This window comes from Olea europaea, chromosome 20 (assembly GCF_002742605.1).
Source record: "Olea europaea var. sylvestris chromosome 20, O_europaea_v1, whole genome shotgun sequence".
NCBI lineage: Eukaryota > Viridiplantae > Streptophyta > Magnoliopsida > Lamiales > Oleaceae > Olea > Olea europaea.
Genome location: NC_036256.1, coordinates 5,827,644 through 5,899,732, shown reverse-complemented (window position 1 = coordinate 5,899,732; position 72,089 = coordinate 5,827,644). Strand labels below are relative to the sequence as shown.

General features: G+C 35.8%; 2 protein-coding genes, 1 long non-coding RNA gene and 1 pseudogene across 9 annotated transcripts; 1 reads left to right on the top strand and 3 right to left on the bottom strand.

Annotated features, from left to right (window-relative positions):
• Positions 1 to 12,163: 12,163 nt before the first annotated feature.
• Positions 12,164 to 23,206, bottom strand: LOC111368994 (annotated as a pseudogene).
• A 9,806-nt stretch (positions 23,207 to 33,012) lies between these two features.
• On the bottom strand, positions 33,013 to 48,626 carry LOC111369216 (protein HIGH ARSENIC CONTENT 1, mitochondrial). Its single transcript, XM_022990684.1, has 6 exons — positions 48,562 to 48,626; positions 48,385 to 48,462; positions 48,148 to 48,221; positions 47,596 to 47,666; positions 47,422 to 47,475; positions 33,013 to 33,153 (listed from the first exon to the last, which is right to left on the bottom strand). Exons 1-6 carry the CDS (start codon positions 48,576 to 48,578, stop codon positions 33,040 to 33,042), a joined length of 408 nt encoding a protein of 135 aa, XP_022846452.1. The 5' UTR covers positions 48,579 to 48,626; the 3' UTR covers positions 33,013 to 33,039.
• Positions 48,627 to 54,366: 5,740 nt separating this feature from the next.
• LOC111369491 (mitogen-activated protein kinase 16-like) lies at positions 54,367 to 60,485 on the bottom strand. Of its 7 annotated transcripts, none has more exons than XM_022991019.1 (11): positions 60,115 to 60,485; positions 58,529 to 58,937; positions 58,238 to 58,365; positions 58,050 to 58,109; positions 57,793 to 57,942; positions 57,545 to 57,700; positions 57,254 to 57,465; positions 56,101 to 56,202; positions 55,818 to 55,978; positions 55,094 to 55,165; positions 54,367 to 55,013 (listed from the first exon to the last, which is right to left on the bottom strand). In XM_022991019.1, the coding sequence occupies exons 1-10, from the start codon at positions 60,136 to 60,138 to the stop codon at positions 55,113 to 55,115; spliced, it is 1,455 nt and encodes a 484-aa protein (XP_022846787.1). In that variant the 5' UTR covers positions 60,139 to 60,485; the 3' UTR covers positions 54,367 to 55,013; positions 55,094 to 55,112. The 7 variants fall into 7 exon arrangements, 6 of the variants coding, with proteins under 6 accessions (XP_022846787.1, XP_022846783.1, XP_022846784.1 ...); XM_022991015.1 differs by lacking the exon at positions 55,094 to 55,165 and having other exon boundaries at positions 60,115 to 60,156; positions 60,240 to 60,483; XM_022991020.1 differs by having other exon boundaries at positions 54,892 to 55,010.
• Positions 60,486 to 65,042: 4,557 nt separating this feature from the next.
• LOC111369490 lies at positions 65,043 to 67,213 on the top strand. The gene is made up of 2 exons (XR_002698144.1): positions 65,043 to 65,396; positions 66,663 to 67,213. It is a non-coding gene; the product is annotated as an uncharacterized LOC111369490 (long non-coding RNA).
• The last annotated feature ends 4,876 nt before the right edge of the window (positions 67,214 to 72,089 follow it).

Sequence of the window (72,089 nt, the reverse complement as noted above, 5' to 3'; positions counted from 1 at the left end):
ATTCTGTAGACTTAATGTATTTTATTTATGAGATGAAAAAAAAATGAAACTTTTAAGGCACTCTATGGCATCTTGCGTCTATTAGTTGACCTCATCCGACGAGCCCAAGGTATGGAATAAAATATTATGTTCCACATTATTTTTTCGAGCATGATTTTGATTTTTTTTAATCATTTAAGCTTGAATCTATGAAAAATGCTTATAATGTTTTGAATGAAATATACTATGTACATTATATTTTGTTTAAATATACGTGAAGAAATGATGATTGGCCATCATATTAGAACCTCAAGAGCATAATGTATAAGTTGATATCACTAATGAAGATAACACATAATTGGACACTTATGTGACAGACATGGCTAGAACTTATCAGACCGCTAGAAAGGCCACAGTTTGTATAGAAGTGTTGAACCATAGGGCCATCATCCAGTCCTATGAGAACTATGTGATTGACCCGTTTCGTCCACTTGTTGAACACGTACATGACATCTACGAGAGATGTATGACTGCTGTAAATGCGGGACTGGAGATCACGCATATCGAGGTTGTGAATAACCTTATACATTCACTTTCACCTCAGTGGGGAAACATGGGAGTCATTGTTAGGAATGAGATGCTAGAGGGTAACCATCCAGAGCACCCAGATACGATTAAATTTGGTATATATTGTCAGACCTTTCTAGACAGATGGATTGATAGTTTAGAACGCCAACCGGAGATAGTAATTGAGCCCAATAATGAGGTTGAGCTCGAGCCCGAACCTCAGTTTGAATCAGACCTTGAAGAAGATCCCAAATGGGAGCATGAGGATGACTCTGGGTTGGACTTAGAGAATGATCATGAGCATGAACCTGAGCCACTGGTTGAAATGAACCAAAAGTCAGGGCCTGAGATAGAAGACTCCTCCGAAGATGAGGCTCCACCGAAGAAGATTCGCAAGATTCATAGGGATTAGAAATTTAGATTTCCATTTCCTTGTGATATCTTTTTCTTTATGTTTTTTTGAAAAAAAAAATTGTCGACCTACTGTATGTCCTGATTGCAATGAGTACTATTAATAAAGGAAAATTATGATCAATTTGAGGACTACCTTATTTTTTTTAAGTATTCTGGTATTGGCAAACGAAGTTAATGTGAGATATTATGTCTTATCTCTAGGAAAATGTCTCGAGCAAACCAGAACAACTTGATAAGGGATCTCCTGCAAGCGGTTCAAGATCTTGGCAGGCTGAATCAAAATCCCGCTCCACCTACACCACCAGCTCCTATTACTCTTCCGACTCACGCCTCGGTAGTTGAGTTATTTTGAAGGCGTAAGCCCCCTACCTTCGATGGAGCATCTGGTCCACTAGTAGTTGAGGAATGGCTTCGTAAGCTAGAACGAAATTTTCGGCTCATAGACTGCACTGATGCCCAAAGGGTTCAATGTGCGAAGTTTATGTTTACGGTAACGCAAGTCACTGGTGGGATTCGATGTCCCGAACTAGGATTCCGGAGCAGTAATTGGCAATAACTTGGGAACAATTCAAGGAGGAAGTGATGGACAAATATTTTCCTCAATCTCTAAGGGATTTCAAAGAGAACGAATTCCTTCAACTCAAGCAGGGTAATATGTCCCTAACGGATTACGAGCGAAAGTTCGATCAACTCTCAAGGTATGCTCCACATCTGGTTGGCACAAAAATTAAGAAAACTCGAAGGTTCGGGCAAGGGTTAAACCCAGACCTAAGTATGATCCTTATGTCACATCGCTTCACGTCGTACCGTGAGATGCTGGAACGAGCTCACGCTATCTGGTATCAAAAGGCTAATGCAGAGCAACTTCGTGAATTGTACAACCAACAGGATAAAGGGCAAATTGGAAAGAGAAAGTAGAATGGTCAAGACAAAGGAAAGGGCAAATGACAAAATAAGAAAGTTAATATCGGATCTAGCGCTAGTAAGGCCATGGTAGCTGCAGTAGAGCCATGCCCTAAGTGTGGTAAGCCTCATCGTGGTGAATGCTTATATAGGAGAATGCCTATTTTCGGTGTGGCAAATCAGGACATATTGCTAGGGATTGTCCCACATTTGCTCAGAGGAAGGATGATAACAATGATCAGAACAAGAAGGGGAAAGTACGAGTTTTTACATTGACTCAAAAAGATGCAGAGGAGAACTCAAACGTAATAACAAGTATTGTACTGGTAGCCAATATACCTGCTTATATACTGTTTGATTCAGGAGCTACTCACTCTTTTGTATCAACATCTTTAATTGCTAAATCTAGTATTACTTGTAATAAGTCAAAGAGTACACTAGAAGTTAGCCTCCCCTCAAGCAGGACATTGAACACAGACAAGTTAGCTAAGTCAGTGAAATTCGATATTGAGGCAAAAACCTTAGAAGCTAATTTGTATATGATAGATATGAAGGACTTTGATGTGATTTTGGGCATGGATTGGTTAGGATGTAATTGTGCGACCATTCGTTGTAGAGAAATGGAAGTGTCTTTTCAAAAACAGGAGAAGAACAATTTTCTTTCCTCGGAATAAAGACCAAACCCCATCTCCAACTGGTTTCGACCTTACAAGCCGAGGAAATGTAGAGAAAAGAAACATCTCAATGGTTTCTAGTTAATATCTTTAGAGAAAACTAGCAACGACAAAGATTGAGGATGTACCGATGGTACAAGAATTTATAGATGTGTTTCCAGAAGATTTACCTGGTATTCCACCAGATAGATCAGCGAAATTCACAATAGATCTGGTTCCCGAAGCGGCGCCAGTATCTAAAGCCCCACACAGAATGGCCCCAAAGGAATTTCAAGAGTTGAAAATCCAGTTACAAGAATTGTTAGACCTTAGTTTTATTCGACCAAGTGTATCACCATGGGGTGCACCAGTATTGTTTGTAAAGAAGAAAGATGGAAGTATGAGAATGTGTATCGACTATCGGGAGTTGAACTGTTTGACCATCAAGAATAGGTATCCTCTCCCTAGAATTGAGGATTTCTTTGATCAATTGAAAGGGGCTAAGGCATTTTCTAAAATCGATTTACGATCTAGATATTATCAATTGAAGGTTAAGGCAGATGATATACATAAGACAGTTTTTAGAACTCGTTATGGACATTACGAGTTCACAGTTATGCCATTCGGATAGACAAATGCTCCGATAGTGTTCATAGATCTGATGAATCGAGTCTTTCATCAGTATCTGGATCAATTTGTTATAGTTTTCATTGATGACATTTTGATATACTCCAAGAGTAAAGATCAACATGAGAAACATTTTAGAATAGCGTTAGAGATAATATGCAAGGAAAAGTTATACGCCAAATTTAAAAAGTGCGAATTTTGGCTTGAACGAGTTGGATTTCTCGGTCATGTAGTTACTGTCCAAGGAATTGAAGTGGACCCAATAAAGGTGGAAGCAGTAACTAATTGAAAGATACTGACTGATGCTGGTAAAGTTCGAAATTTTCTAGGATTGGCTGGGTACTATCGAAGATTTATAGAGAGATTCTCCAAAATAGCTGGACCAATGATACAATTGACAAGAAAATGAGTAAAGTTTCAACGGACAGATAAGTGTGAGCAAAGCTTTCAGGAGCTAAAATAACGACTGATTACATCACCTATATTAACCATACTTGAAGGTTCAGAATTGTTTGTTATATATAGTGATGCATCCAAGCAAGGTTTGGGATGTGTATTGATGCAGTATGGAAAAGTAATTGCCTATACTTCAAGGCAATTGAAGCAATATGAGCAAAACTACCCGACGCATGATCTAGAACTTGCGACAGTGGTTCATGCATTAAAGATATGGCGTCATTACTTATATGGAGGGAAGTACGATATTTATACGGATCATAAGATTCTCAAATATTTCTTCACACAGAAAGAAGTGAATATGAGACAGAGACGATGGTTGGAGCTAGTGAAATATTATGATTGCACTATTCATTATCATCCGGGTAAGGCTAATGTTGTTGCTGATGCTCTAAGCAGAAAGTCGATGGGACAGTTGGCATCATTGCCTACTATTTCGATGGAGTTGATCAAAGACTTGGAAAAGTTGCAAATTGAAGTGATTACCACACTAGAACAAGTCACTGCTCATTTAGCAACTTTGATGGTTCGACCTACTCTTAGAGATCGGATCATAGAAGCACAGGATAAAGACCCATTCTTACAGAAGATCAAGAACGAGATTGGTACTGATAAGAGAAATGATTTTGGAATAGTTTCGGATCAGGCACTAATGTTTAAAAGAAGAATTTGTGTACCAAATGATGAAGTTTTGAGGAAGGAGATATTGGTGGAGGCTCATTCCACCCTATACGCCACACATCCTGGTGGTACAAAAATGTATCAAGACCTTTGAAATGCATTTTGGTGGAGGAATATGAAAAGAAGTATAGGTTCATTTGTAGCAAAATGCATAGTATGCCAACAAGTTAAAGTGGAACATCAAAGACCGGCAGGGTTATTAAATCCATTAGACATACCTGGATGGAAGTGGGAAAATATCGCAATGGATTTTGTGGTAGGATTTCCAAGGCCAGCAAGAGGACAGAATACTATATGGGTAATAGTGGATCGTCTAACAAAGTCTGCTCATTTTCTTCCAGTAAAATGACATTCAGTCTAGATCAGTTGGCACAGTTGTACATTAGATAGATAGTAAGATTGCATGGCGTCCCCGTGTCCATTGTATCTGATAGAGATCTGAGATTTACTTTAAAGTTTTGGAAGAGCTTACAAGGAGTTATGCGAACGAAATTGAATTTCAGTACAGCATATCACCCTCAATCTGATGGTCAGTCTGAAAGGACCATTCAAACTTTGGAAGATATGCTAAGGGCTTGTGTTCTGGATCTAGGAGGCAGTTGGGAATTGTATATACCTCTGGTAGAATTTGCATATAATAACAGTTTCCAAGCAACTATTGGAATGGTACCGTATGAAGCTCTCTATGGTAGAAAATGCAGATCACATGTTCATTGGGATGAAGTTGGAGAAAAGAGAGTTTTGGGACCAGAGATTATTGAAAGAACAGTTGAAGCCATTGATAAGATCCATACCAGGATAAAGGCCGCGCAAGATAGACAAAAGAGCTATGCAGATACTAAGAGAAAAAACTTGGAATTTGAAGTTGGAGAGAAAGTTTTTGTAAAGGTGGCACCAATAAAGGGTGTACTTAGGTTCGGCAAGAAAGGCAAACTACGACTTCGTTATATCGGACCTTTTGAAATACTTGACAGGGTTGGAAATGTGGCTTATCGATTGACGTTGCCACCTGAACTATCGGCAGTTCACAATGTGTTTCATGTATCGATAATCAGAAAGTATATGCATGATTCTGATCATGTGGTCAACTACTAATCCTTGGAAGTACAAAAAGACTTATCTTATGAGGAATTACCGATCAAGATATTGGATCAAAAGGTACATAAATTACGGAACATGGAGATTCAACTGGTCAAGGTGCAATGGAATAATCATGGAGTAGAAGAAGCTACTTGGAAAAGAGAAGAATAAGTTAAAGACAAATACCCAACACTCTTTGTCCAACCATAAGGTAAATTTCAAGGACGAAATTTTATTTAAAGTGTAAGGGTTGTAGTAGCCGAAAAAAATAAAATAGAATTATGCTAATATTTTATGATGATCTAACACCACGAACCTAACCCATTTTAGAAACGACCTATGGAAGCTCAACTCATGTAAGATTACGAAAGCCCAAGTCATAAGTTAATTAAAAGTCCAGCAATTTAAGAGATTAAATTTAAGTAAAATTGATTACAAAGATTTAAGAAATAACTGGGTTGTCACAATGGTCATCTACATGGTATTTCTTATAGGTAACCTAGGTTCGAATCACCATGTAGATGTTTTTTATAAAATTTTCATATAAATTATTTTTATGGCTTAGAGACTCTTCAAATTCTTAGTTAAAGACTAAATTTAATAAATTTAATGATAATACAACTCCCCCACTTAATTTTTCATTAAAAAGAAAGGTTATAGAAGTGGAAGGTCACTTTTTCATTACACTCCTCTTCAAATTCGAATTTCATCTCATTTTCTCTCAAAAAAATATATTTCATATCAAGTTAAACTTAAGGTATAACAAGGGTGAGAAGAAGGAAGGCTTTCTATACATTTTGTTCTTTTATCCAAGAAAATTCAAGGTAGGTAGAGGTGCAAGTGTTCATTCGTTTTCAAATTTGATTTTTCGATAAATGTTTGAATGAAATGGTACCTTCGGGTACGGTGCTTCGGCACTACAACAGCTTGAATGATCATTCTTTGGCTCTACGAGTTATGATAATGCTATAGTAATTGGGTTTTGCCGGAAATCCATTTATATGCGACGGTATGAATCTATAGTTCGAAATTTCTAATTTGATAACGAGTTGCACCGATGATATCTATTTAGTTTCAAATTTATGGGTTAATTCCCTTCCTAGAGGTTGAATGGATTTTTCTTGCGGCGTAGATGATGGTAAAGGATGATGCAACATGTCATGGAGAAGCCGGTGATGTACATCTTTAGTTGATTTAGAGATGTTTACACTTTCTTTAAATTTGATTCTTATGAATATTGTGCGAATCTATTTTACGAACACTCATTATGAATATACTATGCTTGAAAGTAGATATGCGTCACAGGAATAAATTTACAAATTAACGTATACAAAAAAAAAATTAGCGACTTAAAGTTTGATATCCCTTCAGAAATTTCAGTTTCTGCCTCATCTTTAAAAAAATTATAACTCTTTCGTTACTTGGTATTTTTATACGAAATCAATTGTATTAGATAGCCTAATAAGTTAAATACTGAATAAAATTGGAATCATGTCAATCCAATATCGGTAAAAGGTTATATGTCACATAAAGCAAATTGTACTGGGTGTTGTCTCTGTTTTTCAGTTTCTACCCTTATTTTCAAAAATTCATAACTCACTCGTTACTTCAAATTTTTGGATAAAACCAATTGGATTTAATATTCTCATGGATTAGCCACTGAATAAATTTGAAATCATGTGGTTTTGACGTCGGTGGAATTTTATATGTCATTTTATGTGAACTGCACTGGTTACCTTTCAACCGAGTCGTTGCTGAGTTTTGAAAAATATTTTAATACCCCATATGATGTCGACGAAAGCTAATTTTTGACTATATCATATTATAAGGAGTTTACTACCTTACATTAAAATTTGATGAAATTTCAAGGTCGATAGCTATGAAAACAAATTTATTTTGACAATTACTGTTTGAGACAAAAATTGGAACAGCAACATTACTTTTTAAATTTTGCCAAAATTTCACGTTAATAGTCGTTACAGGCATGGATATTTTTTTGAAATTGTTTTCTTTTAGAATTGAATTATTGTTTAAATAAAAAATAAATAAGATTCTTTAATTAAATTCTAAAATTTAATCTTTATACCTTCTACTAAAAATATATTGAACTAACTTTACGGCTAAGGTACAATGGTTTGAGTGACGTTTTCATCCATGCGGGTCAGGGCGTTACACCACACGCGCGCGCCATCGTCGCCAGTCGACTCGGCACGGCACGAGCACAAGCACGTGTCCGAGTCCGGTTCGGTGTGGGTGCGTCCTTGCACTATATTAATTTTTTGGACAATTTATTTGAATTTTTGGACCAAATTGTATACATTCAAATTCTTGGGTACTTAATAAAATTTATTTTTCATTGGTTTTTTTGGGGTAATTTTTTAGATGGTCTGTTAAACAGACGACTGTTAATTAACTGTTTTCGAAGTAAAAATACTTCGTTGCGCTTGTTGAAACTCCTACAAATTGCTGCGCTGCTTTCGTAGGAGACGAAATTCGTTCTATCCTGTGAAACGATTGCTGGACACCTTTAGCACCGTTGAAGGCAGCAAATTCGTTTTAAGGAAATATCGTGAAATCGGTGGGCTCGAATTTAAATTTCTATAGTACTGTTACATAATTCTTTCGGATTGTTTGAAAGGAAAACTTATACTCTAGGAATAACAAGTTATTGACTCATTAATACACTCATAATTTTTACATGCACACTATAATTTTGAGGCCTAATTTATGAAATTCACTTCGTACCCTGAAAATCGTAGAACTTGCACTGTTTTCAGCACATCACTTTTCTATTTCCCATAAAGAAAGATCTTATCTTGAATAATGAGACATCTTGTCAAAAGTTGTCACGCTTTAAACACAAACGAAGTACAATGTTCACGGGTAAGAATGCTCCAACGCCACAATATTATCGTCGAATAATAATAACAGTGACTGTTGTCATTGAAATTAATTAATAAGCCTATTTGAAAAGAGCGTATAAACGATTTAATTTATAAATAAATAAATATGAGTAATGAATAATTAAATAGTACTTATAGATTTATTAAAATGTACACTTAAAAACAAAGGTTGGCACTTATAGATTATTTATAAATTTTGTCCAACGGTGGCTCAATTATATAGGTAAGGTGAAAATTAATGGGAAAAAAATTAGAGGGTATAACCACATTTTTTATGTACAAACAAAAGTATCAATATAACTTCCATTGGTTGATCGAGCGCTGAATCATGAGTTAGAATTTACCAAAACATTGTTAACTAGAGCAGCACCGTGCACGAGCTTATAAGACATTACGTATGCACCATTTTTTTTCGAAATTTTTTGAAAAATTGAATTTTACTCGAGATAAGTATTCAGTATAAGTTAATTAGAATCTTCGAAATGTCGTGCAAGTTGTACAGTAATCGAAACGCTTTTGAATTCTTGGATTCAAAAAATTGCAATTGATAATCAATATTCACTAAATACTAGTTGTTATCTTTCCTTGCAATAAATAAATAAAATTAACCTAAAATTAGGCTAGTGTTGAAGTGTCATATGTATCTTATCAATAAGTTTATTGTTGTACAAGTCCGGAAAAATAAATAAATAAATAAATAACATTAGGCTTATACTAATCCTCTCTTCTAGAAAGGAAGAGCGTGAAATTCTTTTTCCTTTCCGCAGGGACCTAGAGAATGGATCTAGCCGTAAGAAGAATGCTTGGTATAATTACATATTTTCTCTCATCTTTTTAACAACATAGTCTCTAATAAAATAATACTTCACGTAAATTCAAAATTTGTCCTTCTCTTTTATTCACACATTTTTCAAAAAATTACTATCTAAAATATATTTTTCCCTAAAGTTTGATTTTAATGGAGCCTAAATAAGGGCATAATGTGATGATTTAGCACTATAAACCTAGCTCATAGACGAGTCTTATGCTGGTCTACATAAGAAATGGAAGCCATGTACTAGTCTGATATGTCTTAAATAAATTTAATCTCGCGAAGGTTCAACAAGTAACCATGCATGTTTTCTTAAAAAAAAAAAAAAAATCATTTAAAGGAGGATGAATTAAATATTTTTCAAAGATTAGACCCAACATTGAAAATTTATCTTTGTATGGTAAATATTTTCATGATTTGTGTGCACGTTATTTTTTTCAAAAAGACCATATTATAAGTAAAAGAAGATTTATAAGATTCTATTTGAGGAGTTATGTTGTTATTTCCTTATTTTATTAATTTGATAAAATTTAGGGACATGGGTGAAAATCTAAATTAAAAACCCACTTCATTTCATCCTTTTCAAATTCAAAAATGGATTGCCAACGTTTTGTATTCATCAAGGACCTATTGAATTTAACTTTTCATTTGCCCCAAAGCCTTCATATTCCTTCTACTATTTATGTACCATTTATACACGGATGTACACAATGTGAACAAAAAATGAAAAATAAGAAAAAGAAAAGAGAGGTAGATTTTTCAGGCATTAGGTGTCATCAAGAAACAACATTCACCGTCCAACTTCATCTGTTCAAAAGCTTCAAACTAAGATAGGTAAAGGTGCATGTGATTATTTCGTTTTCAAGTTATGAATTTTTATTAAAGTATGAATGCATTGGTACCTTCAGCACTACTATAATTGGAATGGTCATTTTTTGGCTCTTCGTGTTATAATAGTTCTATAAAACTTGGATTTTATCGAAAATCCATCTAGTGTGAGGTATGAATCTATAATTTGAATTTTCTAATTTGATATGCACAAATTATATCTATTGAGCTTCAACCCATTAGTTGAAGCTCGGATATGGAGGAATTTGATTTTCTATGAACAAAAATTGAAGTTTCGTGAATGTCAAAACTCTCCAAAATCACGAAAAATATATTGTTAATAGTTGATTTCAAGCTACAATCATCCAACGAAGTCACAATTTTGTCGACATAGTTCTGACTTTAGTTTTGGAGAAGTTGAAACTCGGCAAAAGGGGGTATTGACTGGAATTTTAAGGTTTTTTTCTTACACTTAAAATTATCGTTCAATTTACTCTTTTTAGATACATGTTGAAGCTCGACAAAAAAATACGTGGATAACTATTTATACAGTTATAAACATGCTGATCTTTGACTATTTGTAACCGTTTATGTAATTCATTCATATAGATACATGTTTCTGTTGACTGTGACTAGTTGTGGCCTTTATGTCAAATGTCCTGACAGTCCATATGTGGAAATATTTTGATTTACGATCAATGTCATCGCATTAAAAGTTGACTCTCTGTGACCTTATATTTGTTCATTGTATGTGAATATATTGACATTAAATATGGACTTTTATGACCTGTAACTTCTCGATCTGTGATCTATATTGACCAATGTCATTGCATCTAAATGTTTCTTGATTTTGATGAATAAAGTGTGACATGCTTTTATTTGTCTGTGATCAGGGATGTCAATTATTCACGTATTCATGTTATATGGAAGTCACACATCACTTATATAGTATGATGAATTGGTTGACCTTGTTGATTGAAAGCTGGGGCTTAGTTACGCAGAAGTATTTGTGAGATTGACATATTTTTTGAATTCTACTTTACCTCCAGCCTGGATTCTAAGCAACAACAATGTCTTAACATATTTGAGGATAAAATCTTTGGACGGAATTGTATCAAACAATCTTGTTATCGTTGATGTTATCGCTGCAGATTCATGTCAATCAACATGTGCATTGCAATGCCCAGACTCATCAACTACTCCCATTGAGCCATCAGCTAATGTATATTCTTTACAACAAATAGCTCGGGATATTTGTGACTCGGTTATGATGGTTGAGAAAGGAAACATTGAAGAAGATGTGACTCAAGCAGATGCTAAAGAAGTAGTTGAGGGAAAAGTTTTTCTCAACAAGGAAATACTAAAAAAGAACTTAGCCTTCTATGTCATACAAAACAAGTTTGAATATAAGGTATTGAGATCGGACAAGAAGGAATACGTAATAAAGTGTTCGCATAACGATTGCAAGTGGATATTTAAACCGTCACGCTTAGGAGAAATGAAAATGTTTAAAATCAGGGAAATGTGTAATGGTCACACATGCTCTATGAACATTGTCTTATGATCTCATCAACAAGCATCTAGCTCAATTGTATCCAACTGCATCAGGTACAAATACACTTCTTCACATACAATCTACATCCCTAATGACATCTCAAATGACATGTTAAATAAATATGGAGTATCAGTGAACTACATGAAGGCATGGAGGTCAAGTGAAAAGACATTAAAATTGATTAGAGGTGATCCGACGACATCATTTCAATTACTGCCTTCTTATTCCTTTATGCTAGAACAAATGAACATAGGGACAGTCACAAGAGCAAAAACAGATCATTTAAATAGATTTAAATATTTTTTTATGACTTTGGGTGCATCAATCGCCGGTTGAAAATATTGTAGGCCAGTCATTGTAGTTGATGGTACATATTTAAACACTATGGGGGTACACTCTTTACGGCTTGTATACAAGATGCAAACAACAATATCCTCATATTAGCTTTTGAGATTGGGGATAAAGAAAACGATAAGTCATGGAGATGGTTTCTTGAGATGTTGAAGAGGGCATACGGATCTAGAGACAGATTATATATAGTATTCGATAGACACAATAGCATAAGAAATGCCATTGAATTTGTATATCCAGAAGCAATGCATGAGATATGAAAAATGGTTAAGATTGTACATGTCAACCAATAGATACTCTACTATGACATCAAACATAGTAGAATCTGTCAACGCAGTTACGAATGGGTAAAAAATTACCCCATTAGAGCACTTCTAGAGTCATTGAGGCAAACGGTCCAATCTTGATTTTGTAAAAATAGAGATGACGCACATGTCACTTTCACAAAGTTTGCAACAAAACATGAGAAGCTGCTAAGGTAAATGAATAATGATGGGAGAAATCTAAAGATAAAAAAGGAAAACTATATTTATTATGTTGATCACAAGTATAAGTTTAAATAATTTTTATTTTTAAGTTTCACCTGCAAGTCACACTTTGTTTGAAGTGAGGGACAATTCTTCATCTTACATGATTGATATAACTTTACATACATGTAGTTGTAGAATGTTTCAAGTGGATCAACTTCCCTGTCCACATGCACTGGAAGTAATAGCAACATTGAAACTGAATGTGTATGACTTTTACTCGGTGTATTACACAAGAGATGCATATCTGAATACCTACAAAGAGACCGTCTCTCCTGTAGGTAATAAATCAGAATGAAATTTGCCAGAAAATGTGAGTAATAGAGTTGTTTTGGCTCCAGACCAAAAGAAAAGTTCTGGACGGCCTACTGAGAAGAGAAAGAAGTCAGCATATGAGAAATTACAAGTTGTGAAATGTGAAAGATGCGGTGAATCCGATCACACAATCGTCGAACATGCAGGAACATGGTGCCACTTAACTAGAATGACAGAAAATTGAAAATAAAAAACGATCCAAAGAAATTCAAATAGCTTAGCATAATTTTTTTACACAATGATATTCTTTGTAATTGCAAATTGTTTCATTTTATTGTCGAAATATGTATTTTTTTTATTATATGAGTTGACAGATTTATGCATTGAGCTTACATTATCTCATGATGTCACGTATTTTTGGAAAGGGCTATGTAGATAGATATTGATTGTGACTCTATTTGTGATGATTGTGACCATCTGTGACCATTTCAAGCATAAAATAAGCTTTATGTTTTTTGTTTAACTTGTGTGTTCAAACTAACTCTGAATGTCATCTTTCTCTAGATGGGGTGCTTAATTTTTTTGTAAGAGTGTCAATCATAAATATTAAACATTTGTGACCATTTGTGACATGTTCATATGTAACAAATCAACCAATAGTTGCTATTCGTGACCATTTGTGACTTGCAGTTATATAAGAAAGTACACCTATGTGACCACTTGTGACCTATTTAAGTCATGCAAATTGACCAACTATTGTTATTTGCGACGATCTGTGATTTGAAGTTATATAACACGTTAGTCACATGTGACTATTTGTAACATTTTCAGACTGTGCAATATTCTCATGTGACCTGTTCAGACCGTGTAAACTTTTACATTCATAAAAATTTAGAAGATATAAACAAAATTATTCACATAAACAACAGTGCTTTCACCTTGTACCAATTCACAAAAACAAATTCAAATTCAATTCCAAAACATATCACAAAGATAACATCTATCGACTACATTATGAAAACTTCTGTTTATCTAATTTTAAACAGCTATCAATCTAATCCATCATGAAAACAATGCCGTCAATAGTTCATTCAATCATCTGACTTTGAATTTTTCTTTCCAACTGCCTCAGTTGTTTGTTTTTGAACAGCAACGCCGCAATTTCAAGTTTGGCATTCTCAGCATCAAAAGACATTGGCATTTTGCCAAGATCATTGTACAACAAATATTGTTCATACTTTATGACAAAAACTCCATAATCATGCCTGTAATATTTAAAGAAGACAAACCATAAGTAATTACTAAATGTTGATGAAAAATGATAAAACTTGCAATGCCCATAGGGAAGCTTACCCATTTTGTTGCTGAGGCAAACCACTGACAATGTTAACAAGCAAGTCCCCAGATTTGTCACCAATATCATCATTAGTTTCCATCCACAGCCCGACAAAGTGTAAGAGTCTTCACAAGTGGTAAAACCCCTTCACAAACCTCATTGTCCTTATATGATTTGTTGCTTGAATTATATATGTAAAAAACATGATTAATAATATCAAACTGCCCTAACATCCAATGAGCGTGATTTGTGGGCATAATGGGCATCAACACAAATTCAACTTCTTTCCAAGCAGTATTAAATGGTAATTGTTCACCATTGATGGTTTTGATTAGCTCATCATTCTCATTGACAATGCTTGGGTCTTGAATAAATTTGGAGTATAAAGACTTGATTGTCATATCAAATATACAGTTTGGAGTGGTAGCTTTCATCTTTACACCTTCAACGAACTTAGCAAGTTGTCTTCTATAATGAAAGCATGCATCAAAGTGATGTATTAACAAAGAATATACATAAGTAATACTAACTACTATGCATATCTGGAAAATGGTGACAATATTGTACTATGCTATTCAATGATGAATTAGAATCGATCAACGCATGCCACCAAGTTTTATGATGAACAGTGATAGTGCCACACACAAATTGAGGACTTATCACGTTATCTGCATTGTTGAACTTTACCTTGTGCACACACATATGTCATCATCAAACAAATGAATAAGATTGTGACCAATTTATTTCTGTCTGTGACCAGCAATGCTATAGTTACAAAAAGTAATGGAAGGTCACAATTCACTAAAGAACACTTAAAATCTTTGTTTAATTTACTTGTTCTTGCGTTTGTATTATGTGTGAAACCAATTCTGGAATGAACTTAGATCTGTGCTATCAACTCCCTTCGAATAATTTTGGAATACGACATTTACAGAGTTAGATTTTGATCCAATAGTATCAAAACGTGGATCAACTTTAACAAAAGGTGACTGCAGAATTTTCGATGTCTTTTGTGCTCTCTTCACAGGAAATCCAGATGATGGTGGTGCAAGTGTATCGTCCTGAATAAAAAACAAAAAAATAACATTTCTTAAATTAGTGTATGACAGTCGGTCTGAATTAATAATATTAAAACACTAAATGTTCCATTAAAACTGACATCTTTGGATTGAAATTCAGTAGACTCCAACACGCGTGCAATGGCCTCATTAACCTGATCCTACACTTCTTTACCGGCAAAAAATGAATATTCAGAACTTTTAGGTGTCTGTGAGGATCCAACTCCTAGATCAAATAAATGAGATTCAAGAACGTAGTTATCATGAAGAGCATGTGAAACTCAGGTGCCATGTGACCTTTCAACTTGCGACAGTTCTTCGAGGTCAAACCTTCAATCTTAGGGCAATTTTCAATTGAACCCAGACAACTTTGAACCCGGATCTGCAATAATGGCTATGTAGGTAAGGCGTTGGTCTCAGCCGAATGCAAAGAGTGGGCCTCTCGATACATTCTGCCTTTGTTATTTTTATTTTCCCTGTTCAAAGAGCGACAATCAATGGTCTTAAAGGCTGGGGGCTGGGCTTTGACAGATCAAGACTGGGGCTTCGTTTAGCCACCTATGTAGTAGAAAACCTTGCTGCACATCGCCACTATCATTCCCAGCGGCTAGTTGCCTGATTCTTCTCTCTTTCCCGGGGGGTGGTAGGAGCGAGAAAGGGAAAATGATCCAAGAATTGTACAGTACGAAATAACATAAAAATAGATTGATTAAAAAAAAAAAGATTATGGGCCTTTGGGCTGCCATCGTTTGAGAACCAGAGGCCTATTGGCCATATGCCACGGAGCTCTCTCCAAAACTGAATTCCCTTGTCCATTTTTTCAACCACATCATCACCTTCTCGCTCGGGTTCTATATGACCTTGTCCATTTTTTCAGCCACATCATCACCTTTTGGCTCAGGTTCCATGTGACCCTTGCCCTTTTTGTCAACCACATCATCATCTTTCGGCACTTGTTCTGTCAAAATATCTTCACGACTCAACTTCTTATGAAGTTCATCCATCACCGAAGATAAAATGTCAGATATAGATCCAACAAAAGTTTTAAGAGACAACCTGATGTCACTCAAGCCATTTTTCAATATATTGTGACTCTAAATGACCTCATTGAGCTTTAAAGAACTGTTTGATTGACGCATGTTTACATTCATCTCAGATAATTCTGACTTCATCGACATAAGCTACTCTTTCAGCCCTTTGTTCTCCACTTGGAGTTTGGTTATTTCCTTATTAATCAACTGCTTCAATCAACCACGTTCCTGATAAATTTTGCAGTTAGTGGAATTGTATATAAAATATGTTCTTAATTGAATAGAAAATGAAATTACTTACCTCAACACATGAGCAATCTGGATGGTAGGTAGTACTCTGCTGATTGCGAGAGCTAGAGCCAGCAACCCCCATTTGTTTATACAGCGGTGGATCTATAAAATCTGAATCTTCAACGTGTACCTTCGATAGCAAAGGAGTTGCCTCACTTGTGCCCACTTGATTTTTAGATATCCTAACATTCTGAGTTGGTTGTCTAAGCTTTAAGTACTGCACACCTACCGATCGTACACAACATACACAAGAATGAAGAAAGTCACAAGGCACAAGTTTCACGTCACAAGCTTAAGAGATATGTAACTTTACAAACAAGATATTAATACTTCAGGTCACAATAATATGAAGAAAGTCGCAAATAACACGTTTCAGATCACATTCAAAAGTCACAACATACATAAGGACAAAGAGAGTCACAAGCCACAACATACATAATGACAAAGAAAGTCACAAGTCACAAGTTACATGTTTCAGGTCACAGTCATAAAAGATATGTCACTTCACAAATAGGATATTCATAATTCAGGTCACAAATCATATTTCATATCATAATATATATGAAGTTCATATTTAGAACCTGTCATAAATGGCATTGTGAGCTCTACGTCAGATGGATCAATGTCATTTATCACAACCTATTTCACATAAGATGGAAAAATATTGAGAATGTGTCATTTCAAAATTTATACAATTAATCAAATGATTACATAACAATTTAGATATATTTAAGACCTTATATTCGCATTACCAACCACTTTGTCCTCCAACAATGCCGCTGAAGGATGTTTGTGCACAGTCCAATTCATAATGCGTGGATATTTCTTACAAATTTTTGTGGCCACATTCCCCTCAAGTGCAGGTATGCTATCATACAGCCACACCTAGAAAGCCACTAAAAAATCTATCAATCTGTAGTGACTAGTTTGTTTTTATAATCCCTTTCTTAGTGATTATAAGGTGGTCTCAAACAAATATCTACCTCAAGTAAATGTTTCAAGTGTGTCAAAATCGTCTACAAGTGCAAATATATAATGATCCATCACCTTCGAGTAGGATGTAGCAAATAAATATGAGGTGATGAGATAGATAATTTCAATCTTAACAACATCAAGGTCTAATGCATCATTCAGTGAAATAAAAACCCTTTTGACATCTTCACTTGTAACAAATTTTAAGTCTTTAAAATATGTGTCCTTCACTGAAGACGGTTTCTCATTTAATATCAGTCGACCATCAACCCCATCATACCTCAATCCCGTAACCAAACAAAATTCAGCAATTGAAACCACATCTCCTGCTTGTTTGGTTGCTTGACTTTTCGTAGTAAAACTTGGTGAATCAATTGGGGCTGCACAACTATCTCCCTACAATGCATGTAGTAGGAGAAACATGTGTTTTCTAGATTTTTCCTCTAAGCGGCATTAAATTTCATCACAAAGTGCGTAATGATACTCTGTATTGGTGTTGTGGTGATCTTCCCAGAAAACCAATTCCTTGGTTTTATTATATATTTCCAGTCTTGCACAATCATAATGTCAAAAATATTATTGTGACCAACACATACATATTCAGATCATAAATAGTTGGTCACAAAATTTTCAAAATCATAACACAAAAAAGTATAAAGTCATAACACCTATTTTATTCACAAACAATCCAGCACCCTTAGAAAGCAGATTTGATTAAAATAAATAGTAATTGATGACGCAGTACATAAAATAAGTCACAAACCTTCAAATTACAAAATACCTAATACAGGTCACAAAATGATATTTCCTTTGCAGAATACCCAAATCAGGTGATGCGAAACTCGTAGCAGTGGAAACTGCGAAACCCACAACGAGATTGATGCGGAACCCAAGAACGTCAATACTAACCCGGTTTTGGATCTTGAACCTCAAGAATTGAACCAAAAAACCCTAGATTAGCGAAGAACCTAAAACCCCTTGATTACAATTGAAAGAACCCACAATCCGATTAATAGAACGCCACAAGAAGTTGAATCTTGATAAGTTCTAAGATTGTTCAAGAAGAACAATTAAGTTGAAAGAAGAAATTTCTCTCTCTATAATATTAATTCAAAGTCAAAAGTTCAAAGGTTTTTACAATGAAAAGATATTCTCCTACTTATACTAATGAATAAAAACGTCCAAAACCATCAAATTATGGTAATAATTTGATTCCATAAGAATTCTATCGAAATTAGGAAATTCGGCCAAAAAATAGAAAAATCGCCAATTTTTTTGGCCCATGTGGCCGCATGGTATAAATCCATACGGTCGCATGGTTTAATTTGAGTTGAAGTTTTTGTTTTCGGGAACCATGTGTGCGGCCGCATGGAATTTTGCCTGTGTGGCCACAAGGTCTTATTTTCTGCCTCCGCTTTTGTCGCTTGATAACAAATTGATCCAAGTTGATTCGGCCTTCAACCCGAACATGAAAGTTGCTCCATTTTGAGTCCCGAACATGGTTCCATCCATTTTTTCTTGAACGAGCAATCCCATCGCTTGTTTCACTTGCTTTGCCCTTGATCGCGTCATTGGTCCGCCATCAACTATCAATGGGTCTCGTCTCGCACTTGCCTTCGCCGGGCTCGACTCCTGGATCATATCATCCCCTCCCTCTTCAAAAGGATTCATCCTCGAATCTGAACCTACATCAAACAGAGAGAGATTAGATACATTAAAAGTAGCCGAAACATTGTACTCACCAGGTAAATCCACTTTGTATGCATTGCCATTGATCCTCTCGATGACTTAAAACGGTCCATCGCCTCGTGGTTGTAATTTTGACTTCCTCTGTTCTGGAAAACGCTCTTTTCTAAAATGCACCCAGACCCAATCTCCAGGCTCAAATGTAACGCGTCTTCTTCCTTTATTTGCTTTTGATGCAATCAGTTTTCCTTTCTCTTTGATCTGCATCCTGACCTTTTCATGGAGCGTTTTCACCAACTCGGCTTTTCGTTTCCCATCCAAGCTACCTCGTTCATGCACAGGTAAAGGCATTAAATCCATTGGTGTTAGTGGATTAAAACCATAAACAATTTCAAAAGGAGAAAACGAAGTAGTAGAATGTGTAGCTCGATTATATGTCTATAAACGATAAACACTCTTCCCATGATTTCAGATTTTTATTGATTACTGTCCTAAGTAGTTGAGTCATAGTTCGATTAACTACCTCAGTTTGTCCATCTATTTATGGGTGACAAGTTGTAGAAAATAATAACATAGTTCCTAACTTACTCTACAGAACACGCCAAAAATGACTCAAAAACTTCACGTCCTTATCAGATAGTATACTTTTAGGTACTCCATGTAAACGTACTATTTCCCTAAAAAATAAGTCTGCAATATTAGTAGCATCGTCAGTTTTATGACATGGTATGAATTGCGCCATTTTACTAAACCTATCGACCACTACAAATATTGAATCCCGACCCCTTTTTGTCCTAGGCAAACCTAACACAAAGTCCATAAATATGTCTACCCAAGGTTCACTAGGTACAGGCAAAGGAGTATACAAACCATGGCGTTGAACCTTAGACTTAGCCTTTTTACAAGTTATGCACTTTCCATATATTTGTTCTACGTCATGTCGTATTTTAGGCCAATAAAAATGTTCCCCTAACATGTCTAAAGTCTTTTGAACCCCGAAGTGTCCCATTAGACCACCCCCATGTGCTTCCCTTACCAATAATTCATGCAAAGAACAATTAGGAATGCACAACTTATCTTCCCTAAACAAATATCTTTCATGCCTATAGAATTTATCAAATGCACCTTTATCACATGAAGTATAAATACTAGAAAAATCACAATCAAATTCATACATGCCCTTCATATGTTCGAAACCAAGTAATTTAGTACTTAATGAATTTAAAAGCACGTACCTTCGAGACAACGCATCAGCAACTATATCTTCGTTACCTCGTTTGTACTTGATGACGTAGGGAAATGCCTTGATAAACTCCACCCATCTCGTATGTCTTTTGTTCAACTTACCTTGACCTCGCAAATGCTTTAAAGATTCATGATCGGTGTGTATCACAAATTCCTTTGGCCATAAGTAATGCTGCCAAGTCTCTAATGCTCGAACAAGTAAATACAGCTCCTTGTCATATGTCGGATAATTCAATGCTGCCCCACTCAACTTTTCGCTAAAGTAAGCAATATGTCTCCTTTCCTGCATTAACACTGCTCCTATACCTATTCCTGATGCATCACACTCAACCTCGAATGTTTTATCAAAATTTGGTAATGTCAAAACATGTGCTTTACATAGCTTATCCTTAATTATGTTAAATGCAATTTCTTGAGATTCTCCCTAATGAAAACCTACACTCCTCTTTACTATTTCAGTCAACGGTGTGGTGATGGTGTTAAAATCTCTTACAAATCGCCTATAAAAACTAGCCAATCCATGAAAACTCCTAACTTCAGTTATAGTCTTAGATGTTGGCCATTCTTTAATAGCTTTTATCTTTTCTTCATCGACTTCCACCCCATTAGCACTAACCACAAATCCTAGGAAAACAACTCTATTCATGCAGAACGTACACTTTTTGAAATTAGCATACAGTTGTTCCTTTCGTAACACAACAAGCACACAATTTAAATGTTCTAAATGCTCATCTAGGTTTTTGCTATAAATTAAGATGTCATCAAAATAAACTACAACAAATTTCCCAATGAAAGCACGCAAAACATGGTTCATTAAATGCATAAAAGTGCTCGGTACATTAGTGAGTCCAAACGGCATAACTAACCATTCATACAATCCATACTTAGTCTTAAACGCCGTTTTCCATTCATCACCCTCCCGCATGCGAATTTGATGATACCCACTCTTAAGATCAATCTTACTAAAAATGCAAGCACCATGCAACTCATCAAGCATATCATCTAGTCTAGGTATGGGGTGACGATACTTTACTGTGATATTGTTAATAGCTCGACAATCCACGCACATTCTCCAAGTCCCGTCTCTCTTAGGCACCAACAAAATAGATACAGCACATGGACTCATGCTCTCCCTGACATAACATTTGCTCATCAACTCCTCCACTTGCTTTTGAAGCTCCTTCGTCTCCTCGGGATTGCTTCGGTAAGCTGGTCGATTCGGTATGACAGCTCCGGGTACAAAGTCAATCTGGTGCTCGATGCCTCTGATTGGTGGCAATCCACTTGGCATCTCCTCAGGAAACACATCGTCGAACTCCTGCAATAAAGACTTAACAAAATTAGGGAGGGATGTGTTAGAATCCTCAAAATTGAGGAAGGACTCCTTGTACACTAACAATATCATTTGTCTATTATCGATCATAGCCTTTTTCAATTCACTCTCTTTTGCATAGAAGTTGACCTTTGGCTTTTCTCTCCTCTCAACTGACTCTTTTTCTCTCCTCTCAACTGACTCTTTTTCTCTCCACTCATGTGGCTTCTCTCGCTTTTCTCCACTCTCAGCCACTTCACTATTTTCTCTCTTAGTGATGGTTTCACTATTGCCTCTCCTTTTACATGACTCTCTTATTCTCTCGTCTTCCTCACTTTTCAGCTTGATTTGATCTCCATACACTTGTGTCGGTGTTAATGGTGCAAGAGTAATAGTCTTCCCATCCTTGACAAAGCTATAACGATTCCTATAACCATTATGTGTGACCCTTCTATCATATTGATATGGCCTTCCTAATAAGATATGACCCACATGCATAGGCACCACATCACATACTACTTTGTCACTATAACTCCCAATTGAAAAATTAATTAAAACTCTTTTATTCACCCTAACTTCCCCACTTTCATTCAACCATTGCAACTTATAAGGTCTAGGTGTCTTAACAATACTACTCATAATTTCTCAACTAAAGTTGTACTAGCTACATTCGTGTAACTCCCACCATTAATAATCATACTACATACCTTATCGTTGACGTAACAACGTGTGTGGAATATATTTTCTCGCTGCTGCTCCGAATCATCCACTTTGACTTGAGTGTTAAGAGCTCTCCTTGACACCAACGATTCCCCAACAGCAAACTCCAATTTTTCTTCTTCTTCAACATCCTCCAATGCAGGCATGTCCTCAAACTCTCCTACACTTTCACTCACCACTTCTCCATTATCCAACAAAATCATTACCCATTTATTTGGGCATTGAGAAGCAATGTGCCCTGACCCCAAGCATCTGAAACACTTGATGTCTCGATTCCTTGATGGTTGTGAATCTATTTTGGGTGCTGTTTTGCTAGCACTTTCTTCTTTCTCTTTCTGCCACTCATTCCTACCTTTAGGTACTGCTTTATCACCTTTGTTGTTGTTGTTGTTCCACCCTGGCTTCCAAGATGGATTAACACTCGAAGTTCCTGACGGCTGCCTAGCTGCCCCTTTCCTCTTCAGCTGTCTCTCTACCCTCATAGCCACATGTAAAATGTCTTCCAACTCCACATAATGTTGCAACTTCACTACATTGACAATTTCCCTATTCAACCCATTCAAGAATCGTGCCATGGTAGCCTCCCGATCCTCCACCACATTGGCCCTAATCATGAGTATTTCCATCTCCTTATGATAGTCCTCTACACTTTTCGACCCTTGATATAGACCTTGCAGTTTTTGATTGATCTCTCGGTAATAGTGGCTAGGAACAAACCTCTTTCTCATCAATGACTTCAATTCCTCCCAAGTGCTGATTGGTCTTCCCCCACTCCTACGTTGTGAAGTAATCACTTGATCCCACCATGAAATTGCATAGTCACTGAACTCCAAAACTGCTAACTTCACCTTTTTCTCCTCCGAATAGTTATAAGACTCGAAGATCATTTCAACCTTCCTTTCCCACTCTAGGTATGCCTCGGGATCACTCCTTCCTTTGAATGAAGGAACTGTCATTTTTATATTTCCCAAGTTTCCATCCAACTTCTCCCCGCGATCATTCCGACCCCATCTGTCGAACCTATCACCTCTATTCCTCATCCTTCCCATCTCAACACCGTGAAATTCATCTTCGCCCATGTCACTCTCATATCCATACTCCTCTCGCATTTCCCTCCTAGACTCCCATCAATCCGATCCTTTGGCATTTGATACATCCACTCGATGCCCCCGACTAAGATTAGCCATCGATGTGTCTAATCTATTCATACAAGCCTCCTACTTCTCCAACCTATCTCTCACATCTCCAAACACCCTCTCAAACCTCTGCACTAAATCCTCCATTGCATTGCTATTATTGCCTTGTAGGCTTGAATTTGATTCTGCCATTTCTGACATCCTAACACTAAAATTTTATTTTACTGCCTCACCAAAAGTCACTCGGAACACACACAAGGCTTTTACCCTCTATTAAGCTCACCTCTCTGCCTTTTACCACTCAATTCTTTCAACATTTGATTCTAGGAACAATCAATGAACTCAATCAAACAATTAAATCGTGTAGAATTTCTCAAACCGGATGTGATTCAATAATTGAAATCAAAGGACTCAAAGAAAACTTTTAAAATTCAACTTGAATTGAAAGAATGGAATGATTCAATGTGTTCAAGTAATTTAGAAACGATAATGAATAATAAAAGTTGGTATTTGATGGATCAATAATATTTAACAAGTTTTTTTTACTGTACAGACGAACAGTAATTTTTTTTTTTAGATCCGAAAATCAATAACAAAACCAACAAAGAAAACGAAAATTGATTTGGGCGAAAATTGAGCCCAGAAACGAAATTTGAAGATTTTTTATGAAACTTTCGGATCAAATGATCAAGAAAACCTTCTGGACACAAGAACACAAGGAATCAAAAAAATTAGAAAACAAAGGATATAACCTGATTAAATTGGAGCCAAAGCTCTGATACCAACTAATGCAAACCCCATAGCAGTGGAAACTACGAAACCCACAACGAGATTGATGCGGAACCCAAGAACGCCAATACTAACCCGGTTTTAGATCTTGAATCCCAAGAATTGAACCAAGAAACCCTAGATTAGCGAAGAATCTAAAACCCCTTGATTACAATTGAAAGAACCCACAATCCGATTAATAGAACGCCACAAGAAGTTGAATCTTGATAAGTTCCAAGATTGTTCAAGAAGAACAATTAAGTTAAAAGAAAAAATTTCTCTCTATAATATTAATTCAAAGTCAAAACTTCAAAGGTTTTTACAATGAAAAGATATTCTCCTATTTATACTAACGAATAAAAACGTCCAAAACCATCAAATTATGGTAATAATTTGATTCCATAAGAATTCTATTGAAACTAGGAAATTCGGCTAAAAAATAAAAAAACCGCCAATTTTTTTGGCCCATGCAGCCGCATGGTATAAATCCATGCGGTCGCATGGTTTAACTTGAGTTGGAGTTTTTGTTTTCGGGAACCATGTGTGCGACCGCATGGAATTTTGCCTGTGCGGCCGCATGGTCTTGTTTTCTGCCTCCGCTTTCGTCGCTTGCTAACAAATTGATCCAAGTTGATTCGGCATTCGACCCGAACATGAAAGTTGCTCCATTTTGAGTCCCGAACATGGTTCCATTCATGGTTTCTTGAACGAGCAATCCCATCGCTTGTTTCACTTGCTTTGCCCTTGATCGCATCATTGGTCCGCCATCAACTATCAACGAGTCTCGTCTCGCACTTGCCTTCGTCGAGCTCGACTCCTGGATCATATCATCAGGTCACAAACTACACAAATAATAGGTCACAAATTTCAGAAATTAGGTCATAGAATCGGAACTCACCTTCTTCATAGGTTTCTCGCCAGAGGCCGACATTTTAACTCTCTTTGTTGAAGAAGAATCTCCTCCAACATATGTCCTCTTTCCTTTATCCTTCTTACTTTCGCACCAAAACTATGAATTTTTGCCATTTCAAACACTACTATGCTTTGAACGAAAATGTAATATGCATATTTCTTCGATAAACAAAAATCTATTGTGCGGTTGTTAGCGGTAGAGAATGGAGTGAAACGTTTCTTCACTGTATTGGAGAGAGAGATAGCTTGTTCCGGTATTCACGATATAGAGAGAGACAGACATGGTTTCTGCACGGCACCACACTATAGAGAGAGAGAGAGAGAGAGAGGCGGTACCGCACTAGAGAGAGAGATGATGTTTATGGTAAAAAGAAATGGACGTGAGTTAAATGATGGGTGACTACGTGCAGAGAGACGTGATATAACAAACTGTGTAATTGAAATATGGACGGTTCAGATTGCATTATCACGTAAACTGTGTAATTAACTTATTTTTATTAATTTTAAAATAAATAATTAACACCTGATTTTAGAAGATTAAATTTAATGACCTTAGATTTAAAATGTAAAGTTTAGAAGTAGCGTTTTGCATTATTCTACCTTTAAATTTCCTTTAGGCCCTTGAAATCCTGACAATCACTTTGTTTGCCTTGGGCGGGCAAGGTTGGATTAGGTCGGGCCAAGCCTGCTACTCGAATATGAGGCCATAATAAATGAATTCTAATTTTTAGGAAACAGATTTCAGGTGGTTCGGTTCGCTTAAGCGGACCTGACCCCTACACAAGCGACTAGAGAATTCTATTTTTTAGGAAACAATTTACATGAGTGAACCATAAGGCCACTTGACAAACTATTTCGCACCTTATTATGGCAAGAAGACTCCAAATTTTAGGGATTATTGTGAGGACTTCTTGAACAATTTTTAGAAACTAATGAAAGGGATTTAAGTTAACACCATTGAATGAACACCAACAATGACTTGACTTTTCGAAGAAGCTACATATGAGACCCTTCTTATAGTCGGGGTACTAGGCGAGATCAAAATTAATGGCGAGATTGGAGTACGATCATTCTCACTTTCTTTTATTTCGGATGCTCATTCTCTGTCCAGCGAAGTTCCTTTTCCAACAGCGACATCCTAGCCTTTTCATAGAAGAAGACATTTTTAAATGATGTGAGCCCCACTTTATTACTTAAATGATTCATAAAATTGTGGTATCAATCAAATGCGCCTTGCCAAGGGCTAATTTATGCACTTTGATTTGTATTGTTAATTCTAGCTGAGATTTAAAATTTTGTATTCATTTTTTCTTTTATGTTGATCTACTTGTTTTTCTTGATTTTATTAATAGAGAACTAAAGGAAGCAAGAGCACAGCAATAACTTGAGATGTGAGATCCTAAAACTGATGAAGATGACATGCATATTATAGGAAAATTTTTCGTCCCACCATGCTTTAAAATTAAAATGAATGGATATGATGCACAAGCCGAAACTGATGAGGATGACCTATCATTGGGAGTAGTCTTAGGATTATAGGCTTTAAGACACTGTGTAAACAATGTTTATGAAGATGATTTGCCTTTGGGATCATTATGGCTATTAACTGGCTTAAGAACATAAAAAATCTCTTCAAGAGGATCCATATACCGAAATTGATGAGGTGATTTGCCATTGGAATTAATATGGGCGTTACCCAGGCGCGGATCCAGCACCTGGCGAGCACCCCGGCTGCTCGTGCTGGATCCGCCAGTCGCCGGAGATTTTTTTTTTTTTTTTGACAATAGATTTAAATTATTACCTTATATTACTGATGATCCATCTTGTTCCGTAAAATTGTTGCAGCTTAGTGGGTTGGTGCTTGACCGTTTATTTTTGACATCCTCGGGTTCGAATCCCTCCTAACGAAATTGTTGTGTATTATTCTTAAACTACAATTTTTACCAAAATTCAACGGGATGGAGACAAAAGGGATTTATGTTGTGTATTATTCTTAAACTACAATTTTTACCAAAATTCAACAGGATGGGGACAAAAGGGATTTGAACCTGTGACTCTGTGCAAGGAATGTATTAAACTTGACCATTATGGTACTTCATTAATTGTGTCACTAAATTTACTAAAATAATATTTGTTAGGTTTAACTGATTTAATGCAACCACATTTCCAAAGACTCAAATCCACACTATTCCTTTGAATTATACAAACTTGGCAATAATGTCATTTGATGAGTCATGTTTATTCTTATAACGGAATTATATATGTTTATTTTAAACAAAATAATTGTTATATTTAAACTTCAGGCTTTGTTCGATTTCCATTTTTTTCAAAGTACATTTTTTCTCTTTTCTTTTCATCTATACATTCTTTAATAAAATAATATTACACGCAAATTCAAAACTTTTTTTTTTAATTTTGAGCCACACATTTTTCATCAAATCACTACTCAAAAATGCATTTTTTGCAAAAAAAATGGATATTAAACGGACTCTTAATATTTTATTGCAGCCTACGGTAGATGATCAACGGTCCGCCCATGCTGACTCAAACTCTTGGATTCGTTCCTGACGTTACCAAAATATCAAGTACATTAAAATCCATATGAGCAAACACACAATCACAGTTCGGAGCATCACATAAGTTTGTATTGGCCGGAAGGTCAATATATTGAAAATCCAACTAATCCTCAACAAGAAAGTGAGCGAATTCATGAAAAGTTCTTGGTGTAATTACCCAAAAATTTGGGTAGTATGTTAGCCATTCAACTCGATGAGAATATAAGAAAAGAAGAAGAGCATGGAGAGACCAATGAATTAATCACGATGGCATTCAAAGAAGAGAAAATTCGCTTGCAATCACTCGACTTTCTTGTTTGTTCAACAACTGAGTTTGTGATTAAACCTTATGAGTAGATTGAGATCTACATTCTTGGGTTCAAATTGGGTGATGAGGAAAAGTCATACTACTTGAAGAAGGGTAAAGTAAAAATTTAGAGGAAGAATGCAAAGTGATACAAAATCAACAAAAAAAATGCTAAGGCGGACCTTTAAACTCATATTTAAAGTTCCATGAAGCATTTGTGTAAAAGTCGAGTTTGAGACAATATATCAAGAACTTAATGGGAAATAACCCATTTTTCTAACACTTAACTCTTTAATTTTAGTTACTGTATGATATATAGATAATTTGGTTACATTTAATATTTAAGCACGTTTGATTATTAGTTAGCTAAAGAAAGAAATTAATTTTAAAATTTTCTTATTTTTAGAAGAAAAAAATTTCGATTTACATATAATATTATTTTATGAAAAATTTTGTAATTGAAAATAAGAGAGAAAAAAATGAAATTTAATTTAATAGAAGCCAAAAGAGACAGTTTTAACTTCAAATTTTCCAATTTCTCACCCTCCCTCACATGTATTTCAAATTCATACAATCACCAACTTATTTCATTAAATTAATGTTGATTTAGTAAGTAGTTGATGAGTTTGAATTATTTTTTGCAAATTTTGAATATTATTGCGCATTAGTTTCTACTAATGTTACTTATAAATTTAGTTGTAGCAAAAATTAGCATAAAGAACAAAATTTACTTTTGAAGGAAGATAAAGAAAAGGAAAAGATTCTACAAGTTTCAGGGTCAACTCCACAATACAACAGTTAAAAATTTAGGTTTTCTTCAATTCAATTTGCATGAAGGATTTTTTGTGTTTAATCTAAGCTTAATTTTGGTGTCTGTATATATATATATATATATATATAATTCGGGAAAAAAATATTTAGGGCTTTATTATACATGCTTCTATGTAACTTAACTTGAATATTGTAATTCATAGCCAATGATAATTATGTATATATCTGGGATTAATATTTGAATTGCTTCATGTGAAATATCGAATTTTCAGTTATTACTTGAATTTCACTATTTTATACTTGACTTTTGAACACATTGAGCACGAATTCAATCTTAATTGCACTTATGACTTTAAAATTAGTCGTGTAAATTAGTCACCTTGGAATCTTTTAAGGTCGTAGTAATTTATTATTACACTAATCACCTCAGTTAAAACCATGTAGAAAGCTCGTTTAGAATAAGTTTGTGGGTGATTAAATCCATCCAAAACCAAGAACATCATCTTTCAAAAAAAAAAATTGATTCTTATTGTTGGCTTAAAAAATTGAAACTAGTCTTGGGTAATTTGTCCCTATTCATCACCAATGATTAGGAGATGTCTACCGGAGAAGAAAGTTACATAAAATGTAGAGTGAAAACTACTTTCAAAAATTAGAAGATCCCAAAAATATAAAAAGGGACAAAACAAAAAGAAAAGAAAAATGAAGTATACCAAGGTGTGTTGAGGTAATAGGCAAACAACTATAAGTTCTACCTCTGTCCGGCTAAGTCTTGGTAATCGATTGGAATTTGGAGAATGATTAAGTTGATGATGAAAATAAGACAAATATCACTTGTTTAGTTCACCTTTAAAAAAAATGAATACGCAAGAGAGTAATACGGGAGATAAGAGATTATATTGACATACTTGAGAATTTGTTTTGTTTGGGAAAAGAAACTTCGAAAGTTGAAATACATGATTTGATTCAAAGAACATTGGTGGAACTCAGAATGTTTACCACCCACACACTCAAAACCAAAAATGTACAGTATGTGGAGTTCGTGAGATAACTATTAATTCTTGTGCTTCATTAACTTGTTTAAATTTTGTGATTGAGATATTCATTTTGAGGAAACATTGAATTACATATATCAAGTTGAGGATGTTTGTTTAGAATCTAGTTAAGTTTCTATTTGTCATTATTCATGGACAAACACATATTTAAGTTTGGTGATATTTAATAAGTGTATATATTACACTTATCTTGACAATCAAAAATAGCTTTTGGGACTAATTTTATGAACTAAATACTTAACTTCTATGTGTTTTTTTATTAGAAGAAACCTTGGGATTGGATAAGAATGAATAAAAATGAGTAAAATTAGACATATTCTTGAAGTTGAGTACCAAGGAGTCACATTTGGAAGTTGAAGGACTTTAGTTGCAAAATTTAATGATTCTATCTAAATTAAGAACCCGTTTGGTACACATTAATGTAAAAATAAGAATGAGAAATATAGACGTTAGGAGCCTCACACAAGAGATAAAAGTCAAATATGATGACTTGATGTGATGGATAACGGTCATATTTTTCATTTTGATGTGCAAATAACGGGAAACAAACGGGGACTAAAAGTGAAAATAGAGATCAAATTGCACGTCGAAAGATTAAATTCCATCAATTTGAGAAATTCTATTCGGACTAAAATTATGGTTCTCTGTACTCTTGGATCTCAAATGTATATCTAGTTTAGGTGTATAAATAGGAATCTTCGATTCCAAAATTAAAGGAGACTAGAGATACAGTCTTGAGGCATAATTATACATCCAAATAATTTGAATCCTCAAAATTTGTATCTCAATTTGGGATTTGAAGATTAAAAACACAATTGACCGGGAAATATACAAGCTTTGAAGACAATCCATTGTTGAAAATTAGGTGCCAAAAAACAACAATCATTAGGTTTCTTTTCTAATTTATTCCTTGTATTGAACCCGATGATGTTTTCATCTTTTTATTTTTTAATTTCTCAATTATGATTACTGAATAAATAAACGATTTAGCTTAGATTTAGTATTTATTTAATTCTAAAGATTCATGCAACTTGATTGTGTTAATTGTGTGTTTAATGCATCAATTGCTTGATTAATAATTGATTGATTTAAGAATAATACGGAAATCAAGAGTTATTGTATGATTCTATGTTGTTCAATAAGTGAGATAAGTGTTATAAGAGATCGATAGATAATTTTATAAGTTATGCAATCATGATTGAATTTCTAAAATTTAATGCATTTATGAGTGTGAATTTATATAGAGATATAGTAAATTAGGGCATATGAATAGGATTAGTGTTACTCAAGAGAAATCTTTAGCTACAATAGGTTAATTCGATTGTTAATACATATGAAAAAGGGCCGAATGAATTTGGATTAATTGAATGTTAAATAATCTAAGTGAAATAGTAATTCCCAACCACTTAATCCCAATAGTTCTCCACAAATTAGGTTAGTTAGGTTTAACATAAATTAATTTAGTTATAGAATCTACTTAAATTGAAAATTTGTTACCACATTAATTCAATAAAAATGAGGTTATGACAGAAATTGATAGTAAATATTAGTCTATGTGGAAATGATATTTGGACTCGAAAATTTCACGTTACTACTTGTATGAACTGCACACTTACGTGATCAATACACCATTTAGCAATCCATAAGCATTGGAGATCGATGCTCTTATTATTTTGTCCTATGTAGTCACTGCCTTTTTATTGCTCCATGATGCTTTTATTTGTCCACGATGTTTTCCTATAGTTCTTTCTACTAGTTATTCACAATTTGTATAAAGAAAATTACATCTCCTTTCACCCACTAGTGCATTAGACATCCTCGTTGGTCTGGTCAAGGACATTGTAATTGGAGTTGATGCTTAAAGAGTTACACCATATTTTAGTCTAATTTAAAAGTGGTGCAATATTAAAAAAATTTATCTTTTACTTTGCTCGAAAAATAACATCATCTAAGTATGAATTATAATACAACCTTGTATTAAGGATTTTATATTGACAAATTCTTGATTGCTTTATCAACTTCAATAATGTAATTGTTAATGGATTTGAGTTGGCAGTCATTTCTCCTTTTTGTTTTTTGAATTTTTAGTCTCCAAATTTAAATCATTTTCTTTACAAGTAAGGAGGTGTTATTGGAATTAGATTTTGAATGATGATTCTTGATCCATGCTTTTAGTCATTTTTGTTATTTAATTTCATTAAAATAATGTGTAAACTTGGAACCTAGAAAACCACAAACTAGAAAGGTCGAAACATAGCGTTGAATAATTATAAATTTAAATCTTTCTTTTATCCAATTTTAAAAGTTTCTTTTGATTGAATTAAGTTGTTAATTTGAACAAGCCTAAAAATTTTCGATTTAACATTTTAATATATCCATTTTATGGGTTGCGATATACATTGCAGATAAATAAAAAGGATTTTCAATTCCTATGTGATTAATATCTAATAAATAGACGATCAAACTCAAATTTCATTTGAATGGGTTCCTTCTACTACTCGAGTTTATTTAATAGGATAGAAAAAAATAACATTAAAAAAGAATATAAGAAACCAAAGAGAGAACGTGATAGAAAAAAGTTCTGCTCACTTGTCCCATCTAAAATAGTCTCTATATCTGAACAAACCTCATGACATGTCTATTTTTTCTTCTTCAATGTCAACTTCAGAGAGTCCTAATAAATTTTTGTTGGGGGAATTTTAAGTACAATCTATTTTTCTCATATTATTTTTAAATCCTCCACGATGACATTAAATACGCTTTAAGATGTATTCAAAATTCTATCCATTTTCCTTTGTTAACGTTCCAAGGTTGAAACATGTCTAAAGATTGTGTTCTCGCTATCAATTGAAGGGTCCCACTTTTTATTTACTTCATTTCGTTTTATATAATCTGGTGTTTGTATTAAAATAATTTACTCTTGAAAATTAAAAATAGATCAAATTCATTTAAAATCCCAACAATTAAATTTCAAATTCACAAATTACTAATGCGTGTAGGAAGAAGTTAAAATGTACATTTATTATCTAAGCCTTCCTATACAAAAATAGAATTTTCAAAATCATGTTTTTTAATTAAATAGTGATATTTTGCAGCAGAATACCAATCTAGTTGGCTATATCTCATAAGTTCAATTAAATGAGTCATATGACTTTGTATTTAACAAAATTTATTCATTTAATCACATATAATTGCCACCTAAATTGGTGGTTAACACTGCTGATGATGAATAATATTACCCTGTTAAATTAGGGTCTTCTAGTTGCAATCTCCATAAGATTGATTATACATTAATCAAGGACGAAATTTACAAGCAGTTTTAAATTGCTCTGCTGATTTATCTCCTTTAAATTCAACATCGAGCCATGCCGAGTAACCTCCTCTCAAGTTTTTTACATTCTTGAACCCCTGCACATTACGCTCTCAAATTTTCCAAAAAAAAAAAAAAAAAAAAAAAAAAAAAAAAAAAAAAAAAAAAAAAAAAAAAAAGATGAAAAAAATAGGAAAAAAAAATGAAAATATTAATTTAATTATTTTAAAAAAATCTAGACCTCCCAATAATGTTTAGTGTCACTAGGAACAGATAACTTCCTGACACAAATTGTAGGAATTTTTTTCGTTCATTGCTTATATTTGAACACAAAAGAATATAACCATTACGTTCTTAAATTAATTGAGTAGCAATCTTTTCAGTAACTCCCACTATCTATATATAAATTTCTTCTTTAACTCCACTAAATTTAAAACCTAAAATATAAAATAAATGTGTTGACCCCAATAAATGTTGCCAACAGATACCGGACCCACCCGCGCACATGTGAACGAAAGTCCAACAGGCTAGGACACATGGACGGTCTAAAAAGGACAAATCAAGGGCGTGGAAGTAGCTCAACAACGCGAGACGAGAATGTTCGGAATCCGACGAGATGTTCGCAGATCGATTGTACAATAATTACCAATCGATGTTTGTAAATGTGTATCTGAATATGTATGAACTCGTTTGTGTTGCAAGGTAATAGAAGAGAGAGAGTTGAGTAAATTATGATTTCTTATATTGATTCTTGCATTAGCCTTTGTATGAGGTACATGGGGGAGTATTTTTACTGTCACAAGTTCGATTGTGACCGTCGATTCGATATACACGTGGCCTTATCCAGTTGAGTTACATGTCAAATTGTAGGCATCAGCCGCACCTAGCCTGTTATACATTTATTGATTGGCAGAGCCGCCTCTACTAGTGACAAGACTTAACAAATACACTCATGACAAACGTCCTATCAATCATTCAAGTAAGATCTTTGTGCAGAAGATCTCTTGGGAGAGGTATCTATGGAAGATGTTGCTTTGTGCTTCGGATGCTGCCACCTTGGCTAAAGAGCTTCGGCAAATAAGGCCTCGCCACCTTCCAAAGGGACCTCGGCGTATGGGCTTCGGAAACTCCTTTTGAGGCCATGATAAGTGAGCCTCGGTGTATATGGCATTAGCATCTGTGGACCTCGATTTGTGGGCCTCGATTATGCAAATCACCTCGGATTGAGTGTCACGTGGTTCGGCATGAGTTGGCTGTGGCCTCGATAGGTTGTCCAAGTGTGCGAACACATAGCAATAGTCCCCTAAGTCCAAATATAGTCATTTATGTAATGTGAGGACTTTGATGAAGTAAAAGCCAGCCAGTTAAATTGAAAGAAATTTTTAAAATTTTTGTTACCCCAAATAATAATAGTCCTTCAAGTCCAAGTATAGATATTTATATCATGGTTGGAGTTAAAGATTTGCTGTTGTCTGAGAAGTGATGAGAATGGTGAAGCCGAGGTTGTTAGGGAGACCGAACCTACGAGACTTGCAGGCCAAATTATGATGAGGAAGCTGAGGTGATTGAGGAACCGAACCTACGAGGCTTGATGGCTGAATTCTGATGAAGAAGCTGAGGTGATTGAGGAACTGAACCTACGAGGCTTGAAGGCCGAATTCTGATGAGGAGGTCGAGGTAGTTGAGAAACTGAACTTGCGAGGCTTGAAGGCTGAATTCTAATGAGGAAGCCGAGGTGGTTGAGGAACCGAACCTAGAGACTTGATGGCTGAATTCTGATGAGGAAGCCAAGGTGGTTGAGGAACCAAACCTACGAGATTTGATGGCTGAATTCTGATGAGGCAGCTATGCCAATGATTTGATGTTTTGCGCATATTTTCGAGGAAAAGTGGCTGAGCCGTTACAACTTCCAAGGCGACTGTTGCCGTCGAATTAAAACGGTAATCATGAAAACAGCTGGAGCTTCTAGAAGCAGACGCGTTGGAGGAGGTGTGTGAGAGACACGCTTAAATTTGAGGCATAGGTTTGAAAAATCGTTTGAATTCTACGCCTCGAATTTGATTAAGAATGAAGGGTTCAGATTGAATGGGCTTTGATCAGACGGTTGGGATTCGTCTTAACCCTTTATAAAAGGCGAGAGGCCCCCATTGTCTTGGATTTTCTACCCTTTGCAATCTAATTCTTCTTTCAAAGCTAAAGTTTTCTGGCGTCGAAACTCTATCCCCTGATTTTCTGACAGCAATTTGTCGGCGTAGTAACCCCGTAGTTATTTTTATAGAAAATCCCTTGTATTGTGTTGTTAGTGTTTTCTGAGATGGAGTCCACGTAGGGTAGGGAGTTGGTCACTATCGCGTCATTCGATCGGGGGTCTAGTTATAGGTAGGACTCCGAGGTTGAGTAAATTGCTATAACCGAGGAGGTAGTAGACTACAATGTTGAGTTGGGGGCGTCTAGAGTCCCTTCGAATATGACATCGAAGAGGTTGGGGAGATAAGGAAGAGGTACTGTGTACCTCATTGTGTGGAGATGTTAGTACCCGAGGCCCATGACCGAGCCTGCTATCCGAGGCCTGGGTACGTGGCGGTGAGTGAATATTTGTTTAAGGCAGGTATGCGTCTTCCTCTGCACTCCTTCTTCAGGGCTGTGCTGAGAAACTTCAGGTTGTCGTCGACCCAGGTCCTGCTAAATGGGTGGAGCCAGTTGGTTGGCTCGTACTTCCTATGGAAGGAAGTGTCGCTTGGGGAGGACATGCCTCTCCACATCTTCAAGACCCTATTCCAGCCCAGGGTAATAGGTAAGGAATCAAGAGGGTGATATTAATTGACTCCTTGGGGGGCTCATGCACCATTTTTGGTGGGGCTGCCTTCTTCCATTAAGGGGTGGAAGGAGTCTTGGTTCTGGATAAGGGGCAGGTGGTAGGCGGTGGAGGGAGACACAGTCCTGGCTTGCACAGTACCGACCCAGTACTACGAAGCTCATGAGTCTCCCAGCTTAAGTAGTTTGCATTCTGTATTCAAATTTATTTTTTCTCTAACTGTTGAGGCTTCGTTTGCAGATAGCAGTACGAGGTTCGAGTTGAGCAAGGAAGAGTTCAAAGTGATAGAGGACATTTACAAGAGGCCTCTCAAGCTTCACCACTTCGACCACCTCATCGATCGAAGTCGCTACTTCCTTGATTTCGAACTGATGGCCTCCAAGGGTAAGAAGCTCCTATACTTAAAAGAATAATTCTTACCTTTCGTTTTGATGCTAACGCGCTGACATGTTTTGCATACAAGTTCAAGAGGAGGGAGTACCTAGCCCCTGATATGGCCTCTATACTTAAGGCCACATCCACTATGAAGGCGAGGCCCTTGAAGTCGGGGTCCAGTGGTGCCAAAGAGGTTAGGGGCAGGGTTGAGCACCTCTCTAAGGACAGTAGCTCAAAGGCTCCAGAAGAGGGGACACCTCAGAGGACGGAGAAGCCAAAAGAGCCTCGAAGGAATGAGAAGATCTTCGAGGAGCCAAGAAGAGGAAGCTGGTGCACTTCACCAGATCGTCAGGAAAGTTTGGGACCTCTGTGTCCCATGAAAGCAAGGAAACTAATTAGCCGAAGCTCCTTGCAGCTGCCTCAAAAGCTGTAAAGATTGAAATGGTTCGTCGAGCCGAGGCTGAGGAGGCTAAGGAAGAGGCTGCAAGAAGGGCAGTGGAGGTGGCAGAGGAGGAGGCCGCTAAGCAAAGACCTGCTAGGGTGCAGGGGAAGTCTCCGAGCTTCCTCGCCGGAAGGAAGGAGGCTTTGGCTCCAGCATTGGTGGAGGCTCTGCCACCTGAGATCCGAGGTGCCACAGAAATCTTCTACAAATTATGGACGGATCGGTGGCAACTGCACGCCTCTTCATGTAATGCCACAGACTTGACAAGGGTACTCGTGAGTCAATGTGTGAGGACTTTTGGCCTTGCACTGGAGTGCAGGGAGACCCTCACTGACTTTCAAACGAGGACTCTGTCCTCGAAGAAGAAGGCGACTTCCCTTGCATAAAAGCTGAAGGGGGCTAGAGCCGAGGTCGATGAAGCGAGGGCTAAAAAACTTGAAGATACAGCCAAGCTGGAGTCGGCCTTGGCTCAAATCGAGGCACTAAAGAAGGAGGTATATGAGTCCCAGTGCGAGGTAGCCTCCTTGACTAAGAAAGTGGAGGTTTCCAATGACCACCTGAAGGTGACTGCCGAAACCTTGGAGAAGGCAAACATGCAGCTGGCAGATGCCCAAGATACGTACTCATTGAGGGCTAGATTAAGTAGTACGTTGATGATGTAGCCAAGGCTAAAGAGGAGGCCTAGGAGGCGAGGAAAGAGGCGGTGAAAGACTACATTGCCAACTTCCACAATACCGAGGAGTACAAGAGTTTCAGCACTTACTGGAAAAATTTTGCTTAAGCCGAGATGATGGAGAGGGCTGAGGAGCTTTATCCAAACCAAGACCTGTAGCAGCTGAGGTCAGAGTTCGTGGATGAAATGCCTGAAACCCTAGCTGATGAAGTGGTTGAGGATGATGTGGCGGAGGCAGAAGAAGGAAGTTTTGATGCTCAAGCTGCGGAGGCCTCGCCTATTAAGGCACCTCCACCATCATCGCAGGCTTAGGATAATTTCTTTTCAATTATTTGATGTACTAGCCTCAGGCCCCCTTTTTTAATCTTAATTGAAAATCAATGGAATACCTTCTTTTGTTCTCGTCAAGCAATTGAACCTGACGTTGATTGAAGAACTAAGTAACTTTAACTTGATATCCTAACTCTAATCACTTAAGCGAGTAAGTTGTACACAAGACTCACGAACCATGAATAGCGTTGGACTTAAGCAAACGAACTGTACTTAAGCTCAATCATTGTAACCTGAATAGGTCCTAACTGGACCATGTTTCAGTCAAACTGGGAATATTGTCTGATTAGAAGCGTATATGCCTCGGAGTTCGAACGAGGTTGCGACGCTTCCAAACATGGTGGATGGTTCGGTCATGTTGAAGCTTCTCCCAATGGCGTTCAGCTTCTCCAAAGGGAGGCAAGTGCATACGCTTCGAAGTTCAAACAAGGAGGCCCAAAGATGGGACGCTGGCCTCTCCTCCGAGATGATGTCGCTTCCCAACATGGTGTATGGTTCAGCCATGTTGAGACTTCTCCCAGTAGCATTCAGCCTCACCAAAGGGAGACAAGTGCATGCACCTCGGAGTTCAAACGAGGAGACCCAAAGATGGGATGCTGGCCCTCCTCCAAGGTGATGATGCTTTCCAACATGGTGGATAGTTCAACCATACTGAGGCTTCTCCCAGTGGCGTTCAACCTCGCCAAAGGGAGGCAAGTGCATGCACCTCGGAGTTCAAATGAGGAGGCCCAAAGATGTGACGCTCCTCCGAGGTGATGATGTAATGTGACATGAGTTCGATCATGGGTAATTTTATTGAATCATGGAAATGTTACATAAGTTGGGAAAGATCGTCAAGCGAGGTAGTACATTCATTGATAATAGATTCTAAGGTGCTCAATGTTCCATGGACGGGGTTGTGCCTTGCCGTTCATGTCTTCAATCCAGCAGGCCTCAGGTCGGATCTCCTCTCTGATTTTATATGGACCTTCCCTATTCGGACCTAGGGAACCGATGCCCGGTTCCTTCAAGGAGAGGAAAGCTCTCCTAAGGACCAAGTCGTTGATTCGAAATGACATCTTCTTCACCTTTGAGTTGAAGTATTTCGTCATTTTTCTTTGATATGTGCTGAGCTCCAGCTGGGCGTCATCCCTCCTTTCTTCAATGAAGTCAAGGTCGTACCTGCGAAGCTCGTTGTTTGTTATCTTACTGAAATGCAGACGTCGTGGGGATGGAAGTCCGACCTCGACTGGGCTCATCCCCTCAGTCCCATATGCCATGAGGAAAGGTGTTTCCCCTATTGGGGTCCTCGCAGTAGTTCGGATTGCCCAAAGAACCTGTGGAAGTTCATCCACCTAGGCCCCTTTTGACACATCAAGCTTTCTTCCTTTTTAGGACGTGCTTGATTGTCTTGTTCAGAGCCTTAACCAGACCATTTGCTTGTGGGTGGTGAGTCGTGGAGAAGTGCTTCTTGATGCCAAGTTCTTCTCACAAACTTCTGACCTTATTGTTGTTAAACTATCTACTATTATCTGAGATAATCGAGTAGGGAATCTCTAACCGGCATATGATGTTCTTCCATAGGAACTTGGAAGTGTTGGCTTCTGTAATTTTTGCCAGGGGCTCAGCTTTAACCCACTTCGTGAAGTAATCAATGGCCACAATCGTGAAGCTCGTAACCTATGAGGTCCACACCCCACTTCAAGAAAGGCCAAGGACTAGAGACCGCGGTCAAATCTTGCGATGGTTGTCTTTGGACAGGAGAGAATCGTTGGCATTTGTCACATTTTCGTACAAACTCGAGGGCGTCCTTTTTCAAGGTAGGCCAGTAGTACCCCTACCTCAGCATCTTTTGTGCCAAAGATAGACCTCCAGAGTGATTGCTACACACATCCTCATGAACTTCTCTTGAGATGTAGGTAGCATCTTCTCCTCCAATGCATCAAAAGAGTGGAGAGGAGAAGCTCCTTTTATATAGTACATCATTAATAAAGAGAAAGCGGGCTGACCTCCTCCTTAACTTGTAGGCCTCATGCTTGTCAGTGGGAAGTACTTGGTCCTTGAGGTATGCCACGATGGGCTACATCCAGGTAGGAGCCCCAGTGACCCACATTACATTGGGGGCCTCGGTTGACGGCATGAGGAGATGCTCTATAGGGACTACTGTGAGTAGTTCGGAATCCTTGCTACTTGCAAGTTTGGAGAGTGCATCCGCATGTGCGTTTACGATGCGAGGGAAGATGGATGATTTTTATCACCATTTTCAAGTAGGAGGCCATTATTTTGTCCTGGCTGAGAAGTTACCGTTGACTTGGCTAACGACTAGCTGAGAGTTACTACTGATGAGTAGCCTCTTTACTTGCATTACTTTGGCTAACCTGAGGCCTGCGAGAAGTGTTTCGTATTCTGCTACATTATTGGTGGCCTTGAACCCGAACCTCACTGTCGAGTTCAACTTGTGACCTTCCGAGCTGATGAGGACAACTTCGGCACCCGAGTTGATGTCCCTAGCCGACCTATCAACGAATAGGTTCCACGTTGGGGGCTCAGCTTGTTCCATGATTTCATCCACCTCAGGTAAATTGGCGAATTCTACCACAAAGTCAGCTAAGGCTTGGCCCTTGATGGCTACCCTAGTCTTGAACACGAAGTTAAACTCACTTAGCTCCACAGCCCATTTCAATAATCTCCCTGAGGCATCGGGCTTTTGGAGTACTTGCCTTAGGGAAAAATTTTCTTAACGCATGGATGGTGTGGGCTTGGAAGTAGGGTCTCAACTTCTTGGAGGCCGTGATCAAGGTCAAAGCGAGCTTCTCCATATCGGGGTTGCGAGTTTCCGGCGATAGGAGTGCTTTACTTGTATAGTAAACGGAAAGTTTTGTAGTTTCCTCTTCTCGGGTTAGAACCGTACTAATGGCTTCATTGGAGACTGCTAAATACAGCTGTAGGATTTCACCGAGCTTCAGTTTGGAGAGGAGGGGGGCCTGCCCTATGTGCCTTTTCAGGTCCTGGAAGACCTCTTCACATTCCTTATTCCACTGGAACTTCTTCCCAGCTTTTAGCACTTTGAAAAATGGGAGGCATTTATCCGTAGCTTTGGAGACGAAGTGGCTAAGTGCGGCTACTCGTCCAGTCAAGCTTTGTACCTCCTTTGACTTTTAGGGGGACCTCATCTTGCATAGGGCCTCAATCTTCTCGGGGTTGGCTTCAATACTATGTTGGTTGACCATGTATCCTAAGAATTTACCAAAGGCGCATTTGAGGGGGTTGAGCCTCATCCTATACCTTCTCAAGATTTGGAAGATGCTGTTGAGGTACATCATGTGGTCCCCAGCTTCCAAACTCTTTACCAGCATGTCATCTACGTAGACCTCCATTGTCTTGTCGATGAGGTCCACAAACATTTTGTTGACGAGCCTTTGATATGTTGCTTCGACGTTTTTCAACCCGAAGGGCATCACCTTGTATCGGTAAAGTCCTCGGTCTGTGATAAAAGATGTGTGTTCCTCATCAGCCGAGTGCATGGGAATTTGATTGTAGCCGGAGTATACGTCCATGAAGCTTAGTAATTCGTGCCCAGCCGTGAAGTCTACCAGTTGGTCAATCCTTGGAAGTGGGAAGCTATCCTTCAGGCAAGCTCTATTAAGGTTGGTAAAATCGATGCACACCCTCCACTTGCCGTTGTGTTTCTTTACTAAGACTGGATTGGAGACCCACCTCGGGTAGGTGGCCTCCCGGATGAAGCCATTCTGAATGAGCTTCTGAACTTCATCTTTCAGAGCCTCGTACCTCTCAGGATTGAGGGCTCTCCTTTTTTGTCTGTGCGGGGCAACCTTAGGATCAATTTTCAGGTAGTGGCAACTGACCTTGGGGTCTATGCCTACCATATCCTCATGCCTCCAAGTAAAGATATCGAGGTTCCTACTTAGGAAATCCTTGAGTTTTTCTTTTGTAGTGCAGGACAAATTTTTGCCCATCTTTAACAATCTGGATAGGTTTCGGGGGTCCACCGAGAAGCTCTCAAATTCCTCAACTGGGGATGCTTGAGGTTCGTGTTCAATTATGCGAGGGTCAATTTCATCGATGACCACTACTTCCGGATTGGGTGATGCATCAATCATTTCGAAATCTTCCAATTCGACAGGAGCATCACCTGGGGCGTCAACCATGACCAATAATTACATGGACGTCGCAGTGCTATACCTTTCTGATGGAGCTTAAATAACATTCTCTTGAGCCTCTTTGGTCACCTCTTACCGCTGCCACCCCATTTTTAGTCGGGAACTTCATGCATAGGTGGTGGATGGAGGTAATAGCTCCCAATTCTTTCAGAGCCGGTCTACCCAATACTCTGTGGTAGGCCAATCGGCTATCAACAACAACAAATTCCATGAAATTCATCATGGTTTAGGGAGACTCTCCCATCTCTACCGCGAGTGTGATTTTTCCTCTCGGAGTAATGCTATCTCCAATAAATCTGTATAAAGGAGTGGTGGTGGATGTCAACTCATGGTCCAGTATCATCTTGTCAAAAGTGGACCCGAATAGAATGTTGATGGAACTACCATTGTCAACTAACATTCGTTTGAGCCCATTTCGGGCTATAACTGCTCTTACTACAAGTGCATCGCAATGGGGACAATGAACCCCTTCAGTGTCCTCCTGGATGAAGACAATAGGTGGAACTTGATCTCTTCGGGAGCTGTGACCCACAATATAACTGGTAACGGGGGCGCTTGGCCTCACGGGCATAATTTCTTTTGGCGTTCCGCGTTTCCCCGCCCACATAAGGGCCCCCAAAGATGGTATCCACCTCGTGGATAGGAGCCTCATCTTGAGTTTGTCGATTTCTTCGGTGTCTGTGCCTTTCCCTGGGCCTTTCTGCTTCATGCTCCCTTCATCGTGGAGAGACATCTCTTTGACGTGGAGTGGCCTCCTCACGCCCAGGTCGATTATCGTATCTTGGTGGGGGCATGTTCGCCTGGGGCGAATCATTTTTGTCCCTAGGGGGTTCTTGTCGGGAGCGGTAAACATAGTCTTGGCAATCTGCTGTGTCATGTTCATAGGACCGGTGGTATACACAGTATCCAGGTGGGTTATGATTTGACCTATTTCTAGGCCCTGAACCTCAGCCTCGGCCTCTACCTCTATGGGGTCATTGCGGAGTTCCCATCTGCTGGGTGTCGATGACTGGGTTGATATCCTTATATGCCAATGTAGGGACGACGTTAAGAGTGGTGGTGGCTAGTGCTTGCCCAGAACTCTCATTACCAGCTTGGTTTATTTGATAGTCCATTAAGTGGGAGATCGCCCTCTAGCGTGCTGCCTTTGAGGAGGTAGGACGCCTCTATTCGCCCTGTTCCTATACTCAATCAATTCTTCATTGATGATTTCCCGTCTCATTATCTTGAGTAGGGCATCATAGGTGGTGGGATCTTGATTTTGCACGTCCATCCAGAACAGGGTGTTCATGTTCAGACCTCCTCTCAATGCAGATAATGCCTCATGGTTGGTGACTTGCACATAATATATCATCTCATAGGTGAAACGTGATAGGAAGCTCTTTAGAGACTCTCTATGTGCCTGTCTCATGCCTTAGAAATGTTGGATGGGAGCCTCTCCTTCTTTGCTCACAGCAAACCTCTTCAAGAAGGTTGTCTTGAACTCGGGCCATCTTCTTATGCTCCTAGGTGGCAACCTACTATACCAAATTTCAGCTGCTTCACTAAATGTTAAGTGGAAAGCTCTGCATTTCACAGTTGGGGTGGCGCCCCTTAGGCTCATATGAGTTTTGTAAGCATTCAGGTGCTTCTCTGGGTCGCCTCTTCCGTCATACTTTGGTATCTTTAGCATAACGTAGTGGTTCGGGACCTGGGCGCTCCTTAGTTCCCTTGAGAATGGCAAGTTTTCATCATCATCGTCTAAGTCACAGGAACTCTGCTGCTCATCAGAATCGTTTTCTTCAGCCTCGTACCTCGGTTGTTGGTGAGAGGTTCTAGAATGATTCCTAGACTTTTCCTCCCTCCTTTGGTGCCTATTTTTAGGTGGAGTAACTCGGGGGGCATTTTCATATCTTTCCTCTGGTTTTTGAGGCATTGGAGGGGGAAGCGGTAGCCTTGTCCAAGGCTCGTGATGTTGTTGTTGTCTTAACCTCGGTTCAGCGAGGCTGATTCTATCAAATACACTGCTTGACCTCCTATGTCTTTGTTCTTGCTCATACGGAGGTGGGAAGTTGTCATGGTGAAAAGGGGCCTCGGTGGGTCGGCCAGAAGCGTAGTTGGATGAAACATCAACTTCTACTTCCCTTTCAAATGGGCTTACACCTCAGCTATAGTCCCGCGAGGTAGCCCTATGACTTTGAACTTCATCTTCTTGCTGGTATTGTCCTTAGGAGGCGTATGGAGGAATAGGGAAGCCTCCCTGGCCCTGCATTTGGGCCATAAGTTCCTTCATAGTCATGTTTTGGCTAGCAATGTCCCTCATATTAGCTGCTATGGCGGCCATTTCTCTTTACAGCCGGGTTGTTGCACGCATTCCACGTCTTCGGTGGTTATGATGGGGTCTATGCCGAGCCGATGGGGCTGCTGCTTGACGGGGTACATTAGCATTTTCTCTTACCTTTCTGGGACGTGTATCTTCATTTGAACTCATTTTCCTTGTGTCTTACCCTTCAGACGCTAAGTCGTGGGTCTTCTTCTTATTCTTTTTCAAGAACAAATCCTTTTTCAAGGGAGATGCTCAAATGTTCCTCTTTAACAAGCTTTCACCACAAGGTTGTTCGTGGTTATGGTATGGTTTTCCACAGATGGCACCAATCTGTTGACCCCAATAAATGTTGCCAACAGATACCGGACCCACCCGCGCACACGTGAAAGAAAGTCCAACACACTAGGACACGTGGATTATCTAAAAAGGATAGATCAAGGGTGTGGGAGTAGCTTAACGATGCGGGACAAGAACGTTCGGAATCCGACAAGATGTTCGCAGATCGATTGTACAATAATTACCCATCGATATTTGTAAATGTGTATCTGAATATGTATGAACTCGTTTGTGTTGCAAGGTAATAGGAGAGAGAGAGTTGAGTAAATTATGGTTTCTTGTATTGATTCTTGCATTAGCCTTTGTATGGGGTATATGAGGAAGTCTTTATAGTGTCACAAGTTAGATCGTGACCGCCGGTTTGATATACACATGGCCTCATCCGGTTGAGTTACATGTTAAATTGTAGGCATCAGCCACATCTAGTCTGTTATACATTTATTGGTTGGCAGAGCCGCCTCTACTAGTGATAAGACTAACAAATACACTCATGACAAACGTCCTATCAATCATTCAAGTAAGATCTTTGTGCAGAAGATCTCTTGGGAGAGGTGTTTATGGAAGATGTTGCTTTGTGCTTCAGATGCTGCCACCTCAGCTAAAGAGCTTCGGCAAATAGGGCCTCGCCACCTTCTAAAGGGGCCTCGGCGTATGAGTTTCGGAAGCTCCTTATGAGGCCATGATAAGTGGGCCTCGGTGTATATGGCATAGGCATCTGTGGATCTCGGTTTGTGGACCTCGGCTATGCAAATCACCTCGAATTGAGTGCCACGTGATTCGGTATGAGTTGACTGTGGGCCCCGATAGGTTACCCAAGTGTGCGAACACGTAACAAAATGTTTAATTTGGGTAGCGATATAAATATATACATGATTTGAATCATTAAAAAAATATATTTTTTCTCAATCTTGATACAAGTAAAATTCTAGAACTATGGACAGAGTTTTATGAAAGAAACATGAAACTAGGGTTGGGCAAATCTCCCGAACCGAACCCGAACCAAACTCGACGGTTCTTGTCAAATTAAATACCCGAACGGGTATCTGAATTGAAAATCGATGGGTACGGTTCGGTTCTCGGTTCTAGACCAAAAACTGAAGAACCGAATAAAAATCGAATCTTTTTAATTTTTTTTATATTGAGTAAATCAAATTATTTTAATTTTAATTTTTTCTAAACAAATTAATAAATTAACAATTTCTAAATCCAAATTTTTGGCCCAATAATTTGTTTCATTTCTAATTTTTTAATTTTTGTCCCAATTACCCATGTTATTGTTTCATTTCTTAGCCCAACAAGATTCAATCCACTAAATAACCCTAAACGCCTACACTAAAGTGCATAACGTTGTCTCGACTCTCATACTCACTCTCGCAACCTCGCTAATATTCCAAAACTTATACAATCGTCGGCTAACACTTTGACCGTAGTGATCATTTGAACAAGATAATTTACTAGTCTCTAACATTCCAAAATCATATTGAATGTATCATTAGTTGTATTTATATAATGTTGTTATAAATGTTAAAAATTTTAATTATAGTACAAAATCGAACCGAACCGAACCGAACTGAACAGAACGGAACCGAACCTGATTAGTTCCATAATTATATTTGGACCCGACGGTTCCATTTATTAGATATCCGAAAATTTTGATTCGGTTGATACCCGAAATTTTGGTTCGGTTCGACCCGCGTCCACCCCTACATGAAACTGTGTCAGTATCGTGGAATCGATTTGGTCTTTATTGGGGGCCGAAGTCGAGATTTTGAGTGCCGTGTGGAATTTTTTTCAATACTACCATTTTTTAATTTAATTAAGAAATATATTTAATAATGATGATGATGATGATGGGTAGGCTAATGGGCTAATTTTTTGAAAGAAGGAAAGGAAAATGAGATGGTCTAGTTTATTATTATTATTATTATTATTACTATACAAATAGAAACTTTTTCTAGAAGAATCCATTATTGTAAAAAATGAAAATAATTAATTTTTGTTTCTCAATAATATGCCTAATTAAAAAATGATAAATATAATAATTACAATTCTTCGTTTCCTTAAATATTATTCCCTAAAAAAAAAAAAATCTTTATGTATAACTTATATTTGTGATACATATATCCCTATAATATGTGATCATGTGCGATCGTACAATCAGTGCACCTCCTAATTATATTCTCAGTATAATTTGTGTAGTGATAAATATTTACATAGTCTGAATCATTAAAAAAATTTATTTTCTCAATCTTGATTCAAGTGAAATTCTAGAACCATGAGACATAGTTGTATGAAAGAAACTTGAATCCGTGTCGGTATCTTGGATTCGATTTCAAACAACTTAGTCTATATTGGGGGTGATCTCGAGATTTTGAGTGCACTGTGGAATTTTTTTTTTTGAAATACTACAATTTTTTTTTTTTAAATTTAACTAAGAAACACATATAATAATGATGATGGGTAAGTGAATGTGCTAATTTTTTGAAAGAACAAATAGAAAATGAAGTGGTCTAGTTTTCTTTTTTCATTTTTTCCAAATAGAAACGTTTTCAAGAAGAATTCATTAATTGCAAAAAAATGGATATAGTTAATTTTTGTTTCTCAAAAATATGACTAATTTAAAAATGATTGATATAATAATTATAATTCTTTGTGCCTTGTTTCCTTAAATATTATTCCCTAAATAAAAAAAATCATTATATATAGCTTATATTTGTGATACATATATCCCTATAAAAGGTAACCATGTGCGATTGTACGATCTGTATACTTTTCGAGCCGGCTATTGTTTAGATATATTTATAGAGAATTTCTTTATAATTCTTACAATTACAAATTAAGGATTTAAAGATTCAAAGTGAACAGATGCAGATCTTCGGGACATGAAATATATAGAAAAAATAGAAGATTTATTCAGAACTTGGACTAACCGCATTAAGAAGATCAACACAAGCGCGGCTAGCCCTTCCTCCACTGTTACATCCCTGCATTTAAGTATGATAAAAAAATTCCAAATTTTACTACGCCACAGCATATGTAAATTAGTTAATTAGTTAGTAATTATCATACAATTAATCCAATTTTCTGATAGAAATTATATTTACCACAATCAGAGAATCCTCGTGTTGGTACACTGTTGAAACCTGGGACAAAAACTCTTCATTTTTCACCCTCCCTGCAATTCACCGGCTGTAAAATATTATTATTTATCGAAATGAAATGTTTCTTGCAAAGATTTTCTTAAATACAACCATTCAATCATGCAAAATACTGTATGTCCTTTTATTAAATTAGACATATAGTTGATAAGAAATTTGACAAGTCCTTAGAAAACACGATCCCAAACTGATACTTGACATGTACCCTCTCTTCCAAATCCATCACAAAGGAAATGAAATCAAGATTTGCTTAATCCAATATCAAACTCTTCCAAATCCGTCACAAAGAAAATGAAATCAAGATTTGCTTAATCCAATATCAAACGGGAACTATGAGCAAATAATTTGAAATAATTTTTATAATTATTCACTAGCTTATGCTAAGTCAAACGATCTAAAACGGAACCTTTTTCCATTCGAAAGAATTTTAATAATTATTCACTAGCTTATGCTATATATGACCTGAAAGGTGGTGAAAAAATTGATGGAAATATCTACCTTCTTCTGTGAGGAACATGTAAGGAACATTCACTGCATTGTCAATGTGACTCTTGTTGAACTCATCACTTGTTCTGATCATTAAAAAAAGTGATTTCGATAAGAAAATTAAGTAAATTTATGATTACTTACCGCTTTATGTCTCTAGGTTGCATCTTGAAATATTACTTATGTAACAGCTCAGTGACCGATCGGAGAATAGAATTTGCGATCTATCAATTACGAAAAGTCTCTTACCTTACATCTAAATAGCGGTGACCAGAACCAAGAAGTTCTTTGGCGGTCTCTACATCAACATTAACGACATCTTCAGTGCTGAAAAATAAAAATGAAAATGAATTTTAAAATAAAAAATATACTATGTATATTATAAGCAAAAATATAATTACTTAACAACAAAATTAAAAAAATTACCTCTGTGTTGAATCCATGTAATTCTAATTTCTAGCCCTGCAAGGAGTTTGTCTTTCTTCTTCCAGAGGATCGATACATTAATTGTCTAATTGTATAATTTATAAACCTGTTGTTCAGTTGACTTTAGCCAGAGTTGACTTTTGTTATTATTATTATTATTTTGGGCTGCAACTAGAACTAAATAAAATAACGAAAATTCCAGTGTTGTTTCAATTATGGTGCTCGTAGCAACATTGCATTTATAAAAGAGCAAATTGGTCCAGATATTTCAATTTGTTGCACCATTAATTAGTCATGATTGCAAATTTCTAACAAAAGAATATGTTGAAGGTCAACCGCCAGAAGAGCCACTGACAAGCCGGTACCCGACCCTCACATGGGGTTGGGCCCACAATTTTTTTGTAATATTTTTTTTTTTGCACGAGGCCCAAGACACTAGTGATGGCAACGGGGCGGGTTCGGACCCCACACCCCGAAGGCAAGCCAAGGCAAGGCGGGCCGGGCTGGGCGTGGGGCGGGATAATTTTCTTGCCCCGTTTATTATTTTTTTTTTTTAATTCCGAGTTCAATAAAATATAAATAACATTAAAGTTAAACTTTTAATAAAGAATGCCCTTACTTTATGTAAATTTAAGTTTTCGTTTTGGGATAAAATTATTTATAGTGTAAAATGATTTTTAGAGAATATGTGGATAAAAAGTATAAAAAAATTAAAGGTCTATATGTAAATTATGTTATTAAAAAAATTGTGATAGAAAATAAGTTTAAATAAAAAGCAATTTTGAAATATGTTGCATAGATGAACTCTAAATATGTTATAATAGTTATAATTAAGTATGTAAACAAATAATTAACAAACAATCAGCTAATTAGTAACAAAGTTATGATAAATTAAGGGTTGGATGAACAAATAATTAGAAATTTGTTCTGTCATGAAAGTATTTTTATTTGTTTCGAAAATATAAATATGTTTCAAATATACGAAAAATTTATTTTTCATATTTATTGATACAAAAGATGCTTGATCTTCATATTTCCACGTAAAATTCTCCAATGGAAGCGAACCAAGATTTTCTACCTTCATATTTCCACATTAATTTTAAAAAAAAAATCACGGGTCGAGTTTTTTTGCCCCATTCGGGACGGAGCGATACCGGGACGAGGTAAATTGCCATCACTACAAGGCACAGTGAGGGATCGTGCACCGTTCGGTCACCAACACCCCGACCTTCTGGATTTTTCCTATTGAAGGTAGCATGTTCAAGGTGTACGGACTTCACTAAGAAATTAATAAATAAATTGGTCATTCCAAATACTCCTATCCCTCGGTCACTTACGGTGCAATAAAATTGAAATGTCAGGACCAAGGTATTTTCTTTTTAAAGGCTGGCGACCAAATTTATTAAGGGCTATAGTTCAGGATCAGCATAACAATTTTCCAGAAAATAATATATTTACATTACAAATTCAACCCTCCATTGGGTCAATGCTAGGTGTATTATTTAATTTTTCTTCATGATTATGGCAATTTGTTCTCAAAGTTTAAATAATTATTTGCTTCAACGAAAGCAATGATATCATTTCAATTATTATTATTATGATTATTATTTTTGTTGTTGTTTTGTTTTGTTTTGTTTTGTCCCGAGAAAAGAATGATGAATTTGTATATATTTGTTATTACATTAAAATTGAGTATTTTCGAAACCGTGTATGCACATGCATATTTGGCCCTTTTTATGGAAAAAGCTCTTTTACCACAAATTTTTTTACCTATTTGGTTGACACTCATTCACAAGCGTGAGCCCACTTTAATAAAAAACGCAAAAAAAAAAAAAAAAAAAAAAAAAGACTTGGGACCTGACTGCTATTGTGATTATCGGTCAAGGAGGGACACCCTCCCTGTTAGAGTAACATGGTTGTTTTTTTATTTTTATTATTTTCAAAATATATCTTTCCTTTCTTTTTTTTCAATTATACATTTTTTTCAATAAAATAATATTACATGCAAATTTAAAGCTTGTTTTATTTTTTAACAACCCATTTTTATCAATCTACTATTTCAAAATGTATTTTTAACCAAAAATGGGGTTCAAATTGGCTTGATATGCATGCAAAAGTCAACACTATTTTCGTAAAAAATAACTTTAAACTTAGGGATAATTGCAGCAGTAGGTCCCAAATCTTCTCTGTTTTTCGCAAACTTTACTTCAATCTTCACTTTGTGTCATTCACAATCCTAAAATTTTCATTTTATTGCAATAAAAGAACAAATGGAGATTGCTTTGACCCAAAAAATGAACTTTGATCAAATATAAAAATGCGAAATGAAAATTTTACAACTGCTAATTGACCCAAAAAATTAGAGAGATGCTATGTATACACCTCATGATAGGCACAATACATTACACCCCTCTCACATGAAGAAGGGTCCACGAATATTTTATTGTGTGTGGGCCCCCTTCACGTGAGGGGGTGTAATGCTATGTAAACACTATTATGTATACATAGTATTTTCCAAAAATTAACTTTGATCAAATATAAAAAATGTGAAATAATAACTTTACAAGTTTAGCATAAAATAATTTTATAAACTCAATTAAAAAAAGAAAGAGAAAATAGTGACGATTCATTTTCCACACCAACCCAATCCAACCCAACCCAAATCAACCCTCCGGCCACCGTCACTGGTCGCAATCGCCACCATCGACCTTTCCCACCCATTTAATCTTCTTCCCCAACCCTATCTCCTTTCCAATCCCCCACCTCCATCTCAAAAAAAATCCGCAAAATGTGCAGTAAATAAATCACTCGTTAAAGGTTCAAGATACGTAATAATGGATTGTGAATCAAAACCTATATAAATTTCAAGTTTTCGCTATAGACCATTTTAATATGTTGTAGGGGTGAAATAGAGAGTTGGTCGCATAACCAAAAATCTATAGGTGAGAAATATTAGATTCATGACCAAATGCCAGTTGCAATGGTGAATATTGATAATATGCAGTTGGTCTAATACGAACCAATGATGCAACATGTAGTATGGCATGATCCCAAATAGAAGTTGAAAGTTTTGTTTTCATAAGTAATGGTCTAGTAATAAGTTGTAAATGTTTAATAAACGACTCCGTTAAACAATTTTGTGTATGGACATGTGCAACCGAATGTTTAATTACAATCACAATTGACATACAATAATCATCGATTGTTTGTGATCTAAATTCACTAGTATTGTCAAAATGAATAGTCTTGATTGAGTAATCAAAGAATTGCACTTGTAATTTTATGATTTGAGCAAGTACTCAAGCGAATGCTACACTTCTAATTGAAAGTAGGCAATCATGTGATCATCTAGTAGAAGAATCAATTAATACTATAAAATAACGAAATGGTTCACATGGTAGATGTATTGGCTCACATATATTCCCATAAATTATTTTCAAAAAAGTTGAATATTCAATATTGACCTTTGTAGTTGAAAATCTAATGACTAACTTGCCATGCAAACAAGCTGTACATGTATAATCATTAGGTAAAAAAAATCTTCTAATTCGTTAAAGAATGTCCATGTGAGTTGTTTGTTATTTGAAGCATAATTATAGCTTATGGATATTCAAGTCTATCATGTCAAAGTATGAGACTCTTTGGGTCAACAAATTTCTAGTTCGTAACATTATTTGATTCAACCATTTTTATAAATATATAATACATGTCAAATGGGAGTAATGGTGTTTTACTTTTATCTTCTTCTCGCTAGATAAAAAAGATGTTATGCAATGCCATTTGACATTATTTCTTGCATTGTCTTAATGGGATATCCATTGCTGCGAATATTTTTAAAACAAAAGAAATTTGTTAGAATAAAGTGTATCGTCAATATAGAATTTGTATTATTTGGTAAAATAATACAAGCTCTTTCAGAACCTTCAACGATATTCGATGCAACTGATATTATATTAATATTATTTTCTGTTAATATTAAGTCCAAAATTTTTTCTCTTTAAGAATATTATGTGTAATTGCACTGTTAATTAAGCAGGTATTTTAACAATCCATCATGAATCTATAAATATAACAAAATAAATATATTTAAAAAATCTTGAATTTAAATTTAAATTTAAAAATGATAACCATAATTCAATGCTGCAAAAGTAACAATGCCTAATAAAACTTCAAATTTGTTTTTTGGCGAAAAGTAAAAACATATTTCAAATTAAATGTCTAAAATAAAGGGAAATAATAGAAACACAAATAAACTAATCTATATCTTCTGTCACGCCACCCAATCAAATTGTCAATATTTTCATTTAGATCAATAAAAAATTGAAGACATTCAAATGAGTCATATCAATTACACGATCATAATCAATAAAATTTATCATGCTCAATGTCCATTCATTTCACATCTTATGAACCAATGTCCTATATTTTATAGGGTTCAAAATAAGACAGACAATTGAAATAAAATAGATAATTATCAATAATTATTTCATTATTTTACAGCAGAAAAGAATTTTTTTTTGTTATAAAAATTCCAAATAAAAAGGGCTAAATTTGGCAGCTGTTTTGTAAGTGATCTGACTTGACATATCTACTTAATGGCCCACGTCCCACGATCACTGTATAATAAATTATTTCCAAAATTAAGTGTTGTCAAACAGACGCTAGGTGGCAATTGGGATGAATTTTCTGTGTTTTTTCGTACGTTTAACATTTAAATATAAAATTTTAAATATCACATCAACTCTAATAAAAAGCTTGCAAGTTGGATCAACCCAAAGCCAAAGTGACGACTCAATATCGATTTTCCAACAAACGAGGATGATAATAAGCAGGGGCGGATCCAGCCGTTTTGGGTTGTGGGGTCAAAAGTTTAATACATCGTATCTTTTGCTTTGGTCGATCATTTTGTACACCATTAAGAAGGGAAAAACTAGGCCATGAATGCTTAGAAATGATATTAAGAATGCAATATTTTCGTTTTTCATTTGGTATGTATTAAAGTGGGTCGAAAACGAGTTAAAACAACTATTTTTTGAATATAAAAAAAAAAAAAAAAAAAAAAACCCAAAATTTTGTGGGGTCATCTGACCCCACATGACCCCATGTGGGTCCGCCCCTGATAATAAGTACAACTCCATCCTCGCAATGCCCCTCTCCTTCCTCAATTCAAGTTATCAAGGCGGGGGGAGGGATTTTGTTCTCAGCAAGGATTAAGAACATAATTTCATCCCGACTAAGTTATTTATATAAATAATTTTTTCAATTTTTTACATACTTATATATAAATAATAAAAAATAAAAATAAAAATTTAAATAATCTAAGGGGAGATTGGAATTTGCTTTCCGGATCATTAATTATAGTTTGGGTGATTTATTTTAATGGTAAAGTTGACAAATTTGAGGCTTCCAAATGAGGTAAATGTTGTGGCCTATATGAAGGTGTTTGTGATGGGTTTAGGCTATTCAAGAATGTCGTTAAGTAAATCGAGTAAAGTAAGAAAAATCAATACGGAATGGATTGGTTTTTTGAACGGTGAGGTGACGATTGGAAACATCTATCAGCCGAAGTAGTTAGGCACTAACAGCTGTGGGTAAATAGAGTTATTTTCCAGAAAATAAGTATTTAACTATTATATATCAGTTCGTAAAATCTACATAAATTGTTTATCAGCCGAGGTAGCATGCCGGAAGAGTGTGAATGCACCCTCTGAAAGGTTTAAGAAAATCATACTTTGGCCTTTGTAAGAATGCATTCAGTTGTGCATGTATTCAAGGCAAAAAAAAATAAAAAAAATACATGATAAATAAATGAAAACCAGCAAATATGGTTATTACAACAAAACATATTATGTAGATGTTGAAAAGTTTATTGTTACAAGATCCTAATCCCTAGTTAAATTGCAGAATGCTACAGAAAATGTAATGATACAAAACCGATTCCTCGGTTATGACAGTAAAGAATGAAAATGAGAAACCAGTAAATTTAAGCAATAGTTGTGTCACCCTTCCTCAGCTACAAATCCTTTCCCAAACCTTAAATTTCGATTGGTATCACAGCCCAACATCAATCATGGGTGAGAATCTGTGCCAAGTTTTGTTATACCATTGCTAGATCATCCCAAGTAATTTAAGTCGAACCTTTTACTTTCAATCATTCTTGTCCATAAGCAAGTCTACAACGTTGAAACCTGCCAATATGCTAATCGACTGTCACTGTTTAGTAGCAGCTTTTATTGCCATTTACGGCCTGGAGGATCGATCCTTAACATCATTTCCACTTTCATTCTTAAAATCCGGGTAATTTCCGTAGTAAGAAGATCTGGGAACGATGTACTGAGTAGGCACTGCGTGATTTATAACCATGTTATGCTGTTCATTGCCCTCCACTGCAGAATTGTTGTAGTGTAACACAGAACTAATGACCTTCCCATGCCTTGCAGCAGCACCTCCTGCTGTGAAAGCAAAAGGAAATAAATACCATAGAGTGGGAACTCAACACGCAAAAATTAGAAAATAATACATCAGTCACTACCTTTAGTTCACCTCATTTATTATCTGTGCCATGTACTTATTATCTTGGAGATATCACAAAACTGCACCTTATCTATACTAAATAAGCTCATTAAATAATATAAGAGAAACTGCAAATAACAGACAAAAATTGCTAACGATCTAGGAAAGCATGACTCAAAGCTTGAGGTCATCAAATTCTCCTGGTAACAACAATGGTGACAGTCACAAGGCGAGCGCTCATCAAAATCCGGTTGACATGGAAAAAGAAAACTAAGAAGAGTAACAAAGAACATCTAATGCAACAGACCACATAGTGACTCTTGTTTGTGAAAAGAACTTGTACTCTCAAACTACAGTATAATTTGAAGTTTGAATTCAAAAGCTTCTATAGACTTTTCCAAAGCGTTCTACGCTTGTACATTATTATAGAAATTCCACTAAAAAAGTAGCTACAGAAAAGTAGATCAGATTCTTTCATCCATGAACTTCTTTGAAATATATTTTATGCAGGCAAACACAACAAAGAGATCCACAATGGAGGGAAGAGTGGAGGTGGTGGGAAGAGAGAAAGAGGGGGGACAACTTTTAAGCAAGTGCCATCAACACTGACAAGAAACAGAACATGATTTTTGAGAAGTATATAATGCAAAATAACAATCACCAAAATCAGGGTGATAGGTAAACAAATAGATCCATCACACACAATGCGGATGTTGATTATAATTATAGTAAAGATTTCATACCTTGGATGATTGGAAGAACTTGTAGAGGAAATATTTTCCTCTGAAGTATAGAAGCCTGGTCCACTCGTGGATTCTCAACTTCTTTAATGGTGCACTTAGAACAATCACTAGTGACATCAGCCAATTTCTTGGTCGAGTGATCTGAATATATTACACAAGGCCTGCATCCACACAAGTTTCGATGACCAGGATAAAAAATTTACAAACTTTCCGTTTGACAACTTAGGAGGCCAAATTTTGATAGTAATCATAGAATTATACGAAAACACTCATTGCAGTTTACCTGGGTAATGATGATGAGTGTTGCCTTTCAGGTGGAGCAACAGCTCCATTTCCATAATGTTCTTCAAGATATGCAAATTGCTTCTTAAATTTATCAACAGCACTGCAAAGAAAGATAATATAGAAACATTGAGATATGGTGTTAAGAGGCAAGATAGAATGAACTTGATGCTGTAAGACTCTAACCTGAAGAGACAAGAAATTAGTAGCATTGCTACTGATCACAATTACTATCTTCTGGAAGGGTACAGAAACTTAAAATGGAAAAGAAAGACAATATGAAAGTAGAGAAGAAAAATGTGACGTACAAAAACAGAAGTTTCTTAAGGTGTTGTCCTTTAACTGCTGATAACATTTGAAGCAAAAAAATACGCCATCAACATAAACCCATATACACTACTTAGAAATTCCTGATACCTCAATCAGGAATTTTGTAAACCGAATATCATATTACTTAATTAATAAATCTCTGAAGTTTCCAAAAGAAAATGCTATAGCTCTACCTAAAATAAATGTTAGTTGATACCAGACAATTAAGTGGCAGAACCATAGCTATACCTCTACCTAAAATAAATGTGAGTTAATACCAGACAATTAAGTGGCAGAACCATAGTACTTCAGGTTATAAATTCAACAATACTATCTAATAAAATCAAGTTAGGATTGAATTTTTTTTTCCTTTAATAACCTCCTGATGGTACACACATGCATAAAAACACAAGCAAGAACACAATATTTACAAGCACCTGAGAAATAGGACAAGTCCCCAAAAGAAACCTTCCATATAATTGAATTATCTAGAATCTTGCTATTGTAATGATTCTTTAGATGTTCCAAAAATGACGAAGTTTGATTAAAGGAAAAGAGAACATATAATACATTAACGAAGGATAAATAATATGAGTCAACACATCTAATTGAATTTAAATCCTCTATTGATAAGCATGAGGTTCGGTGTGATATTAAGCAGGCACAAATTCATAGTCATGTAGTCCATGACAAAGAATACATTACCAAATTTTGAAACTAATCAATTTTACCAATAATTGCATGTGATAAATAGTAAGATGTGAAGATCTTCAAATCAAAGGATATTGTCTCAGATGCACGTAGAAGAATGTTATATATATTAGTAGAAGTCCTAATGGAAATACCTAGGATACATGAAGCCTGTACGTTCAGCTCCATCTAAATGTTCTTTCAACATCTTTGGATGATATTCAAGGATCTCTCGATATATTAACTCTCTTACATCCACCTTTGTTATCCTTCGTCTTTCAAATTCAAATTCCAGTTTTGTAAATGGATCAGCAGAAGGTTCCCTCTCAACTTTTGCCAAGTTCCTAAAATACGGATCTGCCAGAGCCTGACAGCTTGCAACCAGCTTCTTTTAGAAAAAGGACATACACCTGACGTGATAATGCTAAAATTAACAAATATTTTACCTCTTCTGCAGAGGGCCGATCCTTAGGATCAAAAGCCAGCATCCTTTCCAATAAGCAAAGAGCAAGCGGGTCAGCATGTGGAAATTTTTGGGAGAAAGGAATATTCTTCTTCTTTCGCATGCTACTCAAGTATCTCCGGGCTTTTTCATTTTTTATCTGTCAGACGATACAGCTTCAGCAGAAGAACGCTAACAAGAAACCGAAGTTCTAAATCCCAACACTGCAAGAGGGCTATCATGACCACATACCCTTGCAATTATTTCATGAGGCGGTGTCCCCAACAGATTAGTCATGAGGTCTAATTGGTGGACTACATTTTTGCCGGGAAAAAGAGGCTTCCCAGTCAAAATTTCCGCAAATATGCAACCAATGCTCCATATGTCAATTGCAGGTGTATACTGTATTGAGATTGCAAATAAATATATATTAGAATGAAATCCCTTCTCATCACAAAGTATGGTTAGGTCATTTTATCTGTATATAAATAAGCAAGAAAAATTTGCACCTTAGAGAAAAAAGATCCACACAATTCAGGAGCTCTATACCATCTTGTTGCAACATAATCCTGTAAGAAGTGAATTAGAGATATGAAATATATCCCTTGTTCTTCTAAGTTCATATGGAGCTTCAAGTGCAAAATAAAGTTGTACGAAATTGAAACAATGAATGAAAGAAGTAAGAATAAAAACATACTGTCCAAAAGATTGTGGAAGGAGTGTCATGAAAGGCCACTCTTGCGAGGCCAAAATCACATATCTTTAGCTTGCAGTCAGCATTTGCTAAGATATTTTTGGGCTTAAGATCTCGATGAAAAACATTTGCTGCATGAAATAAAAGTATTTCTCAGAGCATATAACCTCGTTAAAGTCAACATTCACAAAAAACTTAAAATAATTGTATGTCTGTATAATTCCATTCATGAAAAAATCTGCAATCAAGTCAAGAAAGAGGTTGTTGAGCTACAAAACTGTAGCAATCATAGACCTGTGTGTATATACTTCAAGCCTCGAAGAAGTTGATAAAGAAAGAACTGATAATGTTCTGGAGTCAAATCATCATTTGCTTTAATGACCTGGTGAAGATCTGATTCCATTAGTTCAAAAACTACATATATGTCCTTGAATTCCTTTCTGGAAGGAGGCAACAAAATATGCTTGATTTCTACGATATCTGGATGACGAAGAAGCCCAAGAAGTTTAATCTCACGAAGTATACGTGTAGCATCAGAGACATGTTCAAAGATATCATTTATCTTTTTAATTGCAACCTTTTCACCAAGATGCATGTCAAATGCAGAGCAGACAACTCCATAGCTACCTTTACCAATCACTTCATCAATTCTATACCTGCTACCTTCACCATATTCTGTCAAGAAATCTACTTCCATAGATGACTGCAACATCACAAATAAATAACATTTCATCAAAATATCGCCTCATATCAAGTTCAGAAAAATGTTTGAGCAACTTAATTTCAAAGATCTGGAAACTGAATTAAAAGAAAATATTCTTAACTCAAACCAAGTATATGTTGACATGATAGCTGTTGAAGTGAACACAAAGTAAAATGCATTTTTTCTAACCCCTTTTTATGCAATAAGACTGTACAAAATTATAGCATGCACGCCTCACTTTTCTATCACTTGAGACACAATCAATTCCTAGCACAAACCTCTTGCTGCACGACTCTGCTCTCTTAATCACTTTCGCTCCCTCCACTCAAACACTCAATTCCATTCATGCAATCCCATAATACATGCACAATCTCCTCTCTATAGTACTGATAAGTTGGTTGAATTGCACTATCCATAAATCTAGATTTATCTATAAGTGGCAGTGGGCTGCAAGCTAGGAATCTCCCAAAATCTATCGACAAGTTGCATGAAACAATCTCGATAATTATAAAACATATAGCAGGTGATAAAGAGATTAATGGAAGGCTATAGAAACTTCATTAATCATCAAAGTCAGTGGTGATTCTTCAATAACATTGTAGCTTAATATTTTATTGATAAGAAAGGCAAAAGGAGGAAGAAATAAGATAACGGCTCAACTATATCCAGAACAATTAAATGACAAAAATATCACAACTAAAGGATGATCTTCACTCACACGGAAATATAGCAAATAAAGATTAAATTTTAACTTTGCCAATCATCGCAATCTACAATAACATTAATTATTCCATAATATTGTTAAAAACATTTATGTTAAGAATGTCATAAAGAAAAGATGTGACGAAAAAAACCTAGAAATAAGAAACTACAACCAAAAGTACCTCACAAAACTATAAACAATAAATAATGTAATAATTATTAAATACGAAATAAGTTTCCTAAATCCTTTAGAAATTGAATTCAATCCAAATATCAGAAATTATAAATGTAATCTTCACACACACACACACACACACACAAACGGATTCTAGCGATGCAGGAAATACAAACCTATAGAACTCAAAATATTAAATTCTATCCCACATATTATTACTTCAATACAAGAATCAAGCAACCAAACACCAATTAGATTTTGCAAAAATATAATTTATAGTTAAAAAAGAAAGGTGTGTACCTTTACTCTCCGATCAAACTGCATAGTTTAGCCACAAAACATCTAAAAAACGAATAAATAAATTCACTCAGCTCACATCAGAACTACGAAATATTAGGCTTTTCAGCCAGAGACTCAACACTTACATGGATGATAAGAGAAAATAGAAAATTTTCTGCGCACAACGAGTGGATGGATTAAACAAAATCCACGGACTACTTTTGAGTGACAGCCCCAAATTTGATGCCAACAGCGTGAAAAAAGAGAGTCGTTCAAGGGTTGATCTCTGTCAGTATGACATCCAAAGATTACCATGATTTAAAGACATGATTTTTATGGGGATAAAGATTTAAAAAGTGGCTTTTAGCTTTAAAACTTTTTTTTGTTGAATACGGATGTGAATCATATGAATCATACCTTTAGCCCCTTTTGCCGCAAGATAAATTTCATTACATTATATTTCATTTTTTTTTCTATTTTTAATTACAAAATTATTTATAAAATAATATTACACGTAAATCGAAAATTATTCTTCCTTTTTCAACAACTCATTTTTCATAAAAATACAATTCCACCAATTTTCATTTTTCGAAAATAAGGATCAAACAAGGACTTATTGAAAATGATTACTTCCTCAACTTTAAGGCTTAATTCCCTTTCGACAAACCCCTGGTTGTCCAATAGGGTATGTGACGCCCCCTCCTCCCTCGGACAACCAGGTGGTTGTCAACCAAGAATGGTCCATATAGAATTATTGAAAATTTTTCGTAGATTTTTAAAGACTTTTATTTTAAAATATTTATAAACTTTTGTAAAATTTAGAAGACTATTTAAGGACTTTCATTTGAAGTAAAATTCACGTGGATCCAATTTAGTTAAATTTAATTATAAATTTTTAATATAAAATTTTATAATTTAATAAAAAATAAATATTTTTCACGAAAAAAGAAAAAAAAGTTACAAGAATCTAATTTAATTTTTTCATAGAAAATAAAGATAAACAATAAGAGGGAAAAATAAAAATAAAAATAAATATAATCAATAGAAAATTAAATTTTAATTATATCTCTAATGTTCGTAAAAGGAAAAATAAAATAAAAAATTTGATTTTTTTTTTTTTTTTTTTTGGTGAAAGTCTCACAAAATCTAGTGATTAATGAAAGACAAAATTTGAAATTTAATATGAGTACTTTCTACTTAAAAATTAGTACTCCAAAAATTTTAATAAAAATTTCTAAAAGTCATTAAAATTTGAATGCCTCAATACTTACAGAAACCCCCCAATAGGAAACATACCCCCCCCCCTTGGACAATCGGGGTTTAAGCCATTTTATATAAATCTATGAAAAAAATCACGAAATCCACATAAGTTACTAGTTAAAAAAAGTCCATAAAAGTCAAAGTCTTCAAAAGTTTCAACCGAATACACCCTTCCCTAAAATACTTATTTTTTCGAATGGATTTTAAAGGGATAATTTCGTCATTAGTCACTGAATTATAACATATTTCAAACTCGTCTCCATTATTTAACCGATAAATAATATGTCAACAAGTAATAACTGTAATACGATGACATGACATTTTTTATTGATCATTGTGCTAAAATAAACATTCCATGTGTAACTGTTTAGTTTGCTAAACTTGTTTTATTTAGTCTGTCTCCTATTTATGATGTCTTTCTCTACATTCTAACACCGATTAACCATCAAGATCTATTCTTAGGTTTTTTCTCAAATTAAAGGAGGGACCATTATTCGAAATCATCAATAAGGATTTTTTGTTCTTTTTTTTCTTGGGTTGAAGAATGAGCGACCACTTCATGGTAGGAATTTTATCAATTTATGAGTTTGTTTTTTGGTTTTTTTTTTTTTTGTTTTTTTTTTTTTTTTTTCTTTTTTTGGGTTAATGGTTCGTCTCCTTCAAGATTAAAAAAATAATTTTTTGTCTATTTTGTGGAGTTCACTTATTTTATTAAAAAATTTATATTGGATCGATGAATAATTTTGATTTTACCTAAGATGTAACTTTACATGAAGTGGCTCATTATTATTATTATTATTATTATTATTATTATTATTATTATTTCTAATGTTCATGTGAAGTACTAGGACATATCCTAGACTATCATTAGTGATTGGAATTCTAGGTTCATTGAAAGATTCTGAACACAAGCGTTTGTATTTCTCAGTTCCAAGTTCAATTTCTATACAAGCTTCTACCTTAAATACAAGTTTCATACTTAGCTTGGAACTCGTTCAATGCTAGAGAAGTAAAAATTCAATCTTGCTTCATTGCTGACGTATACGGTTTAACTTCTGCCAGAAAATAATGATTCATATGGGAGTATTTATCAGAATAGTGGAATAAAAGCATTACAAGAAAATGAGACTCATTTTTCGATTGCCCACAAAACAAACATTTACAAAGATTTTGAGATTGTCAATCGCTCTTTTAGTATGTAAAATAGTGCAAAAAGGAAATGAGACCAAGGATGTATTGGGCCACAACATCAAATTTCAAATATTTAGCGGAAATTATATGTAATACCCATTTTAAAATGAACAATGCTATTCATAGTGAAGGTTATCGGTATGGGGCAATAAAAAAAATATCACATTAATTCGTCAAATAACAAATTATCATATGTATATCATGTAGGACAATTATCGGGTAGTCTTCATATGAATAGCATTACTCAACACTTTTAAAATGATAATTCATATAGTACATTCCAAAAAATTTTATACTAATATTACTGCATTTTACATAGTAAAAATAGAAAACAATAAACAACTAAATGCAAATTGATTTTCTTGAAAGCTTCTATTACTCCATAAAACAAGCCCCTATTTTATTAATTCAATTAATGTTCGAAATCCCAAAGTTTTAGCCTTTACCAAATAAAATCCCCAATTCCACATAACAATATTCACCTAAAATCAAAATCCCAAATCCCAGAAAAATCACAAATCACCCCCAGATCACTCATCTTCATACCTTATTCCACGAAATCCATGTTTTGTATACCAACTTAATGTTCTTTATCATTGAATGTTGAATTGTTAAGTGTACACGAGTGACATCTATGGAGTTACAATCCAATGCCATCTCTAGAATTCCAATCTTTTTATACTAATATTATTGCATTTTACATAGTAAAAATAGAAAACAATAAACAACTAAATGCAAATTGATTTTCTTGAAAGCTTCTATTACTCCATAAAACAAGCCCCTATTTTACTAATTCAATTAATGTTCGAAATCCAAAGTTTTAGCCTTTATCAAATAAAATCCCCAATTCCACATAACAATATTCACCCAAAATAAAAATCCCAAATCCCCGAAAAATCACAAATCACCCCCAGATCACTCATCTTCATACCTTATTCCACGAAATCCATGTTTTGTATAACAACTTAATGTTGTTTATCATTGAATGTTGAATTGTTAAGTGTACACGAGTGACATCTATGGAGTTACAATCCAATGCCATCTCTAGAATTCCAATCCAAGTTTATCTCTAACTTACCGTTATAGATCTTATCCAAGTTAAAGGGATTAGTTTGCTAATTTGTTTGATTAGTTGCACAATTTTCAAACGAAGTGCTATTATAATTAGAGTGTAATGAAATCAATATTGTTTGAAAGTCGTTTGAATCATGATTTTGTACTTGTATGTGCTACAAATAAGCGGAGTTCATAAAATACTCTTTATTTAGATTTTCTCTACTAGAGTTGATCGAGTATCAATATTATATTTACTAGCTACTTTTCTTGATATCATGGCTTGGAATGTTAAGTTAGTCATAGATTATGATGGTGGTGGTGTTTTTGAAAGCAAAACTTAGATCAATTGAAGATCTACTTGTTTCTCGACAATCCATCATTGTTGAAGACACATCTTTTTGTATTTTCAGTAAATTATCTTGGTACATAGTGCAGCATCTCATTTTAACATTTATAATAAGAAATGTACATGAGATGTGGAGCTTTATCTACTTCACAGTGAGAGTACATGCTATTGGCTTTGTTGCTAAGTGAAACGACAAGTTTATAACAGTACATGCTATTGGCTTTACATCAATTAGATAATATAACTAGTCTCCATTTACATGACACATTACATACACAAGTTTGCCCATCAAATGATGTAAATAGTCCTCATTTACATTATAAATTTCATGAACAAATTTTTTATGATTGTAGACATTAGATATTTCAGAAATTTATTAGTAAATCCGTTAAAAGAGAAAGGCCCGATCTTGTTGTAGTTTGCATCTGTAACACAAGCCAACAAGATAAGATTCAATTTTTGTCAGGATCAATGGAGGCTTGCCTCCAAGGCAACTCCATAGGGGGGTTGATGTAGCTTAGAATGAGGAAAAAATGGACTAAAATGAAATGTTCAATAGACTACTAGGTACCCATCATGGGTGACATAATTGCATGTAACCTAAACTCTATTGTTACATTCTCATCTCCAACCTTTCAGAATTGAGTATCTTTTATGTTAAAAATCTGAACAAGACTTGATTGTTCTTGTCCTAAAAGAGAGGCCTTTAGGAAAAAAATTCCCTACAAATTTTGACATAAAAATCTAATAAATATCTAAAAACTATTTTACAATTCAAATAATGTCGTTTTTAATAATAAATAAATCAAAATGGTAGTAGCATTCGTGCTGGAATAATACATAAAATTCGTTGTCTTTGCCTCGAGAAAACTAAGAAAAATCATAAATATGAGAATGCTTTATAGGCAAGTGAGCAAAAATAAATTACACTTCCATGATAATCAAATTGAAAGAAGAGATAACAGAAAGAAATTGACGATTTTGAGTTGTTGAGGAAATCTTGCCACTGTAGCATGGACAGAGTATCCACATTAGAATATCATTTCTACTATGAACATCAAAATGATTGTGATACAATGTCTCGAGCCCCCTTGCTAAAATCTTCCATATTACAGGCTAAATAAACTCGATTGCCTTAATATTTATGGCTATGCCTCCTGCGAAGCAGCTACGTGTACATAATTGGCTCACAGAAGCCATACAGATGAGCCGGTAAGCATTTTTTGAAAAAAAAATAAAAATGCATCAATTAATCGAAGGAAAGCAAAACCAATCCCTCTTTACCCTCGCCGAACGCACACCCAGTTTTTGATCGCCGAACCTACGTCGTGAATCATTAATTTCCACCAACTTCACCGCCATTCTCTTCACTGTCTCCGATTGCCGTCTATCCGTTGAACAACAAAGAAGTCAATATCTTTAGCTTTGTAATATCACCGACCATAAAAAGGTAAGATTTTTGGGGTTTTGAACAAATTAGGACTTGTACATCTTTAACATATTTTGGTTGATTTTGTGTTTAATGTTTTCTTCTGGTTCTTCCCGGAGCCCGTATGAAGGCTTATTTTCTTTGGCCATCCTCTTTATATTTGTGTATCTATCTGTATATAGGAATGTGATGTATATGTATTTCTTGCTCCACATAAAGGGATTTAAATATCAAGCTTTGAATTAGTGCAAATTTGAATCAGACCCATCATTTCTACATTCCCATTTTAATGAAATTTACAGTTCTTGGTTAAACTGGTACAAGAAAGAATTCATATCCGTGATTAAAGGAGCATTTGATTGTAATATTTGAATTTCTTCACCACAATTTCACGCACTAGAATAGAATATATAAATGGGAGATCATATTCATTCAGAATCATATTTGTTTGTGACCGCAGAAGGGGACATTAAAGTGGTTAGTGATTTATGACCCTTTTAGATTACGAAAGTAGTTATAATAGCAAATCCTTGTCTGGTTTTGATTTTGCCTTTTTGGCGATGATAGATATTCTTGGTTGTGTTAAAAAAAATTAGGACTTTGTACATCTTTTAATCAAGTCAGTATGACAATTAGCATGCTTTTTCTCAATTACACCTGACTCGTTTTATCTAGCCAAACAAGAGATAATTTAATTACATTTGTGTGCATCCATGTACTTCCTACCTTGTGGGATCAAATGTGAGGACTGCCAATTTGTGTGACAATGGAATACTAGTTCCTAATTGTCCTTGCTTGGTTTGGAGTGGGTATCTACAGGCAGTGTGAGCGAGCATAGGCTACTGTCATGACTCTAGCCTGGATCTCACTAATCATATACGATAAGCTATTGAGATCATAAGTTCCCGGGTCTTGATTTTCTGAATATTATTGGTACAAGAAAGCCATCAGATCATAAGATTTTCACGTGCTTGGGAATTGGAAGTTAAGGCCTTTCTTTAAATTTGATTTGGCTTTCACATTTGAAGCTCTGGTTGACATCTAAACAATTGTAATGTGGTGATCAACTTGTATTTTTGGAATTGTTATGCTCTAATCTATAGAAATTGTTGTATGTTATTATGTGAATTTGTAAATTTACCACCTTTGCTCCTTGCTAGTGTAGAATTGAGAAGAACAAAACCAGTTATATTTTGAAACACTTAGTAGCTATATGTACTGCTCTTTGCTATGACTTGGTAGCTATATGTACGCTAACTTGGATGCATATGATTGTTTTCCATGTAGGGATGAGGAAGCAGGAATTATAGTGTTTGTTACAGTTGTCAAAGCACAGATCACTTCTTCGGAGAATGCCACAAAAAACAACGTTGTCCATGGTGTGTAGATGGAATCCAAAAATGTTTTGAGGTTTAAAATGAGGGCAATAACAAAGGCCAACTATTCAAAACTTGCAATAATGACTACGATTTTTTTAGTTGGGTAATAGAAAAAGCAAGTGGCGAATCAGTACCATTAATGAAGCAATAAATCCTACTGTGAATGAAGAAGTCGATGAGTTGCAAAATGTTCGAAAGTCTAGCTCGAATAGCCGAGAAATGAAACCTAGAGATTTCATTGAATGTGACATTCTGCAAGGGTAAAGAGTCCTCAGAAGATAATGGAAAAAGAAAGGGGTCAGCATAATGCATAATTATATTTGATGTTGCAATTTTTTGTAGTTATATTGTTCGATTCATAATATCATGAGAGGCTGGGAAATTATTCCTGTAACTCATCAAACTTGATGTACAACTTATGTTGGTGTATATTTATTCGAATCAAACTATGTTAATGTACCTTGATCTTACATCTTGATAATAAATTCATAGTCATCAAATCCAGATCTTCATCCACAAAATTCATGATCATGAGATACAAAATGTTTTACTTTAACTAGATAATGAAAATTACAAATGTCAGATGCAATACATGAAGTAAAAAACGTGTCCCGAAAATCCTAATAGGATAAATAACAAAGTTCCTTATATTATAATATAGCAGATCATCTCCATTTTGCCAAGTCATACCCGAATCTGCTTAGAAATAATTCTTCATCCATGGTTCATATGCTTGGACCACCTTCTTGTGGGAAATGTGGATAGTTATATAGAATCAAACGACCCGTTGTACAATACGAACGTAAATACATGCCAAAAAATATACACTAATGCAAATGTGAAGATTTAAACGTGTATAAACCTTGATCACTAAATATGACATTTGTTGATGTTGGGGAGACCAAACTTTAGACTCTCAAGTGTTGCAGGAAAGCCCGACTTTCTGCATCAACCAACATCGTATAATAATGCAATTAAAGTTTCAAACAAATCATCATAATAAACTAAGTATATTATTGCGAATACAAAAATGATGTTTGCATAGAATATTGTTGAAATGCTTGAACGACGGGTACAGATGGTGTATTACTATACCTGAAAGTCGCTCTTTTTTCTCTGGTCAAAGTCGACGTAGCCCACATATACATCATGTTGTATGCTGCTTGTAATGGAATATTGTTTAAGTTAACAAAAATCGTGACAAAGATACCTTTGCTTTCTTGGAAGAGGACTTCAAGTGGCATTTTCTCCGAAACTTCTTTGGCGCGTTCTTTCTCTCGTAGATATAGGATCTCGTATGCTCTTGTTGGCACTGTTTTCAAATTGATTTTATTGTGAGGCTAACTGAATAGTGCGATTTGAAACTGGTTACTTCCAGTGTTTGACTTTATTGTAATCAACTCTTGCTTTTGATTAGTTACCCACTCCTTGATTGCATAGCAGCTCACTTCATCATCAGCTGCAAGGTTTGTAGCCTCGACAAATGTCTGACACATATCATCGTATCTCAACTGTTCGGGCATACTAACGAACCGTTATAGTTCACTATAACCCTGGTGTGTTCTCTACAAATGTTGCTCTTCCATCTTTGTAGTATATACCTCTCCGACAGAGATGTAACGTCATTATGGATCAACACTACGATAGCATGATGGTATAGAATTTCTCGAAACTCAAACAAATGGCAACTATAAACAATTTCACAACTATCTCGCTGAAATAAGATGAAAATCCTTTTTATCTTCCATCTGTCATCAAACACGACAACCTCCCGTATTTCGTAGGTCAAGCTTGATATTCCTTCTGTACTAGACATGATGTCACAATAAACTTTCCCAATCAACTCAACTTGAATTTTGAAATGGTGTAACATTTCTGATTTTGCTTCTCCATTTCGAACATTGTCGTACATAGTACCATTTGGGAGTATGACTTGAAGTTGACCTGGAACTCATTCTCAACTTTATTCCTCAGTGCGTATTCATACTGTTCGACAAATTGCTTCAACAATATTTTTGAATGAACATACCCACCGAAGAATGCATTCATATTCTCACTTCACTGAGTTGTTGGCATCCTTGCCCAAAATGTAGTTTTGAAATAGTAAGGAACCCAGTGACCTCTATTACCAAACAATCTCGACAACTACTCATTACTATGTAAAACCGTATGTGTCAATCATCGCCCTCCAACATTCATCAAATTCTTCCACGAACTATGAATCATATACCAATGCATGTACAGTCGAAAAAATGGAAGCCTTATCAATGTGGTTCCCAAACTTTTGGGTAACTTCTTCAGAATATGCCACAAACACCATCTATACTTCGTATTAAGGAAAACAATCTGAATTGCATTTTGCATAGCCCTATCTTGATTAGGAATGATTCTACGAAGAGCTTTTCCATGCATACATTGGAGCCACATCCTAAATAGTCACACAAAAGTATTTGTGTCCTCATTGGACAACAAACAACAATCGAACAATGTTGATTGTCCATGATGATTAAAGCCAACAAAATGAACGAAAGGCATGTCATACTTATTGGTTAGATTAGTGGTATCAAATGTGACAACGTCGCCAAACTCCTTGTATGATTGCCTAGACCTATTATCTGCCCAAAATACATTTTTGAGTCTGGATTCATCGTCTAAATCCATACTAAAGTAGAATCCTAAGCACTAAGCTTGGATCTTGGAAAAGTACGACTATATCGTTGTGTCATCTCCTTCACCAAGTCTTAATCGTCTTACCTGTTCAATATATTTTCGACAATCATTTTCCACGCAAGTCATATTTTCATATCGATCTGCTTCAACCACTGCAGAGTTAAAACTTTTGTGCAAGGGAATTCTAGCCATATTATTTACTTCAAGCTTCTATTTCACGTGTGAATTTAATTCTCGATTATAACGATACAACATCGACTTCGAAAGACTTGTTTTATGATTGTGGTCAATGTGGACTGTATTTATTTTCCAGATTCCATGAATATTTGCAGATGCAGTGATCCTGGCTTTATAATCTGTCTAAATTGTTGGTTGGGGCTTCAAACAACCACTGGTGCTGGTAGGCCTTCGACCTTCACGGCTACATGTTTAAGTCACACATTTCATTTTTTTGTCGTCCCCCTTTTTCAAATTCCTTCTTCCAACCGGAAAACATATATATATATATATATATATCTTTTGTAAAAATCCCACAATTCTTTTTCATCCTTGAATATCATACTCACCTCAGGCACCATCAGACCGTTTTAACGTTTTCTTCTCCACTGACATCATATTATCTGCAACATTGTCATCGACATCTCTCTCTGCAAAAATTTCATCACATACCTCTTCCATAAAACCTTTTGCTTCAACACAATCGAATGCAATTTTCAGCAAACCAATTACAGTTTAATATGTAAATGAAAATGTAATCTAAGTTTAGACAAATTATAGAACAACATAAGCTAATGAAACAACAAAAAATGATTCATTGAGTTCGAATCACATTATCATGGAATGATACCTTGCCAAAACCAAAATGCTAACGAATTTGAGAATTATTGGGATTTTTTTTCACATAATAAAAGTAAAGAAAAAATACCAAGCCAAAAGGTAGATAACAGTGAAGAATTATTCTCACTAAAGAAGGCAAACACCTTATACACTAGTATAGATAGCAAAGGTAAGTTTAAGTTTTCCTATTTAAGTACAGAAATGTGATTTTTTGACAAGTCCGGACAGTTTAATTTCATATCTTTAATTGAATTCAAATTCCACCATTTATTTAGGTATCTCTAAAAATGAATTCTTCGTTCCATCGTCGAAGTTGGACATCACCATCTTCACTGTCGAGGAAAATGTATAGGACGACTTCAGATCGGAAGTGGACAGGTGAAATCTCGAAAATGGGGGGATTCGACGGGGGCGATGAAACTTTAAAGTAGGGAGAATTGAGTAGTAGGGCGGTGAAATCTCAAAAGTGTGGTCTTTTTTTTGTTTTTATATTTTTTTGACCAAATTGGTCAAAAAAAGTCAATGTAGCTATCAAATTTTAAATTTCTATATTAGTTCTGTGAGTCGCCGTCTGTACAAGAGGCATTAGTGATGCCTCCTGCTGCAGCACTTTCTTTGTTGGCTTCAGTCCTTGGAATCGAAATCTAAATTCATGCATGAATCAGAAGACTCGGATGAGGAATTGTACTTTCGATGCCTCATCTTCATTTGCTTTTCTTTTGTTATTTCGCTTTCTCCTCCTCTCTTCCTTCAAATCGGTAGATGAACTGTAACTCGATTCAGTCTTCCCAGAAGATTCATCCAATCCAGTAACTGCATTGTCCGACTCAAATACTGAAGTCTCACTATCCTTATCAAACTCGGTGTCCAACTTATGCTTCGACTATGAATGATTACTTTTTATTTTAGTGAAGAAAACGCGACGTGTCACATACAAGTTAAACGTAAATGAAATGCATTTATCACATTTTTCAAATTTTTGATCAACGATCAAGTTGACAGAAATCTGAAGAATATGCACTCTCATGATTTCCATTACAGGTAAATCAAAAACGAAAATCTGATTAAAAAAATATAGATGTTTCTTTACACTTTTTTTTCTTGTACACATAGAATGTATTTTGATAGAAATGACAGACATCGTGAAGTTTTTCGCGTACAGGTTACTGATACTTTACAAGTGATTTTACTCACACATTTACATATACTACGACAAATCATTGTAGTTAGAATAATCAAACCAACATAACAAGAAGGAGCAACAATCAGCAGCCTAACAGAATTGGTGGTGCACGGTGGAATAAATGCAGTTAGAGCACATGGCAAATTCTGTTAGATCAAAATATTCTTTTTGTATCTAAATGCTTGTATAGATTCTTTGTGTATATGAGGCAGTAGAAATGTAAAAGATCAAGGTAACTTTCAATCAATTCATTTCTGATTTCTCACTTGGTATCAGAGCTGAAATGGCGAACACCAATACTAGCGATCAAGTTGCCCCATCGGAATCAGTCACCACACCATCCTCCCAAATTGGTACAAACCAGATCTCACCCTTTGTAATGAGCCTTACTCAAACCCCATCAGTAAAACTTGATAGGAACAACTTGCTGTGGAAAAACATGGTTATTCCTATAATCAAAGGGCATAACTTAGAAGGTTACCTACTTGGAACCAAAAAGTGTCCACCAGAGTTCTTAGCCACACAAACCACCACTGCTGGAGGAGAGGCAGTAGAGATGGTTCAGAACCCAGAATACAACAAATGGGTTTCAACATATCAGCTACTAATGGGCTGGTTATACTCGTCCATGACTCCAGAAATAGC

Excerpts from the sequence above, each read along its gene's own strand:
- LOC111369216 (XM_022990684.1), bottom strand. Across the intron at positions 48,222-48,384 it reads CACCGCTATTTAGATGTAAG|AACAAGTGATGAGTTCAACA; the intron begins GTAAGAGACTTT and ends TTTAATGATCAG. Across the intron at positions 47,667-48,147 it reads CATGTTCCTCACAGAAGAAG|GGAGGGTGAAAAATGAAGAG; the intron begins GTAGATATTTCC and ends GGTGAATTGCAG.
- LOC111369491 (XM_022991015.1), bottom strand. The coding sequence starts at position 60,138 with ATGCAGTTTGATCGGAGAGTAAAG. Across the intron at positions 57,701-57,792 it reads CTCATGAAATAATTGCAAGG|ATAAAAAATGAAAAAGCCCG; the intron begins GTATGTGGTCAT and ends ATCGTCTGACAG. Across the intron at positions 57,466-57,544 it reads ATCGGCCCTCTGCAGAAGAG|GCTCTGGCAGATCCGTATTT; the intron begins GTAAAATATTTG and ends GCAAGCTGTCAG.